This window comes from Vidua macroura, chromosome 1 (assembly GCF_024509145.1).
Source record: "Vidua macroura isolate BioBank_ID:100142 chromosome 1, ASM2450914v1, whole genome shotgun sequence".
In the NCBI taxonomy this organism is placed as follows: Eukaryota; Metazoa; Chordata; class Aves; order Passeriformes; family Viduidae; genus Vidua; species Vidua macroura.
The window spans coordinates 48917457-48989545 of record NC_071571.1 but is presented as its reverse complement, the minus strand read 5'-3'; positions in this window follow the sequence as shown (position 1 = coordinate 48989545).

The window sequence follows — 72089 nt, the reverse complement described above, 5'->3', positions numbered from 1 at the left end:
GTCTGTTTTATAAGCTTTGCTCATGAACATGTTGTAGTGAGTGACAAATGCATAGACTAAAATAACATTTCCAATGCTATTTTGTAAAAAAAATTAGACCCTGACATTTCAGTAGCATTTCCATTGTGTGTCCCTTCCCAATCAATCATTTTTTTACAGAGAATGGAAAAAGCAAGGTAAGTACTCACTTTTTAAAGATTTTTTTTAAGGATTGATTAACTGTGCTAGAATGATGGGAGAAGTAAACTGCTACTCTTCTGGAAACTTAGACCATAAATTGAGGGCAAAGGTAGTTGAACTACTTGGCTCCCACATGGTAATTATGTACTTAATTATTTCATAAGCATCCTTATTTAAAAAGTGTGGGGGGATTCCATATAGTGATCCTTGATGATTCACTTAGCCTAATAATGCAGGAAAGGAAGTATTTTACAAGTGTTAATAAAAATATAGAATGAGTAGTTAAACTGGCTTGGTTTATCCTGTGTAGTGAAGCAAGTTCTTGTCTTGTCATCTTTTGTATTTCAAGAAAATACAGGTATTCAGATTTGCCTCACTCTATTTCTCTAGGTAATCTCCTGACTTGACAATGGAAGAGGTAAGTGCCTATTTTGTGGTCAGATATTCTCTGCTTGTGAGGAGAAAGCAAATAAATTATTCTTTACTAGGACATGTTGCTTGATTCTATCAAAAAATGTACACTTGCTGGCTTTGAACAAGTGGCACATGACCAACCATTCCCCCAGACTTCTTAGTGTTGTGTTTCTTCAGTGCCTTTCAAGGCTGGAAGCTACACTTGCACTGTAGCTCACATTGCCAGTGTTCACCTATGAAAGTACTCACTGATACTGTGGCAAAAATTATGTATATTTGTGTGCTTACATCTACAACATATATTCTGGGGAAAAATTAGGCTATTTTGGAAAGCCTATATTATGTGAGTGGTAACTCCAGAACTCTTCATGTCTCTCGCTTACTGACAAGTGCTGTTATTCTTGAGTGGTTTATTGAATAAAGCTGATTTATCAAATGCAACTTTATTTTAGGTCTTTACATCTGTGGATTAGCTACTGATGGACTTTCACTTGTTAGTGATAAGTTTGTTATATTTAGAATAATGCTATCAAGTTCAATTCTGGAGTCCCAGTTGAAAGCAGAACTGTCTTTTGTCTTTATAGTCGTATGAAGACTAAAAGGTGTGAATAATGTCCATGTGCTCCAACTTATTTCTGCAGTGTCCAAGATGGTTTTGGGCAATCACTAATATTAATAGTGTATAACTAAGATTTAAATTTCTTTTTTTGCTTTAGCCTTTTAGCTGTTCTTTCTGGTATAATTTAATGGATTTGATCCACAAGACTTGTGTGAATTGTAACTTCCATTGGAACATTATACCTTTAGAGGTATCTTAATGAAAGTCTTGCTGGGGAATGTGAGGCTTTTTTTGAGTCAAAGTAACAATGAGGAAGAGGCAGAGAAGACAATAAACCCAGTCATTTAACACACTCTTCTAGCCTTAACTGAGGCACCAGTTGGAACAATTATCATTCACAACTGAGACAAATGCTCTTGGCTATTCAGCTGTGGGTCTGCTTTACACTTCATGTGAAGAACTAAATATTCCCAGAGCTGTTTCCTATCAGTCTCTTACCTGGTAGTTGGGATGCTTCCTTGAACACTGACCCTGTGCTCAGTCAGGTAATGCGGGGATTACAGCATGGCTGTGGAGCATGGCTGGCCCCACATCCTAAGTGAGTATGGCAACAGTGAGCAAGTCAAGTCTTCTCTTCTGAAATGAGGAGTTGGCTGTTTTGATTTTTGTTTTATTTCTTCTCTTCATTATTTGATTGTTCTGACACAAATCTGTTTTTCTGACACACTTGATTTCATACGCATACTGAACAATGGCATTTTTTTAATCTGCAGGATGGAAAACCTCTTTTGTTCTCAGGTTTTGTTTGTTACTTCACTTTCAGTCGAGCAGAGGGGGCTTGTGAAGTGTGTGTAGGAATTGCACACACGTTGAAGCATTGCATGCTTCTAGTTTAGAACTGAGTAAATACATTGTGCTAATGACAGCCATAACTATGTGTTAATACAGATATTGGTGTGCTGACATAGACTAAACTTCATCCCTTCTCTCCTTTTTAGAAATCATTATTGGGGAAAAAAGCTAAAAGAGTAAAGGTCAGTAGAACAATAACAATAGAATATTTATAGTGGGGTAAAGTAAATGATTTTTAATATTATTTTTGAGTGATTGAATTGATACTGTAGTTTAATACATAGAGTAAGTGATTGGGGAGGGAATTAAAGAGGTAAATCATACAGGGCCAAAATGATAAATCATCCCAAAATGATAAAAAAAAAGCTGCCAACACCCCTTCCCCCCAAAACTGAATGCTGTACCTTTCAAGAGGGCTCATAAATGTCAGCGGTAATACTGATTTTAAACCATCTGGTTCTTCACAGTAAGTTATGAGATCTTCTAGCTTTAAATACAATATTGGTTCATGCAAATGACAATATAACAGACTTTGACATCTCAAAATATTCCTTCCCACCCTGCTTCAGCCTCCTCCCTTTCTTTCCTCCCCTTCCTCATTGACTTATCTGCAGTAAAATACCAAACCACTTTATCTTGCCATCCCTTTTGGGCTAAAACTTTTCTTTAGACCTGTGAGTAGACAGATATAGTAAAACTAATGAACTAGCTCTGGCACTCTGTATTCCAGCATCAATTTGAACTTGTGATGAACCTGAGAGCTGGTATGTTGCTGAGGATGTTGAAAGCAAATTCTGAGCATGTCCTTCTTGGACAAAGAGGGAATTAAGCTGGTCTGTGAAGCTACACAGAGAGAGATGTAAGTAAAGAACTAAAGGCAGCAATGGTCTAGGAATGTTTATGCAGGTGAAATGTCCAGTATCTTCAATACTAGTTGCACATTGTCCTTTAGGACCTGACTTTGAGAGTGATGGTTTTGAAAAATGCTGGGTGTAAATATGTGTCTTGTTCTTCTGCCTTGCACTGGACACAAAGAAGCCAACACTGAGGACCTTTGGAAAGGAAAAATATGGAGGTAGCAGAAAGAACATACTGGGTTATCAAGCTTGCTACTTTCAGATAGTGCCAATACCCATGTTGTAGATCTCATAAATGAAACTAGATTTTCTCTTCATATATGCAAGTCTAGTCACAAATGTTATGCCTTTCATAATTTGAAGCTTTTATGAATTCCAGACAGAATGTGTCTGTGGGAGTTTTTATCATTTTCCATTGATTTTAAAGAATGTTTTCTCTCTATCTCTGACATTTACTATTGAGATGATGTGGTGGGTTGACCATGTCTGGATGCCAGTTGCCCACCAAAACTGCTCTATCACTCTCCATCCTCAACTGGACAAGGGAGAGAAAATATAATGAAAGGATTTTGAGTTAAGGACAGGGAGACAACACTCGCTGATTGCCACTGTGGATAGAACAGCCTGGAATTGGGGAAATGAGTTCCATTTATTACCAAACAAATCAGAGTAGGATAATGACAAAGAAAGAAAACTGAATCCTAAAGTACCATTGCCCCATACTTCTTTCTGTGCTTAACTTTACTCCTGATTTCATCTAACTCTTCCCCCTCAGCGGTGCAGGGGGATAGGGAATGAGGATTGAGGTCCATTCATCACATGTTGTCCCTGTTGTTCCTTTCTCCTCAGGGGAGGAGTCCTCACACTCTTCTGGTGCTCCTGCATGGGGTCCCTCCCATGTGAGACAGTTTTTCATTAACTTCTCCAAGGTGAGTCCTGAGGAACTGCTCTCCATGGGTCCCTTTCACAGGGTGCAGTCCTTCAGAAGCAAACTCCTCCAGCATGGGTCTCCTGTGGGCTCACAGGTCCTGCCAGAAAACCATTTCTAGCATGGGCTGCTTTCTCAATGGACCCACAGGTCCTGCCAGGAGTTTACCACAGCACAGGCTTCCTGCTGAGTCACACCTGCTCCAGTGTGGGGTCTTCCATGGGCTTCAGGAGGCTATTTGCTCCATTTTTAACCTCTGTGGTCAGCAGGGGCACAGCTGCTTCACCATGGTCTGCAACACAGGCTGCAGAGGAATCTGTTCTGGGGGTGGAGCACCTCTTCCTCTGCCTCCTCCTCCTCCTCGTTCTTCTTCACTGACTGTGGTGTCTGCGTAGTTGTTGCTCTCACATTCTCGCTTCCCTCTTCAGCTGCAATTGTGTAGGGTTTTTTTTTTCCCTTCTTAAATATGTCATGCCAGTGGTGCTGCCACCACTGAAGAGCTTGGCCTTTTCACAGAAGCCACACCTGTAGTCCCCTTGGTGCTCAAATCTTGCCACAAAAGGCAAATCCTTTTGCTAAGCTATAAAAGTAGGCCCTTCTGTTTGGATTCTATGAGTGACTTTTTAATTGTTCTCCTTCAAGGCTATTTTTTTCCAATATTGTTAAATGGAAAAGTTATGTATAATCTTCCAGATAAGGTCTCATCAGGGCCACATATGATGGCTTTTTAATTTTCTCCCTGACAACACCTCTTGCAGTGTGCCCTCTGTCTCTCTCATAGCCATGTCACTCACCTTGAGAGCAAAGAAAAGATTGAATCTGCCCAAACCCCGGCAGAGCACTCCATATGGTGCTGTGTGGGAAAAATGCTATCTAAAGTGGAGGAGATGGTTGTTAGTACAAATGCTTTGGGAGTGACTGAAGGAGATAACAAGAAACTGTGTTGAAAGAAGCTATAAGGCTGGAGGGAGGTTATTAGTGGAGTTCCTTAGGGACTGGCTTTGACATTGATCTTATTTATTATTTTCACTAATTACCAAAAAGTAGGATAAAAACAAGAATGTGCTAATGAAATTTGCTAATGGCTTGAAGTTGAAACTACATAAGAGACCAGGATTGACCTTGAATAGTGATGAATTGGAGATGGAAAGGAATTAGTATTAAAATAACAAGAAGTTGCATGTTTGGAGGAAAAATAACAAGTATTTCTGGCATTCCTCATTCAGTGGAGCAACAAAAAGTTTATGGAAGGCTTAGCTGTATAATATAGTCAGAGGGTGACCATGTATCTTGTTTGAAGTGTATAGAGGTCTGATCCTCCCACCACTGGAGGGAGACAAGGACCAAGGAGAACAAACATTGATAAATGTCAGATGATGTGTGAATTCATGTTTAAGGGTGGAAAGCAAGTCTGACCCCTGTGAAGGATTGCATAGATCTGTTTGTCTTCATCTGCACCACCGCAAAATGGACAGTACAACACAGTTAATGCATGGGAAGGGAGGATGCAAGAGGTCTGTGCAGAGCTGCTGTTTTATTTGGGCCACGTGGGTTGTTTTGAGGTTGTTACCTTAAGGAAAGAAAAAAAAAAACAAAAAAAAAAACCAAATACAAGCCCAAGCAAACTAATTGGTAATTGCAGTTGTCCTGAATCAAAACAGTCCTGAGGATGATGATGGAAGCTCCTCTAAACAGCTGTTCTTAATCTGTGCTTCCTGAAAAACTACAATCAGTTTATTTTAAATATATTTCTTTAATTGTAGTGGAATTGTTTCGTATTAACTGTTCTGGTATTGCTGTTTACGGCAATAAACTATATTACTGTTTACCAAATTGCTACTAATGCATTTCTGCTAATAGGCCAATTTCTTGTTACATGTTTTTAACAGAAGGTAAAGAAACTGCAGACAAGCCAACAAGAGTCCATTTAAGATAAAGCACATGTACACTCAAGAATGGAGAGACATGTTAACAATGACATCAAAATTGAAGGAGAGGCAATATTTGCCAAGAAAAGAGGATAGTCATTTAATCCTGTTCTCTACTCCCAACCAACATGGAACATTAGTCAGTAACAAGATTGGGAGATTGCAGCTCCAGTGATTGTTTTCTAAATGTGGGAAATACCAGTTAAAGGAATAAGAATAGATTAGACAGGTCCTAATGTAATGATGACTCACTACTCTTTCCCATGCTCTTAATCTGGATGTCCTGTCTCCACTGCAGGAAATGTTGTACAGGCAACACTGCTTTTCTAGCTAGCATGTACAGTACTTGGTCACACACAGCTGTAGTGGAATTTCATAGTCTATTTTAAAGGGTAAGATTGGAGGCAATTGCATCATATCAAGAACTTTCCATGCAGTTTGTAAACCAACTTTTCCCTCTTGTTTGCCAGAACATTACTTTCTGTTCTTGTTTTTTTTTTGTGGTTTTTTTTTTTGTTTGTTTGGTTTTTTTTTTGGTTGGTTTTTGTTTTTTTTCTTCTTGTTTGGGTTTTTTTTGTGCTTTTTCCTTTTTTTTTTTTTTTTTTTTTTTACCTGTTATGGTGGCTTTTTTTTGTGCCAGTGTCCTTATTTAAATCAAATTTCTCCTCTTTGTTGTAAAGCTCCTGAGGACTTACATGAACGCTTGGCTGTTTTGGTTGAAGTCTTGGTGGTACTATAGCAAGCACGTTCACAGGATTTAGCACCTTTTGATGCAATTTAGCTCTGGTGATACTTAAGCTACTGTTTCACCTGAAGTCTGCAGTTCTTTTACTCCCTCATGAATATGTTAATGAATTATTTCACACTCTTTAAAAAAATATATCTTTGCAGTCACAGAGCCAACTTGGCATCTTGGGGTGGTATTTAAATAACTTCATGGAAAATGTATCAGCCTAGTTTTTTTTTTTTTTTTTTAAAGCATAGTGAATAAATTCAGTGTGGCACGAATCTGGCAGCTGCATTGCAAAAAATATTCAGTGCAAGTAAATTATGTATTTTTTGTTGTTGTTAAAATAGTTCAGAAAATATACTTTCAAATGTTATTTTAATTACTACCTTTATTCCACAGCTTCTAAATAAGCTTTCTACTTGGCAATTCACTACCTGAAATCTGGTATTCTAAATGATTCCTTGTTTCCTAATGTAAAATGTATCTTTTATGATCACTTCCAAAATCTAATTTTTTTTTCTGTCAATCAAATTGGTATTTCAGCCTGTTTGTTTCTTTATACCCATAAAGACACAGGTGCATAATATTACTATCATTTTCTTCATGTTGTATCTGTTCTCGGTGTTTTTTGTGTATGGATATTTCTGTAGTGATTATCTGTCCTCCACTATATTTATGTTTGGAATTATTTTTATTCTACGTAATTTCTGGATATGCTTTCAGACTAATAAGTACTGCATTATTTTAAAGTTCATTTAAAAACATATTCTCTACATAAATTATGGTATATTAGTACTGAATGTACTAAGAGTTAGAAGTGTTTTTTGTATTTGTAGTTTCTGCTATTTTTGTAAGCTATTAGAAACCTCATTAAAAAGCATGACAAAAAGAGCCATACAACCTACTTTCCAGATCAAAGTAGTTCAAAGAAATCTAGATATGCATATATATTTTCATTAATATTGTATTTTTACCAAAGCCTGCTCTGGTTATTAGGCATTTTTTCGATTTTTATCAGTGAGTTTGAACAACAGTTTTGATTATTTTATAATGCTTTAAGCATGTTGGGGTTATTCAGGTAAACAAATACAAGTCCATATTTTGATTTGAGGGCATTTGTTGCAACTCCTATGACCACTGAACTTCAGTATTGCATATTGTGTACTATCAGAACCTGTGGAGAAAAGAACAACAATTCTATCAATTGATACTAGACGATACTGGAGACATGGATAACAGAGCAACTGACACTTTGGGGAGCCTGGTTTTGGAGAAATGCTGTGCTTTACCTAGGATGACTTGGAAGTCCTTGGCAGAACAGGACTCCTAGGTACTGGGATAATGCACTGACTCCTCTCTCCAGTCTCTGTGCCCTAAATATATCCTATCTCTTCCTATCAGCACCTTGATAATGAGATTTTAAATGATTTTTGTTACTGCAGCTCTTGTTGGCTGTGTATTTTTTTAGCTTCATTGAAGTGAAGAATGGGGAAGAGGAGTGTATTCCCTCCAATTCCAGATTACTCATGGCCTCAGTGGACCTGTGGATAATGGAAGGAAAAGTACTGTAATGCAGGCTGTTGAAAAGAATTAAGTGTAAACTGTAATATTCAAGTGGCAGGATGAATTCTTCTCCATCCTCACAATAAAGAATATTTGCAGAAAAACAAAACTTTGGTCTCTTTCTGTGAAAGAAATAATAGGTTTTAGATCCTAGTCATAAAGTGGATGAGGAATATTCAGAAGCATCTGTTACTTCTTTCCTGTGTATGCGCTCAAGGGCGCAAAGGATTTGGTTCACTTGGGTAAAAATGCACTCAAGAGTTTCAAAACTTCAGAAAAATAATTTATAATGTGCCTTTGCACTGCAGCAGATTTTGTTTGGGTCTCTTAATATTTGTATTTTAGATGCTTGGATCACCAAGGGAAGAGGGTTGAGTATGGCACCAGAGAGTTTGCTGTTGACTTGTGCTAGCACCAGTAAGTAATTTAGACAGATGGGACATGAGACTCAGATTGGAGCTTAAATGTGGGATTATAACTGAGCCCTCCAGGGACCTAGAATTGTTTTTGTTATGGTTGTAAATGTAATGTGGTAGACATTCCTTGGTGAATTGTTTAGGGTTTAAGTTCTTAAAATGGGCTGGGACAGAAGTTGCCATTGCCACTTCATTATGTGAATCCCTCATGTCTCTCAGTTAAGAATAGGCTTCTGCTGAGCACTTTGCCTTGGGGTGTCTTCAGCACTGGTTTGCCCACCTGTGGAATTAAAATTCTTTTTTAATTCTTGGAACATATTAATTTCAAAGGAGTTTTCCTTGCATATGGATTCCAGAAAAACAACTGATCACCTAGAATTTAAAGATAACTTAATTTTCAAGTACAATAAGAGCTGTAGTCTTAGACTGGGGTATGAATAGCTTTATATTTAGATGCTTGGAAGAAAAAAGAATTATGCTGTTAAGTGTTTGCTTCTCTTGCTTTAGTGACAAACCACTTTAATTCTGTTGTTGTTGAGTTGAAAATTGTCACTATGAAAGAGTCGTGAGATATCTTGGATATTTTGGATCTTGGTGAGTCCTACCAAATTCTTATATATAGTCAAACAAGAGCCCAGCTATGGTTCAAAACAGCAGGTTGTGAGTCAACCCAGTCAGATGTTCACTGTGTCGGTGAGGGGTTGTGGCCGAGGGACTGATTTTTTTTTTGTTTGAAAAATTAACGCTGTATTCTAAGAATGCACAGAGAGACAATGCCTGTGAGCAACAATTTCATATTTAATTCCTTTGTTTCTACTACTTTATCCTTGATAAACAATGATCATAATTACAATGCTTCTGTGGTATAGTTTAGCTTTTGTAAACCAAATTGTTGTGGGGAAGGATATCCTACTGGATTGAGATAGAATCCGTTGTATGTGGGAGAAGATGCCAGATACATTGGCCCAGCCTGAAGGGATGGTGAATATTTGCATGCTGCTAAAAGTCTCAGTTCATTTTGAGTTCCGTAGTTCAAGAATCAATTGGATTTGCATATCCCAAAAGTTCAGGAATTGATTTCCTAAATGGTGATATTTGGGGCATAATGATCATGTCTGCCTGTTATTATATGATCAAATATATTCCATGGTGGGTGAATTATTTAATCTCTGTGGAAACATGGAATTTCCATGATGCATTAGGATTGCAATGGACACTTTTTTTTTTGCAAAGGAATGAAATTATTCTGTCTTCTAAACATATGATCTGTGATGCCTTGAAGGCTGCTTGGAGAGGTAGATAATTAGCTACCCCACTGCCTAGAGAAATAGCTTGGAGATTTTTAGAAGCCTTATGCAAATGGTTTGGGATATTATACAAAATTAGTTTCAGTTGGGCTCAAATTTATCTAATTTAATTGAATTATTGGGAAAAGTAAATCTTTGAGAAAAAGAAGGAAGAAGAACACAGAGTGAGAAAATACATTGCAATATGAACTTCAACAATTAGATAGTGATGGATTTATAGCTGCCATTCACTTTGTAGGTGTTCACCTTTAAGGCATCTGTAATGACTTTCTTTTATAAGACTAACAAAATTAATACCCTAGACCACAGGTGAAATAATTATTTAATGGAATTAAACCCTGTTGCTGAATATGGCTGTATAGTGAACTGTGAACTCAGCTGCTAACTCTACAGCCTCCAGGGAAGTTGAAGTCCCAGCTCATTCTGCACATTGTGCTTGAAGTTTCAGGGAGTCTCTGGCATGGAGAGGGCAGTTTTCTGAAGAGGAAACTCGACAGTTTTACCAGGCCTTCATATTCATATGTGCATGAACTGTGGTGGTCTGTTTTATGCCTGTGTGATGTCTCCAGCAGCCTTTCATTCTCTGTCTTGCTAATGGTTGAATCAAATTTCTTCTTAATCCAGGGAAGATGGTCAGGCAATTAGAGGAGCAGGTTGCGGCGTGGGTTTTCGCTCTCCCCGGCTGCACGCGGCTCTTGGGAGTCCAGCTGTGGCGTAGCTTCCACGTGCTGCCGGGGTTTGCTGCCGCGGGTTCCCGGACACGGCTCCGTGTCTCGGGCGCGTGGGCTGGCCAGCCTCTGTTGCCGTGCGCTAGGGACCCGGCAAAGAGGAAGGAATTTGTCCATTTACTCCGTGCTTGGCAGGAACGGTTTATTGGTCACGTGGCGCAGTTCGATGGAAAGACGCGACCGCTCCCGGCACTCGCATGGGAGAAAATGGCGTCTGACTGCCGGCAGGATAGGGCTTTATGGAGGGGCGGGGCGAGAGGATCCACGGCCTGCCGCCCAATAGTGGCGGCTGCCGTGGCGGTGACGCCAGCAACAGCGACCAACCAGAGAACCCCGCAGGGGCGGGCACCGAGCCGCGGGCTGAGCGGGATCGTGTGGCCAGCACGGGGTTTCCCGAGGCCGGACGGCAGGGTGGTTACAGGAGCAGCACAGGGGTAAGAGCCGGCAGCAGGCAACATGGGGGCAGAAACCGCGGGGGGGGACAACACGGGGGAAACGCGGGATTACAGAACTTGACTTATTTTAACATAAATTAAAAACCCTAATCTAAACCCAAACTCCGGGATGCAACAGCAGGTGGTGCACAGCTCATTGCTGGTGGCTAGCTGCTAGCTGCCTCTTCAATGTGCAGGGCCCAGGCAGAGAGCAATGAGGAAAAGGAAATATATTGGAAGCCGTGCAGGCCTTACAGCCGGGCTGGTGGTTTGGTGGCTGAATTGAGACCAGAGAAGCTGTGGACTGGCAGTTGTATTGCCTGAGGTAGGAGGGAAGGCTGCCAAAGCAGGACTATACCAACAGGGATGAGTTTTCTTCCATGGAGAATAGTAGAAGGTATACAGCATGTTGAGGTGGTGTGGATAAGTCAGCGGTGTGTGTAAACAATGAAAGAAGTGCAGGACAAGTGGGGTCATCATGGATAGATCTCTGATGATTCCATCAGCGCGTGTAAGATTTATAGCCACTCTTCATGAACTAAATTTCTGCCATTTCAGTGAGCTCGTGTTCTGTTTCAACATGCAGAATGATTTTGCAGAGCTATTTGAACAACTTCTGCTGTGATTTGACCACTGTAAGGGCAAATTCTTTGAACAGCCTTGAATATGTGTGTTTGTAAAAATCTTTCTCAGGCAATGCTAGCTTCACGTACTGCTTTTGGAACATATGCTGAAGTTTACATCTAGGATGTTTCCTTGTGAGCTCCTAATTTGCTTCTTGAGCAGTATTTTGTGAGCAACTTCAAGAATATAATTTGGAGTTACATAATTTGATATGGAGTTATATAATTTGATTAATTACAGTAAAAGGTTTTCAATGAAAGCTATTATGTATATTTATCAGTAAAAGAGACATGTTACTTTACAGAATGAAAACAGTTTAAGGAAAACTCAAAAGTAGATTGAAATATCCTAGATAATCATCCCAGCTTTAGGAATACATGTAGTACTTTATTACTATACGATACATTGAGAATATACTACTGAAGATAACAGGCACCATTTGTGACAATTTGTTATAGAGCTCTGAACATAGGGTACTGTTGACCTGCACTTTTGAAAAGCAAGCCTGAAATGCTGTCCTAGAATTTCCCCTGGGGCTTTGCAGCTTGGTGAAAGAAATTTAGGAAAATAGACTGTTAGGACTGAGAACCGTGGTGCTTTGTTTTGGACATATTGGTATATGATCAAACATGGATCCTAAACCAAAAAAGTTCTGCACATTTACAAGAAACTGAATTTTACAGCATTTACTTGTTTTTATTTTTGTGTCTTCAGGGTGCTGTATTGTTTCCTTTATGTATAGCAGTTCCTTGATGAGGACACTCTTGTTTTCAGTTCTCTGTCACTTGGAGAACTAGGCCAAATGAGTCAGCTGGACAGAACAGCCAGGGAAAAGCAGAAACCCAGTCAGAAGCTAAATGACAGGTTAACAATCTGTTATAAACCAAACCAGAAAAAGGAACACTGACACAAGAAATTAGCCAATCCCTTCTGGGGCAGCAGAACTGTCTTTTTCTGCCCCAAACAATATTTCAGAGTACAGAAAGATTGTTTGTATCTTGCCCATGCATACTGAATTTCTCTACCCTTCTCTGGGATCTGTTCTGGAGGTATTGCAAAAATAATAAAATATCAAAGAGCACTTTAGAGTTTTTTTGTTATTGTTAAACTTCAAGTGGGAGAAAGATTTTTAAATTTTTTTAAATATTATTTTTAAATAGATACGTGTTGCTCTTTGCTCACAATAAGCTGTTGAAACTTGAGGCTATGACATTTTCTTTACAAGAAATTTTTCTATTTTACAGCATTTTATTGTTACTATGATTTTCCTCAGGAATGGCTCAAAAATTCTTTTTAGGAATGGCAGCTCCCCATAATGAATGCTGTTCTTAGCTAATATCTATGATGTTGAGCAGAAGCTAAAGGTTAGGTCAAACATTGGTGTTATCTTCCTTTGATTTCCATTTGAACACCAGGGACATAATTTCGAAGCATAGCTTTCTAAACGTGAGGAAGAACTTCTTTGCTGTGTGAGTGACTATTCACCAGAACAGATTGCCTGTAGGAGTTGCAGAGTCTCCCTCAGTGGAGATATTCAGGAAGTGTCTTGACAGAATCCTGTACCAAGTGCTCTAGGATGGCCTTGCTTGAGCAGGAAGGTTGGAGCAGATGACCCACTGAGGTCCCTTCCAGCCTGACCCATTCTGTGACTTAGGTTTCATACATACTGATCTGTCCTCATCTCTGATAATCTGACTCATTTGCACCAACTACCAGTATCTTGATGACAAGATATTTTGAAACCTCTGAATATCTATTATGTAATGAGTGACCTCCTTTTTATACAAGTGACCTTTGACCTTATTGAGTGATCTTCGAATATACAAATGTTTATAAATTCTCCTTTCTAGATTTTATTCATGTTTGCAGGGTGGTTTTAAAACTGGAAACCAAATGCAAAACTTAATGTGAAGCCCCTACTTTTTGATCTGGTTTTGGCTATTATTGGTAACTCATATTAAAACTGGAAACCAAATGCAAAACTTAATGTGAAGCCCCTACTTTTTGATCTGGTTTTGGCCATTATTGGTAATTCATAGTACTGTAAGTTTTTAAACCCAGCTTTAAATTGTTAAAGCATGGAAAAATAGTTTTAAGTTAAAAACTTGATATTACTGGTAAACTTGGACCTAAAAGTGAATCTAGTACTTGCAAGACCTTCGCTGAAGGAAATGGAGAGAAACATGTTTTTTTCCCACAAAACCATCATTTTTATGATTTTTATCTCACAGTTTAGAATGATAAATGAACCTTCTTTCAGCAAAGAATGAAAATATTATTCTTGCATGCAGATATGTTCTGAAATGCTTTGCTAGTTATGGACAGGTCTCATGTGCTTAAACTTGAAGAGAAATTTCTCAGTATTTGTGATAGCAACAGTGCCAGTAAAAATACAGACACAGGAACACATGCTGCTTGGCCCAAAGGCAAGAAGGAAATAGTGTTCTGCAAGCATCCAGAGGGAGAATATTTGGGATTTTTTAAAACATAGGAAAACACTGGTTAAAGTCAAATGAGCTGCTAGATAGCAATGAATGGTCCTGTGCAAGCCAACATTCTTTGGCTTTAAAAAAGCAAAGGAAGACCTTCTCTTGTTAATATACCATGACTTTAATAAATATCAAGTGTCCTCTTCCTTCAAGGCGCATATTGACTTGCTAACCTTCTTCTAATATGTCTTAATCATTGTCAATATTTACTTCTCCATGAAATAAATACTGGGAAGTCAACAGGAGCCAATTTCATCTCTTTTTTTGAGCTTGTGCCATTTCTTTGCCCACTTCAGTGAAATTCATATACAGCTTGAGAAGAAAAATTAAACTTGTTATGGAACTGCTGCTATGAAGTTTATAGTAATAATCTTGAACTGTTTAGACCTCTGGCTGTAAGTAGAACTCACATTTCTATAGCTCTAAAATAATATTAGTTACTTTTGACTATAGGTATTTCTAGGCAAACTGAATATAGTATTGCTATACTTCTAACCAGTTGAATTCCTTACCAAATTAAGTGTATTGTACAGTTTATAGTTTGTTTCCTTAGATGGCTGGTTCATGAAATGATCACAAAGTATCCTGTGCAAGCATGGACTTTTCTAAAGACTAAATTATTATGAGCATATTTTTTAAAAGAAAATGTTGGTATCTGTTCAGACCACTGATCTGTTAGGATGCATTCTGCTACAGTTGTCTGTTTTGGAACTCCTGGGAAAACTACTAATTTTGTCTGTCATTGACTTCAGTGTCCCATTATGTTGCTGACTGAGGTGTCAGGAAGGGGGCCTTTTGTGGAGTCAAACCCCAGCCTAAGCCCCTTGAACCCTATGCAGATACTGAATCAAGCAGAGCTGAGCTGCATTATGGTGCTGACAGTATTTCATGCCTCCCTTCTGGCACTGAGCACTCTTGAGTCAGATCCGTTTAATGCCTGCTCCCCATGAAATCTAACTATGTTGAGCTGCTACTGCTGTCTCTTGAAGTTTAGAGGGTGTGGGAGCTGTTGAGACATGAGCTGCCTGTATAGAGCTCAACTCAGGTGATCTTCCCAGATGAACTTGTCTGTCCTCATTGCATCCTTAAACTTTTTTAACTAGGCTTCCAAAGGTCTTGTGAAAATCTTAATTATTACAGCATTGTTGCTCAAGGTAAAATGTTTACTCCTTGAAAAGTGTTTGCTTGATTTCAAAGAATTTGGTTCTGAGCTCAGATATAGTATGTGTGCATGGAGGGGAAAGTGCAGTTTAAAAGTACTTCCAGAAATACATGTACTGATATAACTTCATGCTGACTTTGGGAAAGTAGAATGTGAGAAGGAAGGAAAAGATTTGAAGCATGCAAGAATGACTATGGGGAAGAAAGGGGAGCTTGAATTGTGGTCTACATTCCGTCTCAAATCCCTCAGACACTGTGGATGTCTGATATCATACAGTTGTAGTTCATTGTCAGTGCTGAGTCACCCAGAGTGTGTCTTTGGTGCTGATTAGCAAACTGCTGCAGACAGGAATTATCAATATTTTAATGGTTTTCATGGTATTTAATAGGTTGCATATTTTCCAGCTGAATGTTTTTTCACTTAAGAAAATCAAAACGTTTCCTGGGAAATTGCCCATTTCATTGAAAATTTTGGGCATCAGATTGTTGGAGCACCTTGTTTCCATTTGTATCTCTTCAGGGTATGAAAGGTTAGATCACAAAAATTGTAGTTTCCTTTCTTCCCAGTTTGAGCCAGGAGGGATTTCCCACTGTACAAATTTTATGTGACCGAGGAATTGAGGGGAAAAACTTGGATTATCTGCACATGTAAAGAGCCATCATGAGTTTGAGAACTGAATTATGTCTTGGGAGAAAACCATGTAAAGATCCAGACCAAATTTGGCTGTATAAGTAGCCCTGTTAATTAGCACTATATCTGGACAGTGCTGCATTCCTTGATACTCATTAGTAGAAAATTGTAAAATAAATTATAAAACCCAAAGGGCATTAAATGTCTCTTACCTCAGATACTGAAAACAAGTACTGCAGAAGGAATAGGAACAAGCCATTCATGCTACTGCTTTCTTTTCCTCTGAAATTTCATATCTTATTAAAAACCTTCCCTGTAGGATTATTGAGCTGGAATTATACATTAAAATGAAAACACAGTAGTTATTCTCTTGCCTACAAAACAAAATGGTTAGCATAACTGTATATTGTTTAGAAAAGTCAATTATACCTCAAATAAGGGGGAGAAAAAAATTTAGCAATGTCTTTTGAGACCAAGCCTCTGCTGAAATGTGTTGGATAAAAGAACAGTGATGTAGCTGGGGGGTGCACAGTATTTTGGTGTCTGCCTTTGTGAAGATTTGGGACTCATTGACTCAAACCCCCCGTGAGAGTGTCAGTCCCATTATGTTTGTTGCAGGTTGACTGGTGCAATGTTTGTTTCTGAGGTTATCAGCATGTTCAATCAAAAAACTAATATGTGCATTATTGCTTTGCTAGGTTTTAAGCCCTTTTCTCATTATAAGTATTGATCTTGATTAGAAGCTGTTCTCCAAATGTTTAGTTCCATTGACATGAAATGATTCTCATCATCTCTTCTACCAGAGGGAAGGTATCTTCATTCAGGTTAATTGCTGTTGCCTGATGCTAAATGCAAACACCACACCACTGCTCAAAGTGAAAATTCAAAACTGGGGGAAAAAAACCAACAAAAGCAAAAATCAACTGTTAAAATGTCTTTTCCTTCTGTATTTACCAGAATGGTGAGCTTGCCTTTGGCATTGCAACATGCCAAAGAAAATTGCATTAATACTGTTTTGAAGATATAAAATTTTCAGCTCTTTGTCAGTGAATGTGTATTGTTCTCTCTTTCTACCAGAAGCTGGGGGAGGGCAAGATTGTAGCAGACATAAGTGGGTATAGAAATACACAACAATAAGAGCACAATAACCCAGTGCCAAAAGGAGGAGTGATGTAGAGTCATGTTTAATTTAGACAAAACCAGAAATCCTGCTATTGTAATCTAAAATATGTGGGTGAACCCCAGTGTCAATGATTGTGATGGAGTGCACAGGCATAAAATTCCAATCAAAATTTGCAGGAAGATTTAGCCTTTTCCTACAGATAACTTGCTCAAAAATACTTTCAAAGGCATACGTATGCAAATGTATTATCTATCCAGAGCTTTATTTATGATGATGCTTTGTTTATTGTAATTTTGTTGTGATAAAAGGAAACCTCTGGTAGGCTCAAGATGTCCTGATGTTTATCTATCTATATGCTGCACCCCACACTTGTCCAGGCAAGTTTCAAAAAACCCTAGGAATTGCATACCAGATGGACAGGAGGAAGCTTTTTAAGGTTACCAGGGATGTGTAACCCAAAAATTTCCAGTTTTGTTTGGTTTAAAGTGTTCATAAACTCTAGTAAACTGTCCCAATGACAAATGATTCTTATTTAACATTTGGGTTTTAGTCTTTTTCTGAAATGGTTTCAACTCTATTTATTGCTCTTAGATCTTGCTATATACTTGTTTGCTGGATTGAGGTCCTCCAACTGTAGGTTTCTTGCAGGTAGTTAGAAGTTAGTCTTCTCAGTTAAATAAACTGATTTTCATTTTTAGCAGAACAAATATTTTTTAATAATTTTCATTGCTCTTCACTGAATTTTTCCACAGTATTTTACTAGGTCCAAAGTAAAACCTGAAATCTTTTATGAAAAAGTTGAATGCTTCATGAACTCAGTTTCAAAAGAATCCTAAATTAAGTGGTTTGGTTTGTTGGTTACCTGTGTGGAGGAGCCTCTTGTCAATATTTCCTCTCAGCAGACAAAGTCCAAGAAAAATATGGAAGCTCATTGTGGAGACTAAATGCCTTGGCCATCTGTGCTCTGTTAATGTTGAATCAGTCATAGTCCAATGGTTGCCTACAAGCCACTTGTCAGATTGAAATTGGCTACAACTTTCCCAATAGGAGGACAAGAACCCATCAGTTTTCTGAACCACTTCAGTTTTCATGGTGGATTTTTTTTTTCTTCTATTAAATTAAACATATCATAATAAATAGATTTTTGAGAAGTGGGAGAGGAACGGAGAAGGTTACTCCAGCAGGGATCCTAAAGAGGGTTTACTGAAAAGTGTCTCTCTCTTTTCAGGGGTTGTATTTATCCCTGTGTTTATAAGAACATGGGTTCAAGCCAATAAATATGGCATAAGAGAAAGCTTCTGTCCCAGATATTTTCATGAGAGAATTCCCCTTCTGTCTTATCACAGACTTGAGCTCTGCTGCTGCTGCTCCAACCGAGCAACACCTTGTCCCAGCAGAGCTATCTTTTGTTACCCTTGGGAGGGAGTGTTCATCATGTACCCACTTACCAACAAGTTACCAACAAGTGTGAGGGCTTTCATACATTAGATCAGAAAAGGGCTTTAGGTCCCTCAAAACAAAGCAAGAACTCTAAAGTTCTTTGCTGATTGCTGTGTCTTGTGATCATAAAGGCTCTTGGGGCGAGTGTTATTTCTTTTGATGTCAGATGTCCAATTAATTACGTGGCTACTGTGATATTTGGGAGAGTAATCTGTGCAAAAAGCTAAAAGAACATTAATTTTTAATAACAGGAATTTATTTCAATCTAGCTTATACCTGTTCTCTAAAATACAATAAAATAACCCAAGTTGCATATGCATAATTTCAAGTGCCTTCCATTGTTTATCCCTTGTATGAGAAGCAGAAATTCTATAGCATGCATCTCAAACCTGCATAAACTTAGTTACCTTACTTCACCAAAAATTTAGCTAAAACTAAGATAAACGAATACTGTCTTAAACTGAAATAATTTCTTTTCATACTGATATTCCAAATGAATTTAAATTGTCATCCTTGATTTTCTTTGTTCAACTCTAAATGGACTTGTAGAAAAATATCAGATGATGATAAAGTCACTCTTATTCTTTAGGGATTTTTATTTCTTTTTAGAAAGTCTCATGTATTAATGATGCAGATGGCCACTTTTAAGAGCCAGAATGTAATTGAATGGCATGGATGCTCTTAAGTTTGGTTAAGTCAGAAACTAAATAGAGGTATGCTTGTGTGCTGCTTCTGGCTGGGGTAGAGTTAATTTTCTTCACAGTGGCTGGTGTGGGGCTGTGTTTTGGATTTGTGCTGAACACAAGGTTGATAATGTAGAGAGGTTTTGTTACTGCTGAGCAGGGCTTGCACGGAGCTAAGGCTTTTTGTGCTTTCTATATAGCCAGACTGGCCGGGAACCTGGGGGTGAATGGGAGACTGAGAGGAGACACAGCCAGGAAAGGTGACCCAAACTAACCAAAGGGACATTCCAGACCATGTGACATCATGCTCAGTATATAAAGCAGGGGGAAGAAGGAGGAAGAGGGGGATGTTTGGAGTGATGGCATTTGACTTCCCAAGTTACTGCTGTGTGTGCCGAGGCCCTGCTCTACTGGAGATGGCTGAACACCTGCCTGCCCATGGGAAGCACTGAATGAATTCCTTGTTGTGATTTACTCATGTGCATGGCTTTTTCTTTCCCTATTAAATTGTCTTTGTCTCAATCCACAAGATTTCTGTCTTTTACGCTTCTGATTCTCTCCCCAGTCCTGCTGGTGGGAAGAGTGAGTGAGTGGCTGTGTGGGGCCTTGGTTGCTTGCTGGGGTTAAACCACAACAGCTTGGAACACAAATAATGATAAAAAATGCACTTAAAATCTTCTGTTTTGAAAAAATTTCAGAGATATCCTCTATTCCTACCATCTCGAATCCCCCTAGAGATAGATTCTAACAAGACCAGATAAACTTTTAAGGACACACCTCCTTCTTCAATCTCAGTTGTCATTTATCTTGTCATTTGAAATGCTGCACGATAAATCATCTTGTGAAGATGCAATATTTGATGCTCTGCACCTCTCTGTTTTTATGACTTTAATAAAATTTGAGGTTTTGCTGGGAATTGCTTTTCTTTAGTGAATTTCCTGATGTGTTTGGATTTCAAATGTTTTCATTTTGTCAAGTTATATGTGACATTATTCTGGTTCTTGTGAATGACATTAAAATGATTGTTCTTAGGTAATGAAAATAACTCTATTCAAAGAATTAATTTTGGAGAAAGTTGCTATAAAAAAAAGTAGAAAATCCCAACCCAAAGCATACAAAATATTGAAGAAACATTTGGCTCTTTTGGATATAGTTTCCACTATGGAGCATCAGAGTAATACTGAAATGATCAGTTGTCAGTCATTACACCAGTGACACTGTTTCTAATTTGATTTAGCTTCAGATTAATTGAAACAGGCAGTATTGATTGCCACTAAAAGGACTGGAAGTTATTTCATATGACAGAAGTCAAATGGGATGGTTTGGAAGATTGAGTCCAACAACTACACAGACATGCCTATTTTCTGTTTGTATTTGCCCTTGAAGGAAAGAGTCCTATTTGCATTTGTAGAGAGATGCTTCATAGTTGAGTGTGTTATGCATGATCCAATCTACTGCAGTTTACAAAGGTTTTCTAGTCCTTGGTGGTTCTTGGATGCCATCTTGAAAGATCATATATTTGAACTATCATTTTTTTTCTTATGTCAGAGTTTCTCTTTTACCTATAAAGCCTATACCTTCCTACTTTCACTGGAATTAATCACCTCATATTATGTCACTTGCTGCCTGCCAGAAATTTCAGTCAGAAATAATCAAGAACTGGTTTCTGGATCTTATTTAATAGATTGGGCAAAAAAGCATATAGCATTAGTACATGTCAAGGAATTGATATTGAAAAAAATAGGAACATCACCTAACAACATAATTTTATTTAGTTCAATGAATAGTTGTTTCTTTTCTGATCAAGCCTGAATTTCATATATGGCACTCAGGCAGTTCACTGATGCTTTTATCAGGTTCATCCTAAATGATGCTTTTCACTATTTTTTTTTTTTTAGTGTTTGAATCTAAATTAATAAGAAAAGGCTGAACTGGATTTCACTGGCTTCCTGGAAATAAGGTCAAGGTATGTGTAGATGCAGGAAATTGAGCTACAGGATTTTAATGAAAAACTTTACCTGCAGAGTTAATCTGTGCTAAGAAATTTAAAGTGGGAAGGAGACTTTCATTTATTTGCCATACCAGTCTCTGCAGAAATAACATATATACCAGGGCAGTAGCACTACTTTATTCCCATAGCACTGCTCAGGTGCTCGAGAAGAGTCCTTGTAAACCTTTGCACAATGCCACACAGTGACTCTCACTGGAAGGAAGGATGCTGGCATGTGTGCACACAATCTGCCAGCTTACTTGTTCCACCAGTTTTCCACCAAATTTTGGTTCTGGTTCCTACAGTACTGTGAGAGTGGGGGGAATGGCTCAAAATCCCATATTAATTTCTGTGAAGATATTTAATATTTAGCTTCATATACTGCAGTCTTCAAGCAGTCTGAGCACTTTGAGTTTCAGTTAAGATGCCTATAGGGATGTTTTTTCCTGGATTGAAGTGTGGCCTAAAGCATCGTAATGTCCATGTAGAAGGAGCTTTTGTGCCAAATGAAAAATAAATCACAACTAATTAATATATATTCTGTAGCTGCTTCAACCTACCAGTCAGTGCTGGAAAAAGATATCCTGGGTTTTGGAAGGATACTGGGGGTTTGCCAAGCAGTGGTCCCCTAAGGAGGAAGTTTTCATTTCTACTAATATGCTCTGTGGGGTTTGATACGTCTTTTTTTCCACTTCCATTGTTTCCAAACATGTTATGTTCATCTTCTAGGTTTCTTTTTAGGAGTCATCACAGTGATATTCATCACTGGCTAGCCTGCACAGATGGACATGTAATTTCCTATTGTAGGCCAGATTTTAAGTAAAGTTTTTGTCAAGTTTCAGAGTTTAGCAGCCCCCTAGGTTGAGGAGGACTGAGTCACTATTGTTCTCGAGCTGGCTGCAACATGACGACCTCTCTTAAAATTGGAAGGGTGTTTTTTTGAAAACAAATGTTTTCAATTTTTTTAAAGGCAGGTTAAATTCTGCTCCAGAATGTTTTATGTAATCTATGACCTAGTAGCAAGCCACTCAAAAGTCTGCTTTTCCCCCAATCATTCTTGAATCTGTCTCAAAGTAGAATGCTTTTCTATATAATTAATTTTTTGATTTGGTTATATTAATGGTCAAGTTGCATAATTAAAACAAGCATCCTACTAAATTTGCAGTCATAGGTTCTTAACGCATCCTCCTTTCAAAGTAGAATAAGTGTGCATATCTTCCCACCAAGGTGTTGACAGATGAGCTGTAGCAGTTGAAGTTACTTCTCCTAGGTGTCCATCCTTTCCGTGAGGAGAGCTGGAGAGACAGAATGTGTCTGTAAGCCTCAGGCTGTTCAGCACGAGTCTGGCAGCCCTGCTCTGACCGCTCAGAAGTGTAAAGCAAGCCGTCAGGGTTTGCACTGAAGTGGGAGAATTGAGAATACATTCCCTCTTGCTGACTATACAGGCAGTGTGGCAGCCTTCCTACAGCCGTAGTTAAGTGCTCTAGTGTCCTTCACTGCCACAGACAAGTAAGGGTCAGAGACCTAGATTCCTTTCATGTATTTCAAGTGCTACCTGTCTTGAGAGGTTCCTCTGCCAGGACTTGGACCAAGGTCTTTGACATCTTTTCTTAGTTGATAGTGTTTAATTTATGACAGTTTTAATGGACACTTACACAATATTAAACTGGAAATGACTATTAATGGAAGTTTCATAAGTGAGCAGAAATTGGGGGAGAAATATAACTATCTTAGTATAATATCAATTTACCTACTTTTATAATTTTTCTAGGTTACTGGGAAGAGAGCTGTTGAGGGTAGGAATGCACAAGATGTGACAAACATGAAGATTAATGTCATACACTGGGTTAATGAAGTAATGAAGCCTTATTTTTTATTTACTTCTGTGTAGCTAAAACTTTCTGCCTTTAAAAGTGATTTCAAGGCTTTTTGCTTTTTTAAATTTGTGTTTTGGATAGATTATTAAAGAATCTACCTTATGTTTACTGAAATGTGGATGCTTTCTGCTTGACAAATCAGGCTGAAATACAAAGGTGGTGCTTCTTCTATTAGGCAATTTGCTGTCTAAAGGAAGCATACTGTCTTAAAAACACTAAACCTGGAAACAAGGGATAAAACAAGAGATAAAGCCCAAACTAAACCCCACCTACAGCTTCCCAAACAAGACATAAATCCTCTTCTTTTTTCCTTCCCAAAGAATCATCTTTAGTACCTGTTACTGCCTATTACTTTACTGTTTGCAAGCTGTCAATTATCAGGAATCTTTTCCCCCTGCCTCTCACCAGTATAGTTGGAAAAATGATCAAGATAATGTACTTAAAGGATTGAAAAGAATTCCAATATAGAAAGTAGACAAACTTTCCTGTTTGAAGCTGCACATCTGCATCCTTTCCAGATGTGGATAGATCCGTGTTCCTTTGAAAGACTGTTTTGCTGCAAACCTCTCTTCTTGCCTTTCAGATTATGTGCTTATTGTGACTCATGTCACAGTTCTTGATTGAGAGGTCTGTTTTGGTGATTAATAGAGAAGTAGTCCAGAGCTCCTAATCTATTTAAATTGCTTGTAAATGACTCATCTATTTTGTCTCTTGCTTCTACTATTGTGTGCTACCTTCTTACTCATATGTCAAGGTGAGCTATTTCCTTATGCGCTAAGAATGGGCTCACATAATCCCACAAAGTATAAAAATATAATGAGAGCATGGCACTTAAGTAGCTACTGAAACTTTATTATAGGATGTGTATGGATTTCCATTAGACAAACATCTCAATTACCAAGTTTTTTCTTAATTCTCTTCTTCTGCATTATCATGCAATTGTATTGGGCCCAGAGGGCAGCTGTTGACAGGAATTATGGGGCTGTCTTGATCTTCACAGTGGGACCTTCTGTAGTGAGTCTCTTGTCAAATTTTGTTTTCTGGTCCCTATTGTGTCTGGGCTGGTTGTTGGACTCCACAATAATTTTTGTGTTCTTCTATGGCATTAAGTCTTTTTGAGAGGAAGCTGACCTTTTTTCTCTGTGCTTGCTGAATGTGAAATTGTAGCAGTGGTAAAACAGTTTAGCTGAAATGATGCAGTGGGTTGAAGCCACTGAAGTGAGGCATTTCTATTCCTTTTTTTATTCTTTTCTACCCTTTCTCTATTTTTGGGCCCCACTCTGGGCTAGTGTAGTCTTGGGTATTCCTTGTAACAGGAATTTTTTTATCTGGCTTTTTTATGGCTTTACTACAAGCTAATTGAACACAATAACTCAGAAGAAATATGGTCATTGCATGTGTTGGGTTAGTTTCCTGTTGGATTGATGAGGTGAATTCTTTTCCCACACAACTATAAAAGCATTAAGAGTTGTGAATAATTGTCCAATAAGAAAAGTAGTAGAGGTATACTCCTTCCAAATTTCTTTCATCTCTCTATGTGTAAGTAACATAGATAATGGCATTTTTTCTATTAGCAACAGTGTTGTCATTTAACCCCAGCTGCCACCTCAGCCCCACACAGCTGCTTGGTTTTTTTCTCCAGTGGGATGGGGGAGAGAATTGAAATAGCAAAAGTGAGATATCCTTAAGATAAAGACAGTTCAACAGGTAAAGAAAAAGCCGTGTGTACAAACAGAGTAAAACAAGGGATCCAATCACCATTTCCCATAAGCCGGCAGGTGCTGAGCCATCCCCAGGAAAGCAGGGCTCCATCACATGTTACTTGGGAAGACAAATGCCATCACTCCAAATATGTCTCTCAGTTCGTTCTTTCCCCCCAATTTTGTATGCTGAGCACAATGCCAGCTGGGGTCAGCTGTCCTGGCTGACCCTTCCCAGTTTCCTGTGTATCCCCCAGCCCACTCACTGGCAGGGCTGTGTGAGAAGCAGAAAAGACCTTGAGCATGTGTAAGCCCTGATCATCAATAACAAAATAATTCCTATATTATCAACACTGCTTCTGGCTTAAAAACAAAACAAAACTTAGCCCCATACTATCTACTGTGGAGAAGATTACATCTATCCCAACCAAACCCAGCACAAAAACTAAGGTGCTCTCTTTTTGATGTTGTTTGTTTCAGTGTTTGGTTTTTTAAAATTTTATTTTTATTTGGGTTGGAGTTTTTTTCCTTTGGCTTTATTTTCATCAGTGTGCTTTTTTTTAATCCAGTTTGTTAGCATCTAATCACAGATGGGGTTTTACTTTCCCCTTTATGAGCTACATGCCTTACCTTAGATAATTGCTTGTGCCTGTTATTAGCTGAGTAATAGAAGACCATAACATTGATTTTAATAGTTCATTATACCCTGTGTGGACCTTGGGAGACTAAAAAGGCTATGCTACTTGAGCATAAAAAAGAAAAAATATAAGTCAGATTCATTGTATCGGTTGAAAACTGCAAAGAATGTGTATATTTGCAGCATTAGGTAGTTGTTTTCTTAATGTAGCTTAAATTTATTTTATGTATAGTTCCTTGTATTAAGAGTAAAATTTTATTTTGGAAATGTTTTGATTCTTTTGATAACTTTTTTTTTTTTTTACCTTTGTTTTGAACTGATAGTAAGGAAGATCAAAGTTTCCTAAAGGGAAATTTAAAACATCATAACTACATCTGAGTCAGCAGAACTTTTCAGTTTCCCATTTGCTTTTTTCCTGTGTTATAATGTAAAAGTTGATTCCAAAGGATAATAGAAACACAGTTCTGCAACTGTTAAAACAATTTATTAAATCTGTACATGGTTCTACAGGCTCAGTCTTCTGATCTCTGGAACAGGCACGTTCTCCCCATTTCTAGTGTCATTTGAGGCAACATTGGAGATGCTTGAGAATTATCAGGACTTGGCTCACCTCAACTAGAAAGGAGCTTGAAGTTGGTAAGCAGGAATGTGACTCCATGTGTTAAGGCAACTGCTCTCAGGAACAGATGCAGCCTCTGTAGGAACGGGCAGGCTGACCAGCCCTAATCACATCAGCTGGCATAGGCATGGGATGCCTGTCTCTCTTACCTCCCTCCCCTGCCAAGTGCTGGCCAGCAGTATCCCTGGGGCCTCAGGATAAATCTTGCACTTGTTTAATAATATTGTCAATTTAATCCAAATTTAGGAACTGCTGCAACACTCTAAAACTTGATATCTCTGCTCTAGGCTTTTCCAGGTAGATTATAACTGAATTTGTTAATCAGTTACAAAATACGTACTTTTTTTTTTTTTTAGTTGTTTTGTTACTTAGAAGTAAATAAATAAAATTCACATCTTGATGCTACCTTGATTTCCATTGACAAGTATACTTGTTAATGTATGCTTTAAAGACCTTTCCTTGTTTAAGGGCTAAAAGGTTAATAACTGAACCCAGAACTGTCTCCAATGAATCAAGCTCAATATTTGTGAGCTTATTGAGAGCAATCTGCTCCAAAGAAGCTAATTAGAGAGAAGTATATGCATTTCCTGGGTGATACTATCTATATGTTGTCATATATATTATGCAATTCCTCCCACAATTTTGGAAAATCATTTAGTTGTGTCTAGCTCACTTTCCCTTTTGTTGATGGTGGAAATCAAAATACATCCCCCTCCAAAATCTCAAGATGGACCTGATGTGATTCAACAGCAAGGATGCTCTGGTACTGGTAGCTAAGTAACTTTGCTAATAAAAATGGTCAGTTTCACCAGCTTCCTGTGGTTGAATCAATGACTATTGGCTGGCTTGGATGGCACAAAGTATGAGAAAGCCATATTTATTTATTTAAGGATACTTAGTTGATGCTGGTAATGTTCAAGAAAACATGCTTTCCATCTGTGTTTTTATTTATATTTAAAGTCACATTTGTCTTACTCTGGTGGATTGTTTATTTTGAAATTCGGAGTGGTAGTTGAGGAGCCATTGTTGTGTTTTAGTCCATGCAGAATGGAAATGTTTCTTCATTATAGAGAGGGTGACAGCGTGACCTCAGACCCAGATGTAGGTGACCTTGAATTTAGAAACAGGTGAGTCAAAAGGTCTGATTTCGAGACTCAATCTGTGTTGTGTAGGCCACATGGATTTGCAAGTCTCAGTTTTGACAGCACTTTCCAAATTATTAGCTTACATACTGAAAACCTGATTTTGTGGAAACTATGATAGCACATGTTACAATTTTGAACTTGCTTGATATCACTCAGGGGATGGGTCATGTGAACCCATGGTGGATCAGATTTGATGGGGAGTTCCCTGGAATCTGAACCCGTTAAGGACACCATTTAAGACTTTGGCTTCCAGTATAAATGTGTATAAGTGTTCCAGTATAAATGCTTATCACCTACTCCTCATGCTCTTGGCCTGAGACCTGAAAAATGTCTACTTCTGTGAGGAATATTAAGGCTGTTGGCAATAATTGTGTTTACACGTCCCTGCTGGATAAGGAAGTGGTTTTACTTCAACAATGGCTTGACTGTTTCAGAAGCTTTCCTAATTCTTCTTTGCCTTCCTTGGAGCTATCTTTTAAGATAATCCGATTCCTCATCTAAGCCCCAAAACGTTACAGCTAAAAATAGATGCTGAGAAAAAGGGTTTTGTTTGTTGTTTTCCTTTAAAGAAAAAGGTAGCACAGAATATCCAGGGGGTAAAGGGAGAAATATTTCCAACATAATCATCTGCCTTCCCTTTGTATGTGGTGGTGAATGTGAAAATCCAAGTAATTAATCAATGTGAACTTTTCAGATTGATCATTGTTAATGTGCACCTGTGCCAAGCAACATTGTGCTGATTCTGGGAAGAAAATAATGCATCATATTCATTAACTACCTCTGGTTTTTGTGCTTCATTTGCAGAGCAGCGTCCAGGGAGAAGGTGGGATTTTAGTTTGTGCTGATCCAGTGTTGTGCAAATCGAGTAGAGACTTTGGCTAAAGATCTAAGCTCTGGGCTTTTATCCCTTTGTGGTTTAAACCTTTAACATGAATAGAAGCTGTACCTGAGCACTGATGGTCATTTACCCAGTCCTATGTACTGCACTGTTCTTGTGAATGTGTTTTTAAACAAGTTGAGTAGGTGGCAGCTTGCATACAACTAGGAAGACATTTAGTGGCATATAGTTTCAGAGTTTATCTTCCTTTAGTATTTTGGAGATGAGTCTGACTTCACAAGTGGTTACTGGAAGGAGAGGAGATCTTGGAACATGGATGTGGAGTTGATGTATTCCCCCTGATTTGTAAGGTGCCTGAGAGTTCCTTCTGCCCAGTGGTTAGTAACATCTGCTGAGATGTCTCACTTGCGTTTGATGTGATTGCATCTCTGCTTTCATTGCTGACTGGAGTATACAGCTGTTGGATTTATTTAGGTATCAGCCTTGTCTAAGCAAATGCTTATTTTGTTGGTATTAATTTTCCTGACAACGTTTTGTGTGTGTTAATTCCGGAACAGAGGAAAAAAAAAAAAAACAAACTGAAAAAGCCTAAACAAAAATTGACAAACTTCTGAAATTTTTTTTTTTCTTTTTTTTCGCTTCATGTGTTGGGTGCTGGTCTGGATATGGGAATATTATTTTACATCCTTTTGTGTCAAACAATTTAATAGGAAAAAAAATTGAGACTCTTCAAACAGTACTAATTACAAATTGCCCTAGAGAATGTTGAAAATAATGGAACATCCATGTACTGGCATCAATAATAGTAATATGTAATTATATAGTACTACTTATTTGTTGTGAAATAATGGGAATCCCTGCCAAATGTGGAAGAAATAATTGGAGATTTTGAAAGATCAGCACAGTTTTCTGTTCAGAACTGCCATTTCATGCATTCATACAGATGAAAATTTTTTGTTTGTTTTGAAGTTTCTCACAAGTCAAAATTCAGAATTTTGGTCTGCTTTTATACTCTGATACTTGAAACAATCTTTTATAGAATAAGACAGATGTTCATGTTCTATATATTCTTATGTTTGGATTATTAGACTTCTGTCTAGATAACACAATCAAGGATTTTTAGGAGCTCTTATTCCAACAGTATGCATGGTTACCAATTAGCATTCAAAATCTCTGAATGTATGACAGGGTGTTTATTCACTTCTTTTTTGCCATTAGAGTTTAGGCTGACTCAGGTATCTATTCACAACTGTTGTTTAAAAATAGGAGAGAGATACTGGGGTGTGACTGCCTGATAGAATTCATGAACTGCACATGGAGTGCAAATAAAGAATAAAGATAAGGATTTAATAAATCCTGAAGAGAATCAAAGAAAATCCCTTTCTCCTGTAGCTCCTCTGCTTTTTAGTTGTCCACCTTATAAATTGTCTGTAGAGGCTGTCATACTACTTTTCCCTACCTTGTATGTTGCAGCTGGCTTTTAACTACAGGCATTTGCAATGTCAGCAGCTCTGTAAACTTGGCCAAGTGAAATATCTTGAGTGCTCAGTGTTTATATGCAGGCTTGACTGTAACTGGTCAGCTGCAATGATGCACACCAAATGAAATTAAAAGAATCATTTTGGAACTTTATCCCTCTCCCTAAGCCCAAAGTTACATATCCCAACCATAGCCCAAGCCATCAAAAAGCAGCATAACAACTATAATAATTTCACATATGGATTGGTAATATAAGTTATTGCTCTTGGTAGAACTGATAATTAAGTGGAATGGCAATATATGGTCTTGCCGACCTCGTTTATGAAGTGCTGCTTGCCATTAAAATTAATAGGAGCTGAGGGGAATTGATGAATGTCAGAAAGTTCAGATGAATCTGGAATACCTTGTGCTGATACAGTAGCATCCAAAGTATTTTACTAAACTTGTCACTCAACATGTCAGTCATACTCATGATGGAGATGCATTTTTGTTAACATTCTTGCCGCCTCACTGCAGCTATGGGAGGGTAAGAGATAGTTATGTCACAGAGTCATAGGGTGAGAGATTACTGTGTCAATATGAACTTTGTAAGGATGTGAGGCATGCATAAAAAGAAATTTTTCAACGATGTGTGTGATGTGTTTCAGCCTTGTTTTTTTGTGTGGTTTTTTTTTTTTTTTTTTTTTTTTTTTTTTTTTTTTTTTTAAAAGAACATCAAGAGTTACCTCTGATTGGCTCCATTGGTTAGAACAAGGTTGTGGGTTTGATCTCCTTATAGGCCATTCTTTTAAGAGCTAGACTCGAAGATCCTTGTAGGTCTCTTCCAATGCAGAATATTTTGTAATTCTGGGATCATTGTTCCTTGGAGGATTCTTCCTCACAGAGAAAGGAAGAGAGAAGACAGAAGCCTCTGTTCTAGCAGATGGAACTAACACACTTTTCTTGGAAAGTGTCATCAGACTGGTGTCAAATTGGGGTTCTACTACTTCGTCCTGTTCTTTGTTTGATCCTGCTATAGCCTGCAGGAGAGTTGGGAATAAACAGATTTGCCCAAGACAAAGTGTTGTAGCTAGGGACACCTAACATGGAAGCTGAGAGAAACAGGGTCTTGATGAAGCGGTGCAGTACTGCCAATACCTGCTTCTGTGTGCTTCAGGACCCCCTGGGCTTTGGTAGAGTTTCTACCTCTTTGCAGCTCTGAGAAAGTTTAATCTCTTAAACTGTCTAGACTCCTCTCCTGTTGGACTAGGCCAGCCAGCCACATTCTTTCATGGGTATGCAGTGAGCCCAAGTGCTTAGTCCGTTATAATAAATTATTTAGATTAATGCTTGCTGTGTTTTGAGAGCTACTTCTTTTCCCTCTTCACCTTCTCCTCCAAGACATTTGCATTCCATTCTCTTGTGGTATCCTAGGATTTAGCCATTGGGAATCAAAGTGAATTAATATAATGCAAAGGAATTGAGTACTGAAGTTTTAGAAAGAGTATCTTACCATAGGAACTCAAATTGCAGCTTTTTAACATGCCTTGAGGTTCTTCATATCTTATCTGAACATGACCTTTTTAATGTGGCAGTGTTCCAGCAGTATTTTCTGCTGGGTCATTTTTCTTGCCCAATTTTTCTTGCTAATTTCTTGCAAATCTTTGCTTGTGGTTTTGACTGATTTTCCTAGTCAGAATAAAATGTTGCTCTTCAACACAGATGGAATTTTTGTACAAGGTGACAAACTCCAAAACTGCCACCGTAGTTTTGTTTCCATCTCTATCCCTTGCAGGTCCTTGTACTACTGATTTTATGAGATGAGTCATTGCTTGAGATGCAGTCAAAATTCCAGATTTGAAGCCTTGGTGGCTGTCAGATTGACTTTTATTCAGGTGTCTGAAAGCCAGGCAGCTGGCTGGAATGCTGTGTAGCAGAGGAGTCTTAGAGCAAATATTCAGTACAAATAACAAAGCAGAATATATAATTTTTTTATAAACTCCACATTTCCCTCCTGCCCTATGCAAAGACAACAGTATTGTCTCTTTTGTGCTGCTTAGTGTCTGTCCCTAGGATGCCTGACAATGACCCTCTGCATCCCTACTACCCAGCAGATTTCTGGCTCTGAAGAAACTTTGTCTGCACATCATTAGTTGTCACTTTGTGAAAGGGCTTTCAGAACTATCATCTAAAAGTTGAGGTTTTAACTACTTCTCTTAACTGTCCTTACTTCACAGCTAAAAACGCCTTCACGGAAACAAAAAGTTACTGTTTTAAAAATATTTTTTTTCCTAAAGAAAGGGGAATTGAGATGCCATCTGTACTAATTCTGGCTCCCATTCAGCTCCTTTAAATGAATGCCAAATTAACAGCAGCACTTCTTCCTCCCTGCTTCCTTCTCATCCCATATCATTCTTTCTAAGGTTCATCCAGAATCCTTGAGTAGGCAGGGAGTATCACCTCTGCAAAAACTTCAATGGGAATTTTTCATTTATTTTGTGTTTATTCTCTGTGGCTGTTACAGCCCTAGTGTTTTATTCCTGTTGTCTGACCTCCCTTCCCTAAAGGGAGGGCACAGCTTATCTGGGAAGGTTGGACAGAAAGCTATGTTTTCTGCTCTGATGCATTTTTTAGTTACTGGTCATGAGTACCATTGTCCCAGCTTTATGGGAATCCCTAGCACTGGTCTCCACATTTCCATTATTTCCAGCATCAGCCTTTTTTTTTTTTTTTTTTCCCATAGATCTCTCCCTGGGCCAGTATCTTCACCTTTCTGATACCATGTTTTCATTTTAAGGCCCCATGTCTTGGCATGGTATCTTTTTAGCTGGGAATAACCTCCCGGTTTCTCCATTCTAAAAGGAGTATGTGCAGAAGCACAGCAGAGGAGCAGCCTCTTAACTGGTGGGTTGATCTCATGTTTCCTTATTAGCAGTCCATACTCCTTGCAGCTAGCAAGTATCAGACTTCTGCTTGAGAGTTCAGGAGGTTAGTTTTGAGCATTAACCCATGCACTGACACACAGTTTTCTCTTGCCTGTTCATGCTCATTATTTCATCTCATTTTTGCAATGACTGCAGCTGTTTAACTTTCTGTGCCCTGTTGGGTGCACCTCAGTTGGACTGTGTATCAAAAGAAACAGAACCTAATATTTTAAAGGCATATTTTTTAATGTTTAATAATTTTGATTATGTATATTAGTTTGGCATAGGACAGATGTTTTTGAGGTGGTGGGTGATAGAGTGGCCATGTAGAATGTATTATTTCTGCTGAAGTAGGCTGCCTCTGTTTTGAAGAGAAAATTTAGTTACAGTGTGTTTATTTCATGATTCTACTTATTGGTGCAGTGTTTTCCAAACTGTGGTTTGCAAGGCTAATACAAACCTACTGGCTCATGTGAGCACATGCCATACAATCCTTACTAGCTCACATTGCTGCCTGTACCTTTTCCTATAACAGTAACATTAGCTAAAACTCTCCTAAATACTTTAAAGATTCTTTGCTCTTTTTGCATTTGAATAGAACACTTTCCAAGTTTTGTTTTGGTTGGTTTCTTTTTTTTTTTTTTTTTTTTTTTTTTTTTTTTTTGTTTTTTGTTTTTTGTTTTTTCCCCAGTTAATTTGGGGATAGGGTAGGGGAAAATATTTTGCTGTTTCTGTAGCAAAAGGCTTAAGTGGTACAAAGGAGAGTGGAGTAAAGCTCTGAATTCTCCCACGGAGGCTTGTTTCATAGCTTATTCCTATGACAGAAAATGTTTTGCTCCAGCTCTTGTGAAGCATGGTCTGGGTTTTGTGATCAGCGTTGTCCCAAAGAAGCACAACTGTTTAGGAAATGTATAGATAGCAATTTGGTCTCCAGTGTAGCAGAGGCTCATCTGTTAATTGCTTTGAAGATTAAAGTCAAGACCTTGAACTGGCATCTGAAACTGCCTTTAGAGATAAGCCCCAGCTGCGAACTTCCGTCATCTCCTTCCCAAAGCCTTAGGTATTTAGAGGATAATAGATAAGCAGGATATCGAGGGCAGCATCTAACTGATGTACAAGATTTGTATTATGGAGACCTGAATCGTTATGGGGGCAAAGCCAGGTGTCCCTGGATAACGTATCTAGGGAGCTCTCCAGAGATGTCAGCAAAGAAAAAAATGTGTGTAAGGCCAGATAGCCACATGAAGTGACAAGTCAATCAAGTATTGATAACATCCACTACATTTAAACAGCCACTTCAGTTTGCTGATTGAATTGATATGATTTTTTTTTTTCTTGTATATTAAGAATAATCTTAAGGAATGTCTTCTAAGGTGAGTGGCTCACTTTGTCTCACTTGGTATTGCAGCACTCTGCTCACTTCCCTGACTTCCTGTCTCCTCTCCCCAAGCCAGTTTGGACTGAGTTGAAATCCTTTGCCTAATGAACTGAAACATTTTTTTCTGCAGTTGTTTAACCATTTTGTCATAACCTCTTTTTTTTTTTTTTTTTTTTCCAAGACAGTTTCATTTCAAAATGTTTCTTTTTTTTTTTCATGTTAAAAATGTTGAAGAAAAATGCTTCTGGCAAATTAAACAATTTGTTTAGAGATCTTTAGAAATAACTGAATTCCCTGGTAGCTTTGGTTCCATCACTCAAAATGTCATTTCTCATCAAGAGCAGCTCCATTAGACAAGTATGATACAAGCAAATAGGGATGTTTTCAGAGATACTCTACTGTCAGCGTGTCAAAGGCTGTTTTGAATACGATGCTTGTTAAGAGAGCCCTGTGGATGGTATTTGTTTTTTATGGCATTTAAGAGCAGTGCCTAAGGAATAGTTGCACTTGGCCACCTAAAGGGACAAAGCTGCAGACACTTCATGCACCGTGGAGTCTGTAGCATGTTGCTAAATGGCGGAAAATTAAGCTGCTGTGAGAAAAATAGTGACAACAAATTTAATTAGGAGGGGATATATTTCAGAAGAAAGTAAAGCATTGAAGGGCGAGGGAGATGGAGGTGAGCAGTAGAGAGTGATCAATAAAAATGAATTAAGATGCTGCATAGCTGGTAAAAGGAGATGAACAAATAATCATCATTGAGAAGTCTGAAAAACTAAGAAATACAATTAAAAACACTCCTGCCAAAACAAACCCAAAAGCCTCAGTCTATTTTGGCTGTTTCTACTCTTATCTAATTCCTCCCTAGATTTCTTTTTCTAGGATTGCCTTTCTTGAAGTTCACTTTTCCTTTTAACACTAGTGGAGTAGTCCAGTGTGGGATATGATCTGCCTGCCTCATGGGTTTGGGTAATAGAACCTCTTGCACTCTTTGCACCACCTGGCCTGGGACATCAAACAGCAGAGTTATCTTTCTTGGGGCTTCCTTGCTTGGTTTTATGTCCTAATGTAACCACCAGCATTGCTCAGCTTGGAGAAGTGCAGGAGCCCGAGGGAAAACCCTTCAGACAGCTACAACAGGTCCTTCCAATTTGCAACCAAGGGTGAAGGTATTAGGGAGATGTGGAAATAGCTTTGGGGTCCTGGTTCTGTTTCAGGAGATCATTTGGGCACATTGTGAGGGTAAAATGAGCCTTTCCACCCTTCATATTATAGGAGGGAAAAAGACAGGAGGAGTAAGAAAAAGAAAGGACTTAAGTTTCAGAGCTCTTAACCAGCTGCTGGGGAGCTTTCTGAAAATGATGCTGGGAAAGATAAATGTTTCCCTTTTGCTCAGTGAACAAAATCTTCTGTTCTTTCTCTCTCTCTCTCTTCCCTGCCCCCTCATTCCCACTGCTTATTGTGCTGTATAAAGTAGATGTAGTTCTCTGCTGCATCCTAGCCCTGCAGCTGGTGCTCTATTTTGAGAAGTGAGATGAAGAGTGAAAAGAAGATACTATGATTTGGTTCAATTTGCAACCCCTCTTATCAGCTCTACTGGGGGTCTCCAAATCAGGAATGGACCCTTCGTGTTTTTTTTTTTTTTTTTTTAATTAGTTTGTGTGGCTGTAAATAGAAATCCTTTTTTATTTATTAATTTTCTTAGATGTATACATACTGATCCTGTAGGTAATGGCTATCCTGCGACATGAACCAGGCACAAATGGAATTCCGATTAACTTCAGGAAGCTACAGATAACATAATGCTTGGTATTTGTTTTCTTTGTAACAAAAACTGAGTACCAAGCACTTGTACAAATTGTTTATGTGAAGAGGAATACAGGGAAACCTTATAGAGCATTGTAATGCTTCTTTGTCCAGTTTTTATCATGAGAATATCCTAAAAGTTAAGTTTCAGTTAACATTGCTTGCATTTATGAGAAGTGTAAGAGTGGTTTTCACACAGGGATCTGCTGGGTATGTTAAAATTGTCACTTCTGCAGAAGCAATTGTTATTCCCTCGTTTATTGGTAAAAATAAGTCTCCTCATCTTTAGACATGGGTAACATCTGAACTAATGTGAGAGAAAGACTCAGGAATGTCTTAGTTACCATGCTATTAGTGTTTATCTTAGTATTTGTATTAATTTTGATTTATCTTATTTTTGAAATGTAAAGTGAGCTTTCTTTGTATGTGTGAAGAAAAATATTGTTTCTACCTGAGCCCATGCCAGTGAAATGTGTTTTTTTATCTCTACACAAAATTATGATACACAAAAGATCTTGAATACTACAACTCCAAATGCTCATACTCTTACAATAATCTCCCCATAGAACCTGTAAGAGCAAGGCATCCTAGGGCAAATATACGTAATATGATAGCTTCTCTGCATTTCAGGTACACTTGAGTTAAGAAAATCTTTGTAGATGCTGTGAACATGCTTCTGCAATCAATATATATGTATCCTTAGCAAATTTGTTATGGAAGTCAGATGCTGAAAAAAAATTTCAAATATTTCAGACGACAGCAGGTTTTAAGAAATATAAGCAGCATGATTTTTTGGAGGGGTGTGATGGGTGTCTGAGCTAAATTTGGACCATATCAGTTTATGGATAATCATAATTTAAGTGACAATTTTACAGTCATCTTTGAAGGTTGCAGCTTTAAGCTTCAGTGCATGATGTCTTGTCACGATTCCTTTAGTACAAAAGTAACTGTGGGCACGAGGCTAGTCATACATTTTCAGTTAGGGAAATATATTTGTGACTTCTTTTAATCAAAAATATATTTCTAAATAGCACAGTGTTGTTTCTCAAAAATAAAATTTTAATGCAAGTTATTGACTGGATAGATACTCAAAGGATTGACATTGATCTTACACTGATCATAGAGGTGTACAAACCAACAACTTCTTTCTAGTTTGAGCAAAACTGCTATGTCAGTTGAAGTTTTCCCTCACGGTGGGAAAACAATGGGTGGTGGTCTTTTAACCACATATTGTGGATTCTTTGTTGAGCCAGGTCTTGAGGTGTTTTTAGCACCTGCTTCTCTCATTGACTTAAGAGAGATCAGTAGGTAATACAGTAACCTGCGGTATCAGCCTGCTGGAACTGAGCAGTTTAGTGAAATATCCTTTGAAATCTCTTTTGAAGGCAGCTGTTTTTTTTAAAAGGCTTACAATACTTGTTATAGATAGCTTGTGACATTCCCATCCATCTTGTGTGTGATCAAAATAAATTAAGAACTGTAAACAAAGCAGGAACATTCAAAGATAATGACTCAATAATATTGCACTGATTTTTCTCTTCTATTCCTTTCTGTCTTCAGGTTACAAAGCTGGAATTTGCTTAAAATTGAGTAAGTCTTTAAAAATGAAACAAATTTTAACAAAAGTATTTTTGTTTTGGAAACAACAATGGCAGTATATTGGAGGGAAATAGCTTTATTCTGAACTGATTAGAGAGAACCTGAAGTTTATCCCACTCTATATTAATCCTAGAGGTTAATTACAGGTGTAAATGTTGCATTAATTTTGCCCTTCCCAAAGACACTTGAAAGTGTGATTCTCACTAATGCTTATCTACAATCTTGGGCCAGTTTCTGCCAAAATAAATTTGCACAGTTGCACTGATTACAGGAGTGTTAGCAGCATAAAGAGTGCCCAAAAGTTGTAGGCCATTATGAATGATACTGCTAAATTAAAATAAAATTAAATTTGAAAATTACTTATTATTTAAGCAAAGTAAAGAAAAAGAATCATTCCGTCTCAACTTGCTAGAAATTTGCAATGTAGTAGTCACCCAAGTCAAACCCAACTTTCTTAGTTTGGTAACCAAATGTTTGGATGCTCTCCAGACATTGTTGGAAGTTGTTTGATCCACATAATTGAACTGGAAGATCTGAATACTATAAAAGACTCTGTTTTTATTGAGAGTTGAGTCTAAGCACTAAAATGAGAAGGTAAAAAAATTAATATGAAAGGCAAGACAAGTTTGCTGCTCTTAGGTATCAAATAAGCTGTTCTTGGGTTAGAATTTGAATGATTTCTTGTCTGCAGGAGCAGAACAGATCTAGTAAAGAGTTGCTTTGCATTGTTTCTGAGTTGATAACATTAGTCTGTTTCTAAAGAGAGAGGACGAAAAATATTGATAATTGGTTACTTGCTTAAAATTTGGGCCATATCAATTCATACTAGAAATTCTAATTCACCAACTACCACCAGCTGTTTAAAGATTATCTGTTACCATTTCCCATAGTGATACTCACTATATCAATCTAGTTCTTTAAGCAATCACTTTTTCTAGTGCCTTAAATTAACAGGCATTTTGAGGCTTTGATTCTCCATACCTGATTTCATGTACAATTTTTTATTTTCTCACTCTCCCCAGAAATTAGCTCTAGACTGTTTCACTCAGTAGTCAGAATTGAGAGGGGTGATCTATGCACCTCACTGAATATTGTGCTTTATGCTCTGTCTGAAAATCTACCTTGTGCTAATTGCATAAGGCTGAAGAGGAGTTATGATGAATTGGTTTCTTGAAGAGTGTCTTAGTAAGCTCAGATTAATTTTTCAGAATGATTTATGTATATTACATGGGACCCTTGGTGATAACAACAAAAAGTCTCAAAATGAGTCTTCCCTGATCAAATCATGCAGTACTCTGGCTACCTAACAAGATGACATCTGAGATCAGCTCTGGAGAGGACAAGCCCTCAAGAGATCAGCAGTGCTGGAATTGTAGGACTGTGTAGAACACAGGCAGCATGATATAACCTGAGCATATAGCTGCAGCAGGTGAGGAAGAGTTTCTCTTTTATAGCTTAGACTTTTCAGGTCCCCATCCAGTTGTTAAGTACTTTGGGTGGGTTGATAACCAAGGTATTCCTGTGTTTCCCTTTGGAATGGAGAAAAACTCAATGCCTTGTAAAGACCCTAAAAGGGACCATCTAGGTATCTGTGAGGAAAAGAGGAATTTTCAACAAAACTCCCTTTGGAAACACAGGCTGCACATGGGTCAGTTTGACAGATGAGTGGGGGACAGAAGTGGAACACTTTCTTGCTGCCTGGATTGCCAGAGTTCATCACATGTAGTTGCCAAATTTGTCCTTTGTTTAATGACCCAGTAGACATCAAGCAGAAGTGAATCTGTGGTTCTTGCTCAATGTTTCACTCAGCTCTGGATAAGAGATCCTTTACATTAGAACTATAATTTGTCATTTGCTCCCTAATTGTAACTGGTGTGGGACGTTTGCCCCTTTTGAGGTTGGCTTTAATTGCCTGAATAAAAAGTTCTCTCGCAAATGAAAATGTAATAACAAATCAAATAAAGTAGGCACAATATGTTTTTCTTGACCTAAATGCATTAATAAAGATGAAGAATAAATGCAAATACAAAACTTGAGATAACTATTCTTTTGCAGTGTGAAAAGGGTAATTTGAGAATATGAAGAAAATGACCAACCTCATGGGAACAAACTCTGAAATAAATGAAGACAAGTAAGGGGGAGACAGGAGGGGATCAAGGAAGTTGAGTGGGTTTGTCTTCTCTATTGTTTGTTTTTACTTTCTTCAGTAAACATTTTGAACACAGCATTCAAAGGTATTTGGACTTTCTTTGGCTAGTTTTGTATACATCACTTCATTTCCCCTTTCATGATGCAAAAAATATTTACCTGCAATAGATGCATATTGTTTCCTGCCATCATCCTCTGATTACAGGAGAGAACATACGCGTGTTTTCTCAGCATGGCTTTTTTTACCATGGCTTCATCTTTCCAATGTCTTCTTGGAGGTTTTGTGCCATCTTAGTAAGAGTACAGTTGATTTGTGCTTCTTGCTTTTCCTGTGTTTTTTTGTCTTCTCCATGTATTGTAATCCTTTCCCAGCGCTCAAGCATTCCAGTTTAAATCTCAAGAACAGAAAGTAAATTTGGACTACTTTTTTAATGTTTAATTTAACATATGTTAAAAATTCCCAGTTATTTTGATACCTTTGTTCTTTAAATTTGTTGTATTTATTTTATTCACTGTTAGGAACTTTAATCCCTAATTGCCTTGAAAATTTAGGCTGGTGTGGTGTTGGATTACAGTTGCCCTTCCTGAATTTCATAATGAATTACTTTTTAACCATGAGAAGGCCCTGGTCTTCTCTATTTCTGTCACAAGGTTACCTTTTGTTGCTCAGATTCTGGGAATAATACAACTTGTGTTTTTCTGTCAGTCTCCTGCATCATTAATTGAATTACCTGTGAGCACCTCGTGTTTTGAATCCTGGGGGTATGGATGTATTTGAAGTTGGAATATCGGAGCTGTTTGTTTGTTCATTCATTTTTTTCTTTTCAAATAACTACAGTCTGGAATTAATCTTAAAACATGTTTTCCAGGAAGCCTATGAGTGTTTTTTAAGCCTCCATAAAATTAATTCTGATTTAAATGATGAAAGAGCATCGTGCTCTTCTCAGGGATTAGACCTTTATCTTCTTATGCTGTTTGTTTTGAATGTAAACTTATGTTGCCTACTTTAGGTTTCACATTTCTAGGGACAGGCATAGACTGCATTTCAACAGTCATACACTGTTACGCTTGTAAGTGCCACTATGCAACTATTTTTTTCTACACAGAGGTCTACTCCTATACAATATTTTTTTCCTCATATTTTAGCATGAAATAAAACCACCTTCGGATTTAGTATCTGTTCGTATTTGACCTGGATGAACTCTACTGTTCTAGTGATCATCCTGAGCTTGCAAATGCTTTCCTGCATGTATAAAATTAGAAACTTGGAAGAGATAGTTCTTGCATAATCACAACCAGGAACAGAAATAATGAGGCAAAGTAATGAGCAGAATTTTTAGCTCTGTAAAGGTCTGGAGACAGAGCTTTGGGCAGCATTTATCCAAAATGTCAGTTCTATATATTGAACAGGTTCATCTTAGCACCTGGCCAGTGGAGCCAGCCGGACACAACAATGGGAGATCAGCAAGTGAGATGAAGTGTGGCTCCTTGCAGCCTTACTTGTCTCCTCCTCTTCTTCTGGAATCCTGAAAACTAGAGAGGAAGCCTAGCAGGGAAATGAAAAGCCACTCTGAACAACCATGAACCATTAAACTTGTCCAGAGCTTCCTGTTCTGTTCCTTCACCAAAGTTTCCAAAGTTCTTGTGGCTGTTAAGATTGAATTTGAAGGCCTTTGTGAAAATGTTACTGTTTCTCAACAAATACAGCAGTTTTTAAATTTCTCAGGATATAGGATTTGAAAGAGCAATAATACATTGAATTAAAAATGCTACTCTTGCTGAAGCTGGAAATATTGCTGATATACTAATATATATTCCAACATTTTATTTTATCTCATATAAGAAGAATATTTCCTAAAAACAAATGGACAAGTTTATTGTGGCACAGCAAATCTATTAAAAATCAGTCGTTGGGCTCTGATATTATAGCTGTGTCCTGAAGTTTCCCTCTCATTCTAGTAGGTATCTTTTTATACTGTCTTATGGCATTCAAATTGACTTAGTTGAGCTGGGAAAAACTTGTGAGAACTAATTGAAACAACCTGAAAGGAAAATTGGATATTTCTTTTAGAAATTCAAAATTGAAAAAGTAGTTAATTATTAAATGGGGAAAAATAAACCAAACTTTTTTTCCCTCTAGGAAGTCTTGATCTAACCCGAATTTTAAAATTTTTGTTTTGTTTTGTAACCTTGTTTTAATAAATAATAAAGTTTTGATTTTAACTGAAAATGCTTAAATACTAGCAGTGCTTCTCTGGATTACAGAACTAGAATCAAAATTCTGTGACAGAGGTCTAAATGTTTCTACTTTAAAATGGGGTATTTTTGGGGGGGTGTGTTTGTACATATTTAGATTGGAGTTGTGCTTTTTTCCACAATTGACACTGCTGTGAAATACTAATTTAGAGAGCACAGTCCCTTACACAGTGCTCTCATTAAGTGTAATGAGGCTCCTCTAAAAGTCTTAATAATCCTTCAAAATATTATTAAATCCTAATTATTTATGAACAATACCAGTGTATGTACTTGAGGTCAACATAGCGTGCAACTCATTTAATTAGTGCATCATGTCCAGTTGTATTCACTTATATTGTTTTAATTAGAATGGTAATTGAGAACTGAGTATGTATGTTTTTTCTTGCAGTTGCAGTGCCTAAACCTACTTGTTGCTGCTATAATTGCTACATGCCCTACATCTTCTACCACCCCTCATTTATTTATTTATTATTAAATTAAGAATATTTGAAGAGGAGACACAGCTACTGCACAAAACTTGTTTCAGTGCTACTAGATCGCATAATAATGTAACTGAATGATTATCAGAGTTGACTGTGAGATGGAGTCTTACTTGTAATCTTCATTTCTTCCCTGCCATGTTGGATCTTTGGTCCTGATTAAATCATGCAAAGCCACTGGAAAAGCGAAGAGGTGTCATTTTTCTGACACTCAGTGGATCATGTACTCTACATACCAGCTGTGGTCTTATCAGCTACGTTAGCTGCAGTGTCTTGAGGAGTTTTGCCTTTGCCAAAATGGCTTGAATGTTCTGAGAAAGAAAGAGGAATGGAGAATAAATATGTAATTTTTATCTAAGTGAGGTTTGCAAATAGCTGCAGTCTGACTTGGAGTTTGCGTTTAACATTTGAACACATAAGAGCTAATAAATTTTTTGTTGCGGTGGAACATCTGTTAGTTAATCAGAACTTGAATTAATGGATAACTAAAAGCAATTAGCTAAAGGTTACAAACTAATTAGTGTAATAATATTATTAAACTAGCCCTTCCATAGCTAATAGTGCAGCCAGATTCTGTAATTTACTTTAAAAGACCCCCAAATCATGGTTTAGAGAGCAAAATAATCAATGGAAAATATTTTTGCAAAGTTTGAGATATAAAATCAAATTGCTCTAGGAATATACTTAAAATTAAAACCAAACAACCCCCTTTTCATTTTGGATTTTAATCTTTTTTGCCACACAATGGGTCAAAAAATGTTTCTTTTCATGCTTTACACCCACCCATATAGTGAAATCTCCCTGGAAACAAATGCAGCAGCTTTAACTGAAGAAGGTTCATTATAACTGAAATAAATTGTTGATTTTGTTGAGAATCATATTGAGAGGGATCAGCCCATTTCCTTGACTTCACAGGCTGCTACCAACATGTTCCTCTTATCACTCAGGCAAAATAATGGTTTGGAAGTTTTTTGCTATTTGAGAATATTCGGTGGCAAGTGATTTCAAAAGGGGACAGTTTTTTTTCTCTTTTTCTTCTTTTTCTTTTTTCTTTTTCTTTTTCTTTTTCTTTTTCTTTTTCTTTTTCTTTTTCTTTTTCTTTTTCTTTTTCTTTTTCTTTTTCTTTTTCTTTTTCTTTTTCTTTTTCTTCTTTTTCTTTTTCTTTTTCTTTTTCTCCCTAAGATGATCAGCATGTAGATAGTGGTTGAAAATTCAGAAGCCTGGCTGAGAGCTGAGGGATTTTGGTGGGTGGGTGGAAAAATGATGGGCAAGTTGACAAGCTCCTTCACAATTATGAGTATATTGATCCTTCAAGGGCTGTGCTGTGCTACCTAAGGAAATAAACCTTTCGTTAAGAAAGTGAACTAAGAAAGTAAAATTTCTTACGGATTTCCTTTTTGGGTTGTGATTGGAGTCTCTCTGTAGTTTAACAGAAAGGGAACTTACAGCTTTCCTGGAGTTAGGTGACTCATGATCTTTCTTGTGAGAATTATCCAGTGGAAAATAAGTTGTGCTCAATCTTCAGTCTCTCCTTGGGCAAGGGTTGTAATAATGCTTGTCATTTATCTGCTTGCTTGTTTTCAAAGTGTGTGAAGAAACTCAATATCTTTGAGACAATGACTGCTTTATTAAAAATAGAGGTTCAGGGGTTCCAAAGTCAGTGACAAAGGGAGAAAAGAGACAGTGAATGTATGTAGTGTATCACATAATTACAATAAGCACAGTTTGATTAAAGACACGCTGCTAAAACCTCAGTGTTATTTTGGCAGTAAGAGCTGATACATGTATTCCTTGAAGTGCTGTGTTGTTAGGCTAGTTGCATGGTTTTAGACTCCTTGTGTGTTGTTAGACTTATTACTCTTCACTACATGTGGCTTAGTAATGAAAAAGCCAATCTTCACCTAATAGGAGTTGCCCAGTAAAAGTCTGCCTCTGGTTTGTACATTTGAAGTAGATAAAGTGATATTTAATGGATAAAACGTTTAACAATTATTTTTAAGCGTTTTGAAATAGAAGTACCAAGTGTTTGTCAGCAGATTTAGCTATGAATTACTGTGGTTTGTGGGGGGGGTTTGTTTGGTTTTATGGTTTTTTTTTTTTGGTGGTTGGTTGGTTGGGTTTTTTCTGTATCTGTTTGTTCATTCAATTTTTCTTTTTCTGTAGAGACCTCTCTGAATACTTTCACACTTTTAAGGAAACACATGTAAGAAAATGGACAACTGTACTTCATGCACATGGATATATTTATTTCTTTGTCATCAGGTTTCATTCCTTTATCTGTCCTGCTCCCAAACCCACAGCTGTGCATTGCAGCCTTGTGCTTGTTGCAAATGTCTCATTGGTGACTTTGCAATGTTTGCTGAAGTGAGTTATTTGATACAGGCTATAGAACTGACTGGACTGTTTGATTAATCAGCTCTTGAAATATTTGCTAAGTCTCTATCCAGAACTTCAAAATAGCTCATTTAATTTTTCTGGGAAAATAAAAAGCAAGCAAGTAAAACAAAACAAAGAAGGTTTGGCACCTTCAAAGAGAGTGGTACGTTTTAGTAATAGTCTCCATCTTATGGGTTTTTTTTTGTTGTTGTTTGTTTGTTTTGTTTTTGTTTTGTTTTGTTTTGTTTTGTTTGTTTTTTTTGTCTTTTTCATGGAGGAATGTCCCATCTGAGTACCAGTTACCACTGCATTAACTCTTCCACTTTTAATAAAATTGTGTTACATCATTAGCATCCTCAGAGGACTCACACCCTTGAGAAGGGAGAAGGATCAACAATCAGGATATTTTCATAAGCTTTCTTACAAAGTTTGGTCAATGTAAAACACTAAGTCTTTTGGGATGTAGCCTGTTGGAAACCTGGAGACGCTTTTCCCATCTTTTCAGCAATCAGGAAAAGAGCCTTTTTTTTTCTTTTTCAGTTGAGGTTGCTAATTCTTTATTAAGCTGTGGGTAGAATTTCCTCAAGATCAAGGCTGATGCACACTGGTGGTGCTACTGGCTTTGGCTACACTCTTCTGCCATGGACCACCTCTTCAGTTAGACTTTGACCTTCCCCTTTGGAGAGACAGAGCTGCTCAGTGTTGGTAGCTGTTGTTCTAGTGTATGTCATACATGGAAAAAATAGTTCAACCAATCCTTAAAGCAGAAGACAATCATTCTAGTTTTATTCCTTAGAGCACTTCATTACACATGCATGCTCACATGCGCACAGAGTTTTGCATTTTCTCACTGCCCCAGGCCCCCCATGTGTTTGCTGCCTGCCTCACTGACACCCTCTCCTGTGAGTCAGCAGTCTGCCATGGAAGGACAGGCATTATAGCCATTTTTCTTGCTCCTGTTCAGAAAAGAAGCCTGCTGCTCTGACACAGAGAATAAAGCTGCATTCCCCAGCCCTTTCTAAAACATACACGTTCCACTCAGTGTGATATTTGCTACTTATTGGCACTATTCAGTGTTTTGTTCCAGTGCCCTTCCAATTATTACTGTATATTAATTTTGATTAGACAGGAGGCTGCTTTGTGAGTCTTGACTTCCTGCCAGTACAATCAAGTGTGAGCCATGGGAATGAGAAGCAAATGTTGCTTTCAAAACCTTGTGAAGAATATATTACTTCCCAGTCACAGTAAGTATATATAATTTCAAAAAGAATGTCTTTGTTGGTAGACCCGGAATTCAGATAGGGCATGAACCCTACCCTGAAAGGGGGAATATGTGAAAATTGATGAAGTATCTGTATATTCTATTTTGTTTGTGTGTGTTTCAGTACTCAAACTTAGTACTTTTTAAATTTTTAATTAGCTGTTTCCTTAATTCATCAAGCACTGCACTATAAATTAAATGAGTAGAAGCAATGTTAGGTAGAAAAAAATAGGAATGGCACAGGTTCCTAAACACTTTATTGTGAAATATAATACAAGGATTTCAGGTAGAAATGTTTATTCAGGCAAGTTCTATGGTTTGTGCTGTTGGGAATGGGTGAGGACAGTGTCTTCCCTCTCCTGTTGTTCCTCCCTCCCCAATATCTTTGGTTTCATCAATGAATTTATGATTTCTTCAATTTTAACTCTCAGAGCTCAAAAAAATGTGATTGCGGTATGCACAGAGATTTTTTTGGGGCCCAAAAAACAAATTTTGAAATTTTTTTTTCCTGCTCTGCTTATTTTTCTTGCTGAAGTAATTGTCCTTCTTAATCCCCTTGCTCATCTCACTCCTTTCTTTGGCTGGCAACTGCTGAGTTGTCATCATCTATTACTTACCCTTGAGAGGGTAACTCCTGTGGCCCTGCTTGTACATAGCTCAGTCAGCAGCAGGTGCTGGAGGAGCAAAGTGTGTCAATATTTCATGCATTTAAAATCAAACACATTGACTCCCATATGGCTGCTCCAAGTAGGACTATATCTAAGTGTGCTGCCTTATGTAGGTGTACTGAACTGCTGTCCCTAATGTACCTCCAGCCTGGCAGTGTAAATGTGATTGTGAGCAAGCAGTGTCATAAAGAAGCCTTACCTAGGTTATGAAACTAAGTACCTGAAAATTACAGAATAGCAGATTCATGGTTGGGGAATGAACAGGGGTTTTGTATGAATCCATTACTATGACAGGAAAGTGACATGTGGTCATGGAACTATAGAATGGGTTATAAAGAGGCAAAGGTTTAGTATGGATAATTCCTAATTTTTTTACCCCTGATTTTACAGCTGCAATATTACTTTAACTTCACTTTCAGATATAATTTATGCCTATGGGAGTTAGAACATCATACACTTGTTTTTACCTTTTTCACTGCACAATCGGTGCCCTTTCCTTGAAATCTTCCTTCAGAAGATGATCTTGAGGTCTGAAATTTTAATATTGCAGCATGGATCTCCACAGGTTGAGCTGCAGAAGTAGCTGCTGTAACTCTGGGGGGTAAGCAGGCATGATGCCCTAAGTTTTAGCGTTCATATTTTCCAGATTCTGTACTGCATTAATATGTAACTCTGAACTTCATATAAAGTGTTAGCAAGTTCTCTTCACAGTTTAATTGGACAAAACAATACTTTTCCAGTTTGAGAACCAAGGACACCGTTGCAGCTTCAGGCCCAAAAAGTATAAACAACAGAAAATTGAGGAGACCAATCTGAGAGGATGTGATTTCATAACCTGAAGCTGTAATTGGACAATTAACCCCAATATGTAAATGGACCAAAACTTATAAAAGTGTGAAAACTCATGACCCGGCGTCCATCTTGGGTAGAGCCACGGCCAGGCTCTTGTACTGCCCAGGGTGCATCCTTCAAAACCCTTTTTAATAAATACCTACTTTATTCCTTTAACACTGTTCAGCCTCTGTTCTAGGTAGCCTCTCAAGGCATCAGGCATGCAGATCAAATGGGAGGTGTTGAGTTACTGGCTATGTTTGATCAAGAAGGAGCAGCTGAGATGTCTGATTGCATTCTTCCATATGTTGCACATATTTTAAGTATAGTTCTTTCTCCTCTACATTTGCCAATACAGACCTTGGCTTAGCAGGTTTCTGTACCTTTGTTCTTTTAATTGTTATGAAGAAGTGGACCATTCAAATGGAACTGAAGGAATGCCTTTCTTGCAAACTGCGCGTCTGGTTAATGACTTCCACATTTTCAAGTACTTGGCATTAGAACTTAAACCAAGAAACAAACCCACCACTTTGGAGGAAGCCTTAGGCTGACTGATTAGAAACTTGGTGCGTAGGAAACATTAACAGTTTTTGCAAAAAGCAAGCATCTCTCCCCAAAACCAACCAGCCAACCAGCCAATGACCAGCACCACTAAGAAGAAGAATCACAAAATACCCCCAATAGCCTTTTTTTATTAATCATGCAGCGAAGACTAGCCTGCTGTTGAAAAAAAAAATAAAATAAACTAGACTTTGGAACTTTGAAGACCGTTTTTTGGTTTTTAATTTTGTTACTATGGAACTGAGGCAGCTATTGAAGAAATCTGTGAATGTTTAGCTACCCCGTGGAGAAATCAAAGCATAATATATTGACATTTTTTTGTCCTCATATTATTCTAGCTGATTCCTTGTACCATTGATGGGCATGTAGTTGAGATTTAACTGTCTACTGAGAATGAAGATGATAGTGCAGAGTACAAGGAAAGGGAAGCTAGTGGAAATGTACTGAATGAAAATCTTTTCTCTAGAAAGGCAAATTCTCTACAAGATTTTATTTTTCTGGGCTTGAATTTTACTTTAGTGTTTCTGTGCTTATAATGATTGAAAAGAATTAAACTTTATTTCCTATTTAATGGGGAGGATATGTTATTGTCTTTTTATAAAAAAAAAAAAGAACTCCACCAAATTTGTTTTTAAATTAGGATATACTAATTGTCTTTCCTATATGCATGGAATAGGTTTTTTAATTGTTATTTCCACTGTCTGTTGTAAAACTCTGCTAAAATCTTGCTTAGAAAATAACTCTGCCAGCTAATGTTGCAGCTGCAAAGTTCAAGATATATATCAAATCTGACACTTTTTTGATATATTTTTTGGTTCTTTGTTTCCAAATTTTGAACAAAATTACTTACTTTTCTCATACTTTCTCCCTTCTTCCCATTTCCTCTTTTGATCTGCCTGGCTGCAGGAGGTTTGGGAGTCTGAATTCCTATCTTGAGGGACAAATACTGCAGCATAAATCATGTTGATGCTGTTGAAACAACGTGTCTCTGCTTTGATTATATTTCAAAACTACAGAAGATAAAAACAGAAACCAGGTAATCCTTGGTACCATGGACTGAGAAAAAGCAGCAAAGGCTAGACACTGTGAATTAATGTAACAAGCAGAAAGCAGACAAAAAGGAACAAAGCCTTATAGGAATGATGCGCTTTCAGAAAAAATTTAAAAGTATATTTTAATCTATTTATCTCAGCTCTCCTCTGTTTCCTGAACAATGGGTGTCAGTCTTTGCCTAGATATACTGTCACGTGAAAGGTCCCGCCCCACTTCAAAACCTACACATATATTTAGCCTCTCAAAATCCTTTTACAGAACCAGGAAACAGCAGCTCTCTGTCACCAGCCTGCTCTTGACTTTTAGAAAAGATTTATTTTACCACCATGGATAGAGCAGTGGGTCTGATTTTTAGATGTTTGCAGGTATATTGAACAAACTCTGCAGCATGTAACGTTTTCTTTTAATTTCCTCTAAGTAACAAGTGCCTGTGTAGAGGGAATAAGCAAAGAAATGCCTGGCTTTGTTGCTAATTCTTTGTTTTATTAGCAGTTACAGTTGCCCAGCAGTTTTATTAGCAGTTGCAAAGATTCCCTCTCTCCTACAATGCCCTTCATGCCTTTTGCTAATTTGGTGATTTGTGATCTTCTAATTTATAAGCAGGATTTTCAAAATTAAACATTTAATATACAGTTGAGAGGTGTTTGTGCAACTCTGTGTACATTGTCATACATGCAGAGACTCATAAATTTAATGTGGGTTTTTTGGTTGTTTGACAGTATCAATCCCATGACTCTCACAACTACCTTGGCAGCTTTGGCAGCAGGAATAAGTCCCTGGGAAAATAATAAAATAGGTGATAAATATGTAAATAGTTTACAATATAGGTGGAGTGACAGAGATTATGGGTCTGAGCTGCATTTTTCTCATTCACTGTACTTAGGTTTTGTCCTCCTTGGTGCAAAACCCTGATTGTTTTTATCATTAAGTGATTGTCTTTTCTGCAAAACAAGCAAACAAACCCCAAACATGATAGAAATTTTTATAGTAATGAAACAGATATTGTCATCCCACTGTAGCTTTTTTTGAGACCAACCTTATGTAGCCCTCTTTTTCTCAAGTTGGACTAGCAGGAAGGTAGCAACATCTTTCTGGCTGTCTTTTCATGGAAATTTTCAACTGTATTTGTCTAACACAGCTGAGGTTACTTAACAGAATAATACATTCATTTTGCCCAATAACTCTGTTCACTGAGACCATGTACTCTGGAAATAATATATTGTGAAGTTTTATCAAGCACTAGGGTGATGGTACAAGTTTATCTATGCTCTACAGTGAGGAGGAAAGAACTCTTCAGAACAGAGCTGGGAAATAAAAAAGCATTCCAAATCAAAAAAGAGACCATTATGTCAGGAAAACAAACAAGTAATGAATGTTTTGAACTTTGAATCTCTGCGTACAGCACCATGAAGCAAGATCCATAAAGTATATAATAGAAAAAGTGTGGGATTAAAAATATACAAATAGGATTGAGCCATTTGTTTAAAACATTCCTGAAGGTAGGTTTGTATTTTACTATACCATAATGCAGTTGTTACAGTACATGTCCAAATGTGGGATGTCTGGTTTGTGGATGTCTGCTGGCTTTGAGGTGCCCTCAGCAGGCTCCTGATAGCCTACACTTAGGTTCTGGAAAAGGCCAACTTCTAAGATGTCTCCTTCTAGATAGCACGTCACAGTAACTGATTTAAATAGATTTGCAGGAGCGAGTTCTGAATCCAGATCCTTCAAAACAAAACTCAGTTTTCATCTAAGGATACTGAGCTGCTTCAAAACAAACTCAAATATTAAAATCAGACTTTCATTAAGCAAGAGTGCTCCATGGATGTAACCCTCCAGTTTCCTGTGTTGGTTTAAAGCTGCTTCAAATATTACAGTGTGGCAATCATTCTGAGACAGGCTGCTGTCTCACATGTTGCATAATCTGAGGTTAGATCTTTCCCTGAAGTTTCTGCTAGAAAGTTAGAAGCTGTAATGCTGTCCTTTTGTGCAGATGGTCTGTTGAGACTCCATTTCATCATGTCACTAAAAGTAAAGGATTTTTTAATCAGAATTGATAACTGCTCAGCACAAGGGAGCATAAGTAAATCATTAATGAAAATTGCAAATGGTTTGCTTTACCAGTGGATGTGAATTTTTTCACTGAAGGATTCACTGAAAGCTATTTGAAAATCATCTGATTAAATGAGAAAAACCTTTTGAACAATTTAAAATTAATTTAACAAACAGCCTAGAGCTTGACCTCATTTGACAGTGGTCTCATCCAAACTCATGATCTTCTGACTTCAAGTCAGTCTGTCTCTTTCAGCTGTCACCAACTGCTTTCCAAAAGGTGGATGCCTTTCTAAGATGTAGTCTCAAACTAGCCAGTTAAGATCCTGTTTAGGCTTGAAATCTGCACCTAGCAGTCAGCTCAGTTTTCTCAGCTTTGATTCTTTCAGTGTCTTACACAGCAGGTTTTTTTTCAGAATATGCCAGTGAGGATCATGCAGAGGTATCTGAGATGGATCAAACCAAAGCAGCAAAATCCTTGTGCATCCAAGCAGTGATCTGCCAGATTCCAAAATGATCCTGAAATAGGTATATCTATCTTTTCATGCTACCTTTTAGCAGTACATCTTTCCTTGGCCATCGCACCACAAGGGTAAGATTGCATTGTTTTTGGGACTAGTAGGAGCTAGAGTGGTCTGAATTAACTCCACTGTCCATGTTATGATCACAATTTGCAGTTTAAGTGTGTTCTGTGATCAGGGTAAGATCTTTTGTCAATGGCAGACCTATGGGCTAGTCCTCTTAATTAACCTTTAAAAGGAATAGTAGTAAACTTTATCCATGAGTTCTCATAAACATTTTAATCTAGAACTACCCATGACTGTGCATGCAAACATATATATGGGGAAAAGTTTTCAAGTTTCTTCTAACAATCAGGATTTACTAGGGCAACACTGTGGCTGTGGAACTATGGGACAGGCCAGGGATCAGGCTGTTCTGCTGAGGTGCTGTTGCTCTGACTGCTGGGTGCATGAGGACCAATCTCATTTTTGGCTCTTGGAATACTGCAATGGAAAGTTTATCCTTGAAATGACAGGTCCCTAAAATATTAAAATCCTTGTATGTTCCCTGCTGTCCTCAGCTCACCCAGCCAGCTGGCAGAGAAAAACTGAAAGAAAATTTTTAGACACTCTCCCTCTTCACTAAGGAAGGATTTATGTAAGTGTATATTGGCACATATTCATGTATGAGCACATATACAAGGACTTGCTGAAAATACAATTTCAGTGTTAGTTGACAGAAGCTCCTGGGAGTTTAGATTTGGTTTTCTGCTGCTGTATGAATATTAGAAATAGTGGCTTTTCAGTGCTACAGTCAGATGTCTGTGATGTTATCCTTTTGTGTGCAACTGCACTTAACTATAAAAGATTCAATCATTTCATTTTTTTTTTTAACAAAAGGTGATTGAAGAAAGGACTATAAATTACTTAGAAAAACAGTAAAGATTTTCTTTTTCTTTACAGATACAAAAGATGTCCAGGAAGTCTGTGTTATTCAGTATGATGCTTCATAGCTCTCAATAGTTACAAAAGTTTTACACTGCTTGCAGTAGAGTGATTAACATGCATGTTTAAAATATTTTCAGATAGCTCAAGTATTGTTTTCCAAATTGAGTTTAATTAGGTGCACTGGGTGCTTAATCTCATTATTTCTTATGAGACTGGATTCTTAAATTACTAATAGTAGAGCAAAACATGAAGAGAAGTGTTTTTCTTGGTATATGAGGGATTGGGAGAATATGGAGCTGAGAATCCTGATGTGGAAAGGAGTAATGAATCTGGGAATGGAATTGGAAAGTGTCAGACGCTCCACGCGGTACCTTCATGCATGACTGCACAAGGTATGAGAGGACATTGTAGAATATGCTGTGTAAATTGTACAGATGTGATGTAGAGACAGATGGAACTATTGCACTGAAGATGAATACAGCAAAGTATACAAGTAAATCTGAGATTAGGAAACAGTGAAGTAAAAAATTAGATAGTTGAAAGACCTTAAAGGCAGCACAGTAAATTCTGCTTTATACGATATTTTAAGGAAATGGGGTTGCATTGATATCAGAAATAGGAATAAAGAGCAAATTTATAAAAGTCTTGACCAGATTTCATGGAAGAAATTCAGAGAGCTTATCCAAGGATAGGGTGCCATGTTCACACTTACTACAGATCATGGTTACTAAAAACAAGGAGGTGTTTGTGATATATGCATATGTAATATTTTATGTTTATGATTCTTATAAAATTTAATTTTACTTTGTGACAAATTGTTTATGCTGTCTATTGATAATACAATGATGAGCTTTCTACATTTTGAAAGATTCTGGGAGAAAAAATTTCCCCAGATATATGTACATTATTCCACTGTTACTCTTGGTCTTTCTCTTGCGAATGTGAAGAATATTCTTCTCCCCATGGGGTAGGACCTTTCCTTCTATAAGTTTCACTATCTTTTCTTTGTCATACCTTCTGGCAAATTTGAAGAGGGGCAAATTTGGTATAATAGAGATTGAGCTCTTTTTATAACCTCTTAAATAATTAAGTCCCCTCTACATCTGCACTGTCCAAGACAGCCTAATCCTCTCTCCCAATTAATGAACCTTATCATTTCCCTGTGTCAAGTTATTCCTTCAAGAGAATTCCCTCATAACAGTTTTGGCAATAGACTTGTAATCTTTCCTGAATTATATTTTCATAGGTTATACTAGCTAATTGTCTAATTAGTATAATTTAAGATTACATAGTGTGAGGTTTATTTGAATGTTTCTTTCCATAGAAATGATGCATTCAGATATATCTTTCCTTGTTTGCTTAGTTTGAAGCCCATAGAAAAAAAATCAGTTCTAATTACAGACTTTATTTCAATGACACATAATAAATATGTTTAGATGCTGACCATTGAAAGGATTATTAGATGTCAGGGACAGAACATCAGTCAGATATTTTAGTATAAGCTGCAGGAGACAACCTTTAATATATTTGAATTATGCATTTCAAATGTTACTTTTTCAAATAGGACATTGTTGTGGCATGAATCTACTATATTAAAATAAAAATCTGGTCTTTATAAAAGCATAACACCTTTTAAAAGAATGAGAATCCTTAAGTAGGTGACAGCACTTATAGCAAGGAAGGCAGATGTGATTCATGTATGAAAGCTGGTTGTGAAAACAGAGAACTTTCTCCAAGGTCTTAGTATAGGCGAGGGGGGCTTCTAGACAAGTCTTGTAATGTGGAAGGATAGTATTCATCTGGAAAAAAGCAATTTATCAGGGCATGACACATGTAATTCTGCTTTCCCCAAAGTACCTACTTGTTGGTGAAGATGATCATGTTTTATTCTTTTCTAGGGGCTGCCACAGAAAGAAGTCAGCAGACTGCTGTTCTTTTGCACTAGATTTAAATACATAATATGCCAAGTGTTTCACTAGTTCATTGTTAGAAAATTATCTGAAGATTTTGATTTTCTTTTATTTCTGTAAGTTGAGCACTGACATAGCATTGATAGACACTGTGCTGCTTTGTATTACTGTTTTTATTTTAGGCTATGGGTGATAGTTTTGTATGTCTGTTAGGTTTTTATCAGAGAGCAAACAGTTTGGCTAGATTACTGTGATTCTGAGATTTCCAGTGCTGTGAGAGACTGTTCTGTCCCAAGATCCCACACATTTACTGAATTTGGCCTTATACCACATAGAAAACACTGCAGTTTGTTCCTGATAAATATGGACTGAAGAAGGAAATTAGCTAGTGGGAAGACAAGATCATCTTCACAGTTGTAAGGAAATAAATAGGTGATAGACAATAGGTAACATGAAGCAAAAAAAAAAAAAAAAAAGAAACTATGAGAATGGGGTGGAAAAAAGGCACTGCTTTTCTTTCAACAGCAATTTACAAATGGAGGCAGGGTGCAGTGAGGAGGAAAGAACTCTTCAGAACAGAGCTGGGAAATAAAAAAGCATTCCAAATCAAAAAAGAGACCATTATGTCAGGAAAAAGGTGCATGTTCCTCCCATCTTCAGCAAAGGCAAGAATGACAACAACCCAAATAACCTCACCTTTATGCTATGAAATGTTATGTCCTTAGAGAAGCCACCTCTGTGTACATGATGGACTTGACTGGGGATATCTATCATCAATGTTACAGTGGCAAATCGTACCTGACTGACATGGCTGCTTTCTGTGGGGGGATTGGACTGTCTCTCTTGCAAACAAGACAAGAACACTGAAAGTTGTATACCATAGCAAGACTTATGTTGTGGTTTCTCACAGTATTCTTTTAGTCAAACTGAGAAGATATGGCTTGTAAGTGTGGACTACATGGTGGCTGAGAAACTGGCTGGCTTGCCAGCCTCAGTGGAGTGCTAGTATTTCAAAGCCTAACTGGTTGTCATCTGGATTAAAAAGAAAATAATTCTCCATTATTATCTCCAAGTACTGGAGCAGGGCCCAAAGTGATTGCAGAATCTTCATACTGGAGTTTTGATAGAGCTTGACTAGAAACCTAGACTGAGCAACTGAATCTAAAATTGAAGCTGGCCTTGCTTTGAGCAGAATGTTGAACTGGATGTGTCCCAGAACCTAAAATTGTTCTGTGATTCTGAGTTGTCTCAGTACTTTCAATAGTCACTCAAAGCAAGCCTGATTGTTGAGTTTTGTCATGCCCACTCACTGCACAAATCACTCTGAATTCACCAGGAAAACAATATTAGATGCAGGTAATCACTTCAACATTCAATGTGCATGGTGAACAGCGTATCATTACCAGAAACTGCATCATTAAATATGTAAAAGGCCTTGCTAATCACTGACCATTGTTAAAGATTCATATAGTCTAAATACTTTCCCAGAATTTTAACAACCTTCCTCTTCAATTAAAATAAAATAAATGCATCAGAGCAGAGAGAATCATCAAGTGCAGAAAAGTACAGTTGAAAATGGACATACTTACTTGATTGAAAAAGTCACCTAATCAATGGGATCATTGAAGTAATGTATAATCAAGTAGCAGGGAATGTTCAACAGCTTTCCTCTGCATAAAAATTGTGAATAGAATTTAATTGCTCCTGGACTGAATTTTCTTTAACCACCTTGAGTCATGTTTCAGCAACACCATTGAATGAACTCTGAGCTGTTACTACTAATTAACCTAATGAAAAATTTGCTAAAGCCTTTACAAAAGTCTTCAGGAAGAAAACAAAAGATGTGTTTCATATACGTATAAAAAATTACTTTTCTTCTGAGTTAGAAAAGCTCCTTAGAATGTAGCACTTAAAGCTATCCAACCCAGACATATCAGTTGAGAAAATATATTGCTGGATATTTACTTTTTGTGCTGGATCACTGCAATATTTAAGAACCCCATAAAGAAATTAAAATGGAGAATATCCTCTGTTGGAACTCATTAAGTTTTGGTTCAGTGAAGGCCGTCTTGATAAATGCTGCTGTTCCTACCAGTGGCTCTGGTGCTTCCTTTGCAGATGATTTTCTGCTATAACAGGTTATGTATTCATTTATGTGACAAGGGGTGGGGACTCCTACCCTTGGAGTAAGCTCTCTGGAACCAACTCAGCTGGTTTTCCATAGCTTTGCTACTGACTTGCATGAGAGTTTTGGATCCACACTAAATATAGGATTGGTACGAATGGGACTGTGTGTTATTTCTGGAAGCCACTCTCTTCTGTAATGGCTACAGGAGATAATAGCAAGACTATAGTTATATTTGTTGATTTAAGCAGCAGAGGTTTGTTTTGGTTTTGTGTTGTGGTTGTTGTTTGTATAAGGTTCCCTCTTTTTCTAGCATTGAAGTAAGAAAAACTTCACAGTAGCTTCATCGTATGTTCGATCTATGAAGTTGTATTGATTGTCAGGTATAAGCATTCTGACAGCTGCAAAGTGAGTGGATGCTGTGGTGCTAAGGAATGAAGGCTTTGGAACTGCAGGAATTCTAGGGCAAGGAGTGTGCTTCTTATTGCTTTTTTGTTGAAAGTGGCAGATGTGGTTATGAGTGAAGATTACTATTATTTCAGTGAATCCACCCTGAAGTCTGTCACTAGATACAAGATGGTATTTGAAAGAAAAGGTTGATATATGTGATAGGTAAGGCTCTGAGAGAAAACCATACTATAACAAGGAGTTGGCAAGCTTGTATCTGTCTGCCTTTTACAAAGTAGTTACCAGAGATTTTAGAAGATAAATTTTGAGATATGGAAATGGGACTTGGTATTAGGGGCATATACTGGGTATTGGGGGCCATTTGGCAACAGGAGATGAATCTTTGCCTGACAGGCACACTTCAGTGAGGTTTTAATTTTGTCATACTTTGTGTTTCTTGTGAACTGAGCTAGCAAATGTTAACACTGTACTCAGAGTTTGCTTGGTCAAAAAATTTCTCCTCAAGATTGCAAGTGGGGGATGGAGACAGATGGTTCAAGATTAATTTCTGAATTTGAAAAGTAATCTACAGCACTCTCAGTCTTCAGTAAGCAAGCTCCGAAAGGCAGAGAAGCCTCTTTTGTTATGTAAAAGGATATGTTTGCTATTGTGATTAGATTGTTATGGAAAAGCATCATAAAATGTAATACAGAATCTTGTAAAATGCTAAAGAACTTTTAAAATGCCACCAAAAAGTTTTTTCTAGTTCTCCAATTAAAAGTTATTACTCTCCAGTTTTACCTTGATTGTGGGTAAATTCCTTGGAACCTTATTTGTTTCATTCCTCTAAATTCATCTGGACTCCTCCATAACATGAACGACAGATGACCCCAAGGGGCCTGAACTTATTTTGACTGCTATTTTTGCCCTATTGGAGACTTAGTGATTGAAGTTCAGTGTCATGTACTGAGAATGAAATCTGTCAAACAGTTTGGAAAAACGTGGCTAATTTAGCGGTGTTAGATAAAACAACTCCTTTCGTTTTTTCCTCTGAGAGTAATAGCCTCTATTTTCAGCACAATTGGCCTTTGGCAACTGTTGGTAACATGGGAGGGTATTTTTGGAAAAGGAAGGAAATAAAAAAAGGATTAAACCACAGGGAATTGCAAGGGAGAGAGAATGCTGAAGAACAGAACTGCTAAGGAAGAAATAGCTTTACAGCACATTCCTGGGGTATAGCTTTTTATTCCTCTTGTGTTCCCTATATGGGTTCAAAATAGGTCAGACACAAAAATGCACACTTTATCTTACCATTGTGGTTTAACCCAGCTAGCAACTAGGTATCACACAGGTGCTTGCTTACTCCCCACACTTCCGTGGGATGTTGAACAGAATATGAGGTATGTAAAACCTGTGGATTGAGATATGAATAGTTTAGTAACTGAGGGGGGGAAAAAGTAAAATTTAATAATAATTTTAATGAAAAGTAGAGGAAGAGAGATGATGAAAATCCAGGAAAAAAGTGATGACCAGTACAATTGCTTACTACTCACTGAGGGATGCTCAGCCCTCACCACAGCAGAGACTAGCACCTCCCTCAGTTTTTATACCGAGCAAACATTTTATGCTATGGAATGTCCATTTGGCTAGTACAGATCAGCTGTCTTGGCCACGCTCCTCCAACCTTTGCACCTGCTCTCTGGAAGAGTATGGGAAGCTGAAAAATCCTTGACTTAAGGTAAGCACTGCTTGGCAACAACTAAACCATCAATGTGTTATCAACATTATTTCCATCCTAAATCCAGAACACAGCCCTGTATCAGTAACTAAGAAAAAAGTCAACTCTATCACAGACAAAACCACAACAGTATCCACCTCTTATTCAATACCACTTGTGTCATGCCAAGTTCTGTGCTTTCCAGTACACCATCACCTTTCCTGTCCTTCAGTTTATATACACAGAGGTATAATTCCCATAGTTTATGTACCATCCTTGCAAAACTTCATTAAGTTCATGTAGTCTGTGACTTCATGCTCCATCAGAGACAGGTACCATGAGGTGCTCAGTGTGGTGATAGGTAGCTAGCTGCCATAAAAGTGGTAACATATAGCATTATATAGGAGTTAATATATTATAATATTATTTATTGGTTATTTTCACCCAAAATCAAATCCCCTTGAGACAGACATCAGAATCCTGTCTTCCCACATTACCCACCTAGTGCACTGAGGCCCTCAAGAAAAAGCAATCCCATGGATGGGTAGCCTTTGCCTGAGGCACAAATAACCCAGCATATTTTTATGTTTATGTGATGAAATTTTATCCCCTCCTGCAGTATATGAAAGTCTTGATTGGGCAGTATGAATGAAATTGGCAGATCCTGTAGTGTTGACTAATCAAATGGCATTTGTTAAATGTGTACCCCAATGTTTAAAACTCCTCCCACCGATTGCTCTCAGTGTCATCTTTAGCGATCCATCATATCATTGGATTTTCCTGGAGGTTGGTGTGTGTGACACACACACTCTATGACCTGTTCTTTAGGCCAGGTGTCCATGAAGTTCTTTCAGAAATGAGTCCCATTGTCTCTCTTTTTTTCTGGAGTATCATGTCACCATAAGCCTTGCTTTTCAAGGCCCAGGACAGTGTGCTGGGTGGTGGCTTGGGACACAGGATCTGTGTCCAGCCATCCAGTGGCTGCTTCCACCATTGTAAGCACATGGCCCTGGCCTTGGTGGCTTGGTGGGAGTGTGTTACAGCCAACCTGCCAGGCCCTCCCATGTTTACACTGCAGACACCATCCTCCACACAAGCTTGTCCTGCTTGATTGCAGCTCACATTTCACGTTCATAGATAACCTTTGTGAGAGAGTCCATGGATAAGTTCCACCCCTCAGTCATGAGCCCATCTCTGGGTTACATCCCTTCCTTATGGCCCAAGGTGTCATAGGCCCACTGAGCTAAAAATAGTTCACACTTATGATACATCTGAGCCACTTAGCAGTCTGATCTACCTTTTGGTTAATCTGATGTCTTTTAATGGCCTAGGTCTTGGTACATGAGCATTTATTCATGTGATGTACCAGGTTTTCCCCCTGGGCAGCAATATCTTGCCACAGTCATATAATCATTGAGGTTGGAAAAGACCTCTAGTGAGTCCAACTTTTGACCAAACACCACCATGCCAATCTAAACATAGTGCTACTACATCAACTAGTTTCTTGAACCCTTTCAGGGATGGTTCCTAAGCAGTCTGTTTCAATGCCTGACCTGATCCCTAGATAAAAGGCATGTGTGATAGGAAATGGATTAATCTTTTAATAGTCCATTTTTCATTGTCAGGCTTCAGTGTTGTAACTGGAGATGCCTTGAAAACCCAAAGTTAAGTATACAGTGCAGGGTGATGATGGGAATCTTGTGCTGGTCATTTCCTAATTCTGTTTTACTGTGTAGGTAAATCTCAAAGATATTTTTACTACTTTAATTGGTACTTTCATTAAGTGCATAGTGATGCTCATAGCAAAATCTGTTCCAATGTTGCTTATGGTAATTTCTCAGCCAAACGTAGGTCTGACTCATTAAATCTTTCTGTAAATTTTAATAAAAAACATGTAGATATGTTACTTAAGGACATGGTTTAATGGTGGACTTGGCAGCATTAGGTTTACAGTTTTATTCAATCTTACAGGTCTTTTTCAGCTTCAATTATTATTTGATTATTTCTTTTGAAAAAACGAAAGACTGTGCTTTTTTCCCCCCCTTTTATTTGCCTTTGACAGATCTTCCAATCATAAAGAGAGTGTCAAAGACAATTCCTTCAGGTTTGTTGCTCTTTGCTTCCACTCAGCTTTGAAGTTCATGACAGTGTAGACTTAGTGTGGAATGCGAATGAAAAGAAAACATGAGAAAATAGAGAAATAAAAAGAAAGGAATTAGTCTTTCTGTTGTTGTGGAGTATGCAACTAGAACTTCTTGAAATTTTAGCTCAGTAATGAACTTCTGTCTTAATTAATTTTTTATATTTTTCTTGGTCTTCAAAAATATGGACAATCTGATTTAATAAGATTAAGCCTATTAATATTTGAACAGAATGTTAATAAAGAATTAAAGTCTTCTCTTGATTCTATCAACAAGAGTCCAAAATAACTCCCTTGATTTCCTAGAATATTTGTCCAGTAATGCAAGATCACAAAGAATTGAAGGTAAATTATGGCGCACTGCTTTTGAGCTCTTCAAAAGTACTTTCTTGCAAAATTAGATTATTTTTTTATTGGCTTACTAAATACTTATTAACTGCACTTCAGTTTACACTAGTGCTTTTTATGAACAGTGATTAGATTGAGCTTTCAGCCAAAATGAGTTTTTCTTGTTCCATACCCAGTGACTGAACTTCGAAACTGGCCCAGATCTGCAGAATGGCAGTTTAATGACATATATACTGAGATATTCTTCCTGCTTCCATGCAGAAAAGAGGACCTGACTTGTATGCTGTATGTAAATCTGGTTTGATACCAGATAAACTTGGATCCTTCAAAGTATTTTTATGTTAGGATTGCTGCACTCAAGCTTTTAGAAGAGTAATATGGGCCTTCCAAAAAAAAAAACAAAACAAAACAAAGCCACAAAAACCCCAAATCAAAGACAAGCCATCGGCAGTTCTGTTTTTCTAGGCTTTTGGTTTTTTATTTTTATTCTATTCATTATCAGAAGCAAGGCATCCTTCCTCATTAGCCAATAGCAGATGAGTGGCTCCAAGCTGCTACTGGAGTTCCGCTGATGGGTTTCTTGCCATCTTTAGTTACTAATAGTTTTCAGGCCTTTTTCCTTAAGGGGACATATTCCACAAGTTCAGTTACAGAATTGGTTGGAGATGAAAAACTACAGGAGTGAGTTGCAAGCAAATAACTTCATAGTGCTGAGCCTGTTTTCAAAGTAAGAAAGTGAACCTGCATGGCAGCCCAGTGCTGGCAGCTCTGAGAAACACTGGCTTTTTGCACATTTACTGTCAGTTGACCTCTGTATCAACTGAGGTAAAGAATATAAATGACTGACTTTGAAGTCACTATTGTCGGGTTTAGGGATTTTCTGCAAGCTGTGAATTATATGCCCTTATGAAAATACTGTGCATTCACAGGCTATTCAACAGCATCTGCACAGCTGGTGCTTGTCTTCATTGTGGATCAAAGGCATTTTTACAATATAAATATTGAGTACGTTAGAGAGTAAAGAATTTCATAGCCTGGGCAAGCTAAAAAACGTGAACTGAATTTTGGCTATAATGAATGACTGCCAACACTTAAAGTCAGGCAAGACCATCATGACTTAAACCAGGGTACTCTGTTTTGTGATTAGAGGCAGAGTTATTGTCTCCAGTAAGAGTCATTCGTACAGAGCTGGTTTCCAGTAAGAAGCCACGGTATAGTGAGGTGAAGTGGTATTTGTATATGACCGTCACTAAAATATTCTGACAAAGGTACTTGCTATTTCTAGCAATTTAAATAAATTCAAGATAACTATAAATATGAATTGTAACATGTTTCCTATGTGTTCTAGGTATCTGTCATAATTATGTGATGGATGGAAATGCACTGATCTCTGACTTAAACTTCTTGAGCCTGGTTTTAAATCTGGATGATGTCTTAGTAAAGTTTTTCTTTATTAGAAAAAGTAAATTTAATCCTCAAAATAGCCCATAAACTGGTTTTTGCAGCTTATTAGAGACTACCCTAGTAGTTAACTTCCCAGGGCTTTGCCTGAGGCTGAAGTGGTTTCTAACAATCCATCATTAACTTCTATGACAACTGCAGGTAGGCTGTGATTGTCAGAATTAGTCATGACATACTGTAGACCTCCTACTGTCATTCTAAAAAATGCAGTTACACCAGGTTTTACACCCTGGTGAAATGGCTGGGTATGAGAATGAATGTGAAGCGAATTTATTTCACACACTCTTGCAGGCAAATCTATGCCATGTTTGTCCAAGCCCCTCCTTAATGTCTTAAATATCTGCTGCTGGAATTATCTGTTCTTCAATATCAATGTCCTGTTGTTGTCCATGCATCACAAATGCTCCAGTTTTTAACCCCAGCCATGTGCAAATCCCTAGAGGAGAATCAGAATCTGCAAATAAACCTGATGAACTGGATATAGTTGTAAATGTATCATGAATTGTCACGTTCCTATTGAGAAGAAAATATGGATATATGCAACTTTAGCTCCTTAAAGTTAAAATCCATTTTTAAGCATGTTCTGCTAGTAACACATTTCCTATAAATTGTTCCAGCTGCCAGTAGGCATTTATTGTGTTGTATCTTATAACCAGGACAGAGGGTTAACTTTACAGACCTCATTCTTTGTTGGAATGAGTTTGTAAGAAAACTGCATTGTCCTCCTTTCAGTATCTCCCTGTAAGTCCCAGACATAATAAATAAACCTGGTAATCTAGGTGTTTATGTACCAATAGGGCTCCAACGTGATAAATTGTGTTATGTCATGTCAAAAAGATCTGATGTGAAGTATTTGAATGGGAAACTTGACTGAGAAAATGTCTTTATAACTGTATTTATACTGTGACATACTATATTTTTACTTCTCTATGGTGCAGGAAGAAAATCTGTACTCTTCTGGACTGACTTCATTATTAAATATGCATAACATTCACACACAATTTGGAGAAAAAGCATTTTAATTCCTGTGAATAAGTGTTGGTATGTAAACTTTTTTTTTTTTTTTAAGTTGAGAATTTCCTTGGGGCAGAAAACTTACTAGTGCTGTTCATGCATTTAGTCAAGAATGACAGGAAGATGATGCCTTTCTATTCTGCTAGGATGCAAAACTTTGTAGTTACTCATTTGTTTGGGCCAGTTATGCATGCTGAATGGAAAATACCTGAATGTTAAGGAAGCTGTGGTATGATAAACTGAAGAACAAAGCATGTGTTTGAGGAGAAGAGAACACTTCAAGGGCAAACTGAAATACTACTTCAAGTGTTGTGTGACTGATGAAATTAACTGGAAATTATAAAGAGTAAACAGACCATGATGGTACATAGTACCATAACCCAGCATGAGTCTTTCTGGGAAGACATCAAGAGGGAATGAGGATCTAAAGAGATGGCCTTGAAGGCAGCCAAAAGTTCAACAGGCACCATTTTTCCTATGTGTCTGTGTAACAAGTGCTGAAAAATCAACTGCTTATCTACTAGAATTTTTAGCAGCAGTCCCAACTGTAGTGTATAAAATTGCCAGTTCTGACTCACCTTAACTTTCAAAAGGCAGCACAACAACAATGTAAGGAGAATCAAAGAACTGAAAGGGCCTTAAAAAGGTAATTTAATTCATCCCTTTTTCCCCAAAGTCCACCAAGACAATTTAAAATCATTCCTGAATGAATTTAATTTGATTTTTTTTTAATGACCAAAACCTTTCCAGTTAGATATTCCATAAAGTTTTTTTAATGACCAAAACCTTTCCAGCTAGAGATTCCATAATGTTTTAAACAATCTGTAAAATCTGTAACCACCCTTACTGCTACAAAGTTTTTTTTTCTTGTTCTTTTTCTTTTTCCTTCCCCCTTCTTTCACTGTAATTTAAACTCTTCACTTACCCCATCTGCAATTAGGATAAGAAAACTGATTTTTCTTTCCTTTCTGCTATACTTAGTATATTATCCCACTTTTCAGCCTTCTCTTGTCTAGATTAGATAACTACTATTCCTTCCCTTTTTCCATAAAGATCATATTTTGCAGGCCTCTCACTTTCTCATTGATCTATTCTGGACTTTGTCCAACCACAACATATAAGAGAGATCTTCCTAGCTGCACATTAAGCAAGATGATTTCTGAGTATGACTTGCCAACAATAGTTTTATTTATGCATGTCAAGATAATAGTTGTCTTAAAAGCAAAACATTCTTGCCTTACTCTAGCTTGTAATTCATAATCACTGACATCCTCACAATACCTTCTGCAAAACAGTTAATAAATTACTTTTCCTATGATTACAGAGTTTGCTTATTTTTGTAGGAAATTGTCTGTATGGATTAGTATCTTTTGTTTTTAACTTCCAGCATTCCAATATTTTTGAACTGTAACAATGATTCAAACATGCTTAAATCACCTGTACACTGATGTCACTTGCATGTTTAATGAGAATACTTCTTATTACATCATACAAACTTGATTAGTTGTGATTTTCAGTGGCATGGGCAGGAGATTATTTGTATTAAATTATAAGTCCTCCGGGCTTCACCCGGCTGCCCAGCCAGTCCGGGGGAAAACCCTCGGATGACCGGTCCGCGGGAAGGATGTGGCGGGAACCCGGATAGCTCCACCGGACTGACGAGAGGGCTCCAGAGTAGCTGTATTCCTAGAGGCTTTATTGTAGGAGAGGTGCAGGAACAGGAGCAGAAGACGAGGGACACAAGCTCTCTGGAAGGGAGCCAGCTCCGGGAGCCCCGAGGGAAGGCGGGGCTGGGTATTAAGGGCAAAGGAGTAGGAGTAGTTAGGGTACAAAACAACCAATGGGAAACGGGTAAAGGGGAGGAAACAGAGTAGGGTGACATACAGAGAACCAATCGGGGTACAGAGGAGGAGTGGTATTCTAACAGGGGCCAATGGGGATAACAGAATAACTGAACTTTCTGGAACTGGGGAGAGTACCAAGCATTGATGGACAGCTCTTCTGGGGTGGAGAGCAGCAGTTGATTGGCAACCTTTTCTAAACTGTTGCTGCCTCCCAAGGGAGAGCAGGAACCCCTCCCACAATTATTGTGGAGTTTCATCTTGCTATACTTTGTTTTAATGCTGAGCCATTGATAATTTTTTAGAGAAATTTTCTGTCATATAGCTATATATGTATATAGTTATAACAGTTTCATTTAGCTTTTTTTGGTTTTAATCACATAATATAAAAATATTACATAAGAAAGTGTCAAAAATTCTGCTAATAACCAAATGATAGCCATCTTCCCCTGTATTCAGATATTCCTACCTACAAAGATGCATATACAATAAAATGGCACTTTGTATTTATATAGCAGTAACATAAAATAGGGAAGGTGGTATTCCAAGCAGAGCTTTCTTCTCATAGGGGATTTCTGGAACTGTTTTGTTGGTAGAGAAAGGAGTTTTGGTAGAAACTGCTAAAAATGCTGGTGTTTTTTATTAAAAACCCAAGAAATTAGGTGAGCTAGTTGAAGTTTGCATTACACTGCTCTGTGAAAGGGAGCAGCAATCAAATAAATAACAGCAGTGTCATTTTCATGAGAGATCTCTTTCTCTCTGTTTTTCTATGTGAATTTAGAATTTAATTGAACCAAAGAGTGAGAAGTTATGGATTAGATCTAGAAACAAGAACCTTTCTAATAAGCTAAAGACATAAAATACAAAAACTTTTAAAAACTCTCCTTCTATTTCTTTGAGTTTGGAATAGTTTTAGTAAATAAGTTGTGCAGCAAGAGTCTGAGAGATTCAGTATGGTGGGTTAAAGACTTTTCACGTTTGTACCTTTCTAAAAATAGTACACCTTGCACATAATGACCGTGGGGAGTTGCTGGTTTCAAGCAATGCAGGATAGACATAAAACCCTAGAATCCTTTAGGTTGGAAGAGATTTCTTAGATCAAGTCTAACAGTTAACCCAGCACTGCCCCGTCCACCATTAAAACATCACATCTATGTGACTTTCAAATACCTCTAGGGATGGCAACTTAACCCCTTCTCTGGGCAGCCTGTTTCAATTCCTGGTAACCCTTTCCACAAAGAAATTTTTCATAATATTCAATCTGAACATCCTCTGGTGCAATTTGGTATCATTTCCTCTTGCCCTATCACTTGTTCTTGGGAGAAGAGACCGACCCCCACCTGGCTGCAACCTCCGCGCAGCGAGCAATGCAGCTGCTCTGAAGTGACCCCAGGACAGGAACATTTGGCCATGTTTGCTGTCTCCTCATGGCTGCTGACCCACTCAGGGGTTGCTAACTCTCTACAAGTGCATGTATTTTCTATTTGTCTGGATCCTAAAGTCTGATCTTGGTCTTGGAGCCTCTGCCTGTGAATTTGTGCTGATACATCAGCATAGCTGAGCAGGGGAGCTTTCCTGATTAATTTTGCAAAGTAAAATGCTTCTTATAAGTTCTTGCTCCAGTGTTAATAAATGTTGGAAAGCTGTAACTATCAAAGTGTGTATTCTTCAAGCCTTTTCAGAGGGGTCTAAATGCAGGTAGCATCAGCACAGCAATCTGTCCCTGTCTAGAATTTCTGTTCTAGATGTGCTGTACTTTGTACATATTTTTGTTAAGTCAAAATACAGTGTAGAGTGCATGAAAAAGAAAAACTGGAGGAAAAAGCCCATAAAATCTCTCATATTTTTGGGACATATACAGTGATGTTATTTTCAATTGATAACTGTAGTTATAAAAACCATTACTATTATTATTATTGTTATTATTATCCATTTTCATTCAAGAAGTACTTAACCAGGCACCTAATATTTATGATTTTTTTCTAATCTAGTGCTTTTGGAGGCACAAATACTACTATGCTCTTTCTAATTGAATGTCATAGCATGAAACTGGTCCAATCATCAATATTTATTTGGGAGAAGTTGTTTGAAAAGTGCAAAATTACTTATAACAACTTTGATCAAGATAAGAGTGGTCTTGCTTATATTGTGCTATCTAACTGTAAAAATTAAATACAAGAATTATAAAAGCCAGGCATTTCTAGATGCACAATATTGTTTTGCTACCTTCAAAAGTGCTGTAGCAAGGGCAGTAATGTGGAAACACTGGGTTGTTGTCTTGCTTCATGTAATATGCAGCTGGGTAAATCAGGTTGTTTACAAGGTAATTTTGTCAAAGAGGTAAATTTATCTTTCTGCTGTGAACAGGAACATAATTTTGTCCAAGTAATATGTCTGTACATAGTGCAGGGTAGTAGTGTTGGAGGAGAATTTTCCTGAGGGTGCATTGAGATGGCATTAGAGAAATCTGTTGCTGTATGTCTCCATTAATGTTCTCTTTCAGAAGAGCAGGTCATCTATAGGCAGAGGGCTTGGATGTTTAAAAGATAGGTTTGCTTTTTTCCCCTTTCCTTGCCACGAGTAAGTCTCATGTATGTCATGTGGGCTTTATGTGTTTTAGATTTGATGTGTAACAAACTGCAGGGGAATTCAGCATGACACTTTGATCTCTCTGATGTCACTCAGGAGGAACTGAAGTTGTAGGATGGAGTCATATCTCTGAAAGTGGTAATAAAACGGAAGAGGTTAGCATGGAGTTAAACCCTGTGATTAAACCCTAATATTGGGAGAAGCAAGTGATTCTGTTCACCTGTGGCTCTTGAGGACCCTATCTCTAATTGTATTATGTCTGACTGGTAGAATCCCTGGTGTGAGTGTACCTTGTCTTTATTATTATTATTGATCATATATTCTTTCTTTTTTTTTTTTTTTTTTTTTTTTTTTTTTTTTTTTAAAGAAGAATAATTTCTTCTCACACTAGAGAAAAATACAATTTGGAGAATGCAACACTTCTTTCAAAGTAGAATTCAGCTTGACTATCCCACTACACAAGTTGCTATGAATTTGCAGAGGGATTTCTATATGGAAGGAACCAGCCTTTACATGATGTTTAAAGAAACCCCTTTTTTGCCTTTGATCCATGTCTGTATTCCCCTGACTTATCCACAAGGGGGACATAGTTCTAAACAAATACACAGCTTGTGGTTATTTTTGAATACGAACATTTCTAACCCTTCTTATAAATTATTCACTTGGAATGCTGTGGGACAATCTCAAAAGTGTACATGCAGTCAAACTCTTTGACAGAAATAAAGAAAAATGCTTTTTTAAAAAATGATTATTTTTATTTTGGGGAGCCTTTTTTTTTTTTTTTTTTGTTTACTTATGGAAGTGAATTTGCTCTCCTGAGTGTCAATAGTGACTTCTGATTACTCGTATATATGGACATGCCAAAGAGATCATTATATTTTGTTGTTTTCCAAAGAACGTTACTTTGGCCTTCTTGAGAATGCATTGACATTTCTCCACTTGCTTCAGACATAGCTGGAGCTATCAATTAATCTAGAGGATGTGGTAATGAGCATTTTCCCCTCCCTATGCCTATCTTCTTTCCTAATAATTAGTTCTGTGTGAAAGAAAGATTTGAATTAGAGGACAGCAAGACATGGGCTTATATAACAACTTGGCTTGACTTCTGAACTCCAGAAATAGAGTTCTTGGGTTGTATTACAACTATGTTCTAGGGCTCCTAGAAAAATGAGAAGAATGATTGAGGCTGAAATGACTGTGGGATCTGAGATTATTTCTACCCTTCTGGTATTAAAAAATACAAGTCTATATGCAAGCAGACCCTCCTGTAAAAGGAGAGTAGTCAATCAAAGGATGATATCTCATTTTATAACCAATTTTGAGTGGAAGCACTCACTTTGCATTGTCTGGCTAAGTTTGAATTTTTGGAAGGGGAATTTGGTACTTGGTTGAGGAGAGCTGCCCTGATTACAGACTAAAGAAAGGAAATTCTAACTGTAGCTTCTTTTTCATTCACTAGAAAGCCTTGACTTTTCCTATAACATTAATACCAAATGTCTTTTTATGCTTGGTATTTAAAATGTAATTCTGCTTATATAGCTATCCAGTATCAGAAATGAAAGAGCAAGATATCATCTTTTTTCACCTAGCCGTAAATATTATATTGGTGAACATTATTTTGCAGACTAAATTGCTGTGAGTTTACTTAAAATTACTCCTTAAGCCCACTCAGATGACTCATATCATCCACAGGAGACCAGATTAGATTGTCATAAATAATGTGCTTCACATTTATGTTTATTTCTCAGCATCTTTTTTGAAATTGTTCTTGTGAATGAGTGACATTTTTCCTATGTACATTTGAAGCTTGCTTTATTAGTTCATTTTCTACTTAAAAATCCCAAATGTCTAAATACAGATTTTTCCATTAATCCAGCAGGGAAAGCACGGTATTTAAAGATTTCTAGCTATGTGAAATTTCTGGAATCTTCTGTAAATTCTGGAACTACCAGTTGTGTTTAGAATTGACACCACCTTGGCAAAGATTTGTTAAATCTTTTCCCAAAATCCCTGTAGGTAAAAATTGGTAGAGCCCTAAGTATTTTTTAAATCCTTTGTAATCCTTGCAGTTAAAAAGCTTTTTTTTCCAGTAGCTAACCTAAACCTTATCTGCTTGAAATTTAGCTAATCTTTTATTGTTCTGTCTCCCCACTAGACATGGGAATGACTGGTTACCTTTCTCTTCAAAGCAACCCTTTACATTCTGTCATCATATCTCTTTTCTGTGATCCTCTTTAGTTTCCGTTTTTCCCCCCTCACAGATCTTTTATTTCCTGTATCTCCCCTCTGCTCTCTCATTTGGCTTCATCCTTCTCAAATCGGAATGCAGCATTGTAACTGAAATCTCAACAGTATTGGACAGAATAAATAATTGTCATCCTTTTCTTGCATAGGGTATTTCTGTTAATGCATCTCAAAGTGATAGCTGCCTTTATGTATCATCCTAGAAATGAGTCAACGGTCTGTGCTCCTCTAACACTTCAAATCCTTTTCTTCAGAAGAGTTCCCTACACTAGTTTCTCAGTTTTGCACTTGATTTAGCCTTAATAAATGCAGTACTTTGCATTTGTCTTTGCACATTTTTTTTCATTGGTGACATGGGATTATTTTTTCTTTTTTTTTACTGTAATAGCAAACCATTCCAGCTTGATGTCATTTGTACGTTTTGTGTGTGCTGACCTAACTTCAGGAAAATAATTAACAGAACTGGACTTCTGCAGGTTCTGAGCTGAAACAGCCCCCTTTAACACAGAACTGCTGTGTTTTAAATTAATTATGTTTTAATTCTGGCCCTTTATTATCAACAGTAAGTCTTTACAGCATAAACAATTCCAAGCTGGCAGCAACAAATCTTCAGTTTATGTCGTTTGTGACACGTGGTGCAATTTTTCAAGACAGTGTTCTGCATGAAAATACATTTTATAGTCAAACAGAACAACTTGATCAAAATCTCCACCATCAATGAGTTATTTGCTTTGAAAAAGCATCACTGGCAATCCAAAGGCACTAAGTCCATCCAGGTGTTTCTCAAGGGATTATATGATTGACACATCTGTGTAAAACGAGAACTTGCCTTATTGAAGTGCTTCATCTATCCCATGTTTTAAAGAGACTTCCACCACTTCTGTTTCCCTGGCACGATGATGGAGGCAGCTACAACATAGAGAAGTTAAGAACAGCACTGCCAAGGTCAGGCAATGTGTCCATCTAGCCCATGAGCCTGTCTCCAGTAGTGGTCAGTAGCCGTGCCTCAGTAAAAATCACAAGTACAAAGGCAAGCATACAGTAATTGTTGCTCCTTCTCACCTCTTTTCCCCAGGTAATTTCTCAGTTTCCAATGCTTTATGGTGTCAAGAGCTTTCCTAAGCAGAGGTAATACTGTTGTATAGAAAATTATTCCTGCTTTTGTACAGATGATTTGATTGATTAAAATCCACAATCTCACGTCTATCTGGATTAAGCTTTGCTCATTTTTTTTCAATCTATGCTAAATTCAGAACAAAGGTAGGATGTAGAAGTTTGACATTTTCAAAGCTGCTGTCAAAAATCTTCCCTCCCTGCAATTCTCTCTATGCACTATATACTATAGTCTCAAACTTTGCCTATTGATCTGTCCTAGCTTGTTTAATCTGAGCACAAGGACAGCTATATTGATGAGGAGAATGTGAAATATTTGCCCTCTATATGGCAGCTGTACCAGTAATTATACTCCCTTTCATCAAAATATATCTGAATAGTATCACTGTAAATGAATGAGGATTCATGGTCAAATGCTTTCCTTGTTACTGTTGCTTCTTTCCTCCCATTTTTTAGAAACAGCTGTAAAGGGAGTTTTTTCAATTGCATTAATTTTAGACACTACTTTGAACTTGTTTTTTCTTAGTTCTAGAACTTTTTGAAGAGTATGTGTCATATATTCCATACTGAATTTAGCACATAAACTTGAATTATCTTATGAAGGGAACTTTTTCCCTTTGTTTTTTGTGTTTCTTTCTCTTTGTGGATTTTGGGGTTGGTTGTTTTTTTGGGGGCTTATTTATTCCATGAGAAATTAACAGTGAGCATGACAAAGGTTTGTCTCTAGCTGCTCCCATCATTACAACCACATTGGCAGAATCCTCCTTGCAGTGCTACCACCCAGACAAAGGCAAGCAGACTGTTCTATCACAACTGTATGCCATTTTTGACTGATTTAGTTTTACTAAACACTAACATTTTGCAGGTATTGCTTTACTGGTAGGCATATAGGGGTTGGTTTCAGTTTTTGTTTCTTCCCTTTTTTTTCCCCCTGCAGGCTTGTAGCTCATAAACCTATCCAGCAAAAGTTTATAAAAAGGACCTGATAGAAAGCTCCCTATTTTGACTACAAAATGAGTTTCAAGTTGTTGCATCTTCTCACTTTTTTT